The sequence below is a fragment of the Anolis sagrei genome, chromosome 2 (assembly GCF_037176765.1).
Source record: "Anolis sagrei isolate rAnoSag1 chromosome 2, rAnoSag1.mat, whole genome shotgun sequence".
NCBI classification, from domain to species: Eukaryota; Metazoa; Chordata; class Lepidosauria; order Squamata; family Dactyloidae; genus Anolis; species Anolis sagrei.
In genome coordinates, this window is record NC_090022.1 from 255,321,776 (window position 1) to 255,393,864 (window position 72,089).

A 72,089-nucleotide genomic window follows, 5' to 3' on the forward strand; every position below is an offset into this window, starting at 1 on the left:
TTTCACACCCCTAATACATATAACTGCAATACTAGATGCATAATAATGAAACAACAAAAATGCATGGCACCTTAAGGATAGAAAATACATTTCACATAGATTATAGTAGATTATGACATTGAACAGCTCTCTCAGACCAGTTTATATGCAATAGAATAACTACCATCAGACAGGCAATCCCGAGGTGAGGGGGGAAAGAGTGAAATGAACGCATCATTTTCTGAAAAGCACTCTGTGACTTCAAAGTAGCTAAAGTTTTTAAAGAAGAAGAAGAAAAAACTTTGGTGAGAGATTCTAAAATGAAAAAGCAGAACAGGTATTAATCAGAAAATGCAGTACTATATCCTGTGACTTGAATAGATATTGATTTTTTTTTTTATCATACTACACTTTTCAGACAGCTCTTCTATGCAGTAGAATTGGTGCTATCACCCAATTACAGTTAGGATCACTGTTTGAACTTTTGGCATTTCATTTTTTTCTAAGCCCAATGATTTTAATTCTACATATGATTATCTATGAAATAATATATATTATAATCTTCCAGGAGAGGTGATGCTCTGTGCATCTGATGAAATGGTTCATAGTCCACAAAAGTTTATGCCAAATAAAATCTTGTTAGCCAATTTGATGCAACAAGACTTTGCTGATGGGCTAAAATTAGCTTACATACCGCCATGGAAATCATTATTAAATGAATAGCAATACCCCAGCAGTTAGGCCTTAGTATCATGGGTGTGTTCAAAAGTGCAAAAGAAAAAAAGCCCAGGTATGCCATTCAGCCCCCAAAGTGTGTGAAACTGGGACCAAATCCCTCCCATGTAATATCAGGAGACAGAGCTATGGAGATGTAGTTATGGGATACATGTATATTTTCCAATGCAAGATCTCAGCAGAGCAATGCTAAATATGTATGGGATGTGGTGTGAAACTAACTAAGTACCCTTTGCCAAAGCTTGGCAGGGAAATGACTTAATGAATGCCATTCCCTATTAACCTAACAGTTAAATCTGGACAAAATATACATAAAAATGAAATAAAACAATTAGATATCACTTAACATGGTTCATTATTATTAATTCATTTAGTATTCGTTGTAACTATGCTAGTCATAATGAATTCATTTGATATTAATGTGTGGATGTGCTTCAGCAATTTCAGCATAATGCAGTTTTAATTCATGTTTCATTAACATAAAGCAGTAGCAAACTGTATATTCATTATTCTGGGTAAATAATAACTAATTCCCAAACCACAGTATTACATCCTATGTTTTGCTGTGCATTTCAGCTGTGCAGTGATAGATGTGTACACATCTACACGTCCACATGCAAAATATTTTTCACATCACAAGAGATGTTTGCATTTGCAATTACAGAGCAAAGTAAAAAATGTTATGAAGCTATTATGTGCCCTTCTTTTTAAGTGGGATTTCCAAAGGCCACAGATTATATGACAATAAGCTCTCAGCATCCATGGTTTCTGCATTTATGGATCCAGCAACCAATGGCTTGGAAATATTGTTTTAATCCAAAAGAACCTTGATTATGCCATTTTATATAAGAAGCACTCTTTTATTAGACTTACATATATAATGGCACTTGAATATTGACAGATTTCGGTATCTGGGAGGAAGGGGTCTCTTCTCCAAAACAGAATAAATCTGGACAAATGGAAGCAGCAAGCAATGACCCCTTGATATATATGTCCTGTGCATGAACACAACATCACTCCTCAGTAAATCTGTACACATGAATATCCATCCTACTTTCTTAATTAATTTAAGATCCTTTCTAAAGCAAACATGTTGTGATGGAGTCTTCGAGTAGTGATACTACTAGGAGGGGAAGAAAGACTACTCATGATCAAGACTCCGATGAGGAGCAACAGAGAAAGTGGATCCAGGAAATATTTATGGAATCCAGTGATGATGAATCATTTGTGGGCTTTGCAGGGAATAATGGGTCTGAGACTGAGGAGAGTGGTATGGCAAGTTCAGAGGATGAAGAAATGGATTGGACTAAAGTATGGGAAGTTCAGGCCATCTGTGAAGAGCCCACAGGTAGTGATACATTTGTGGGTTTCTCTGGAGGAGAGGATTGGCACACTGGGGATCCGGTTGAATCTTGGGGAGTTATGGGTTTGGATAGAAGATGGAGACACTGGAGAGATCAGCAAGGGGCTTCAGGTGGAAGGAGAAATGGTGGGGCGTTGTCTGATTCCAGTTCGGAGGAGGAATTAGGGCAAGGGGCTTCAGCTGCAAGGGGCATTGGCAGGGCGTTGGCTAGTTCCAGCTCTGAGGAAGATTTGTAAATAAAAGTGGGGTTGGGAAATTGGGACTCCTTGCAGTCAGCAAAGTATTGATGGGTGTCTGTTCCTGGGAGCTGTGTTTAGGATGACGTGTTTGGGAAAACTTCTGTGGATGTAAGTTTAAGATTATCCGCGGCTTTGGTGGGCTGGAACTGTGAGGGTTTTCTCTGGACTGCCTTGTGTTAATCTTTATGCATTAGCTGCTGAGCTGTTGTTCTCCATTTTGGCTTTGTGTAAGACCTGGACTGGATTTTCGTGTATGCTGACTTCTCCCTCTACTACCCGGATTGGATTCACTACGCTTGCTTCTTTGGGACGACGACTTCATTTTGGACTGACTTCACGGTGGATGACCTTGGTGTTTCTGACGACTCTCGTGTGCTGTGATGACCCTTTGTGTGCTGAGATTACCTTCATTTGTTTTGAGTGCTTTTTCTTGCTGTTTGCATAGCTTTAAATTTAAACTGGATTATATTCCAGTTTAATCTGGGTTATTTTCCAGGTCTTGTTTTTTGGCCCAATTGTGGGTAATTTTATGTTTCACACTGAAGAATAAGTGTTTTGAGCCTTTTTGAGTTATTTTTTGTCTCCTTTTTATTGTTAACTAATAAACTGTACTTTAATTAATATTGGTCTGGTGCTTTAACGGGTCTGTCTTACAACAAAACAATAATTGTAAACATTCCTGTTCCCATCAACACTTGTACGCAGATGTTGGCTTCTGTTATAAAGTGAAAATATATTCCTTTCTTTCAAATTAGGATTTTTTTCAAATCTCATATGTGTTTTTGTTAACATTTATACATGTTTGACTACAATATCTATTATGATTATTTTGTCATGAACATGAGGACCTTTTCTTATTGCAGGTATGAGCATACTTACTTTTTGCCTTTATGAAAAACAAATTCTGGTAACAATTGCATCTGTAATATTGGCCTCTATCTGCTACAGAAAGGATCACCTCCAGACAAGGGTCATTACATAATACTGTTATTTCTGCAAAGTGCCTTTGAAGTGGAAACATTTACTGTACACTCTGATAAGAACAGGTAGTACACGAGGAATAAAAAATTACGTTATAGGGTCATAGTGACTGCATTTTTTCCTCCAAAAAGGAGTTCATAGAATACATTTCCTTAACATGGAAGAGAAAAAGAAGGACATATGTACCTCTGCTATCAAATTACACAAAGGCCACCATGTAGTATGCCATAGAGACAGTTGTTGATGTTGAGTTAAATCGTGTTAGGCTGCATTCTAGGTCCCAGTGGATTGCCATAGACCTTGGTGGGATTACATATTTATTGGCTTGAATTAGCAAGTTGTAAGGAGTTGAGAAAAGGGAGGGTAGTTGGCCTTTAACTCTCCCCCCAATGCCTAATTTGAGATTGTTACCTTTATGTTGTTCCCAAGAAGGCCCCTAGTGAATATAAGCTTATTTGCCATTTCTTTTACCCTACAGTAGAATTGGTTTATGACACAATTCTTAGGGAATTTTGCTCAGTATGCTTCACATCCTTTGCAATTTACAAATGAATGAGGTTGAAACAAAAGTTGGCAAAATCTGACATTAACTCTGCATTTCACTTTTTCCTGTTCACTCTGAGGATTTTTAGTTTCTAAATTTTGCTTTCAAAGGCTTATTTTACATAGATTGGTAGCTTCCTGTGATGTGCTCATTATCATGTCCAGCTTTTGAAAAGTTTAGTACTTTCTCAAGTTGAAGTTGGGGCAGAAATGTATGATTTATTATCTCCACAATTTCTTTGTTGACCTCACCTCTGAGGATGATTGCCATAGATGCAGGCGAAACATCAGGAGAAATGCCTCTAGAACATGGCCATATAGCCCGAAAAAACCCACAAGAACTGAATTTCTTTGTTTATTGGTTAAGTGGGACATTTTAATGCATGAATTTTGTTCTTTAACTGAGGAGCTGGAGATGCCATTAGCACATTTTTTTTGTTGAGTTAGGGGCGACTGCAAGTCGCTTCTGGTGTGAGAAACTGCAAGTCGCTTCTGGTGTGAGAGAATTGGCCATCTGCAAGGACGTTGCCCAGGCAACACCCGGATGTTTCAATGCTTTTTATCATCCTTGTGGGAGGCTTCTCTCATGTCCCCACATGAGCAGCTGGAGCTGATAGAAGGAGCTTATCTGCGCTCTCCCCGGATTCGAACCTGCAACCTGTCGATCTTCAGTCCTGCCGGCACAGAGGTTTAACCCACTTTGCCACCGGAGGCTTCGCCATTAGCACATAAGAAAATGGAGAGCCATAGTAATTGCTTTTTTTTCTTGGGGCATTGAGATTAATACCATTGAATAGCATTGCAGGATCCATATGGAAGAAAAAAACTTAGTGATTTAAACAACAAGGTCTTTCTGGGTTACAACAAGGATACTCTTAGGGAGATCTAAGAGCTTACTGGCCATTTAAATTTTGTTTTCAGGATCATAGATCCTGGTAAAGCCTTTTTATCATGTCTCTGTGCAGGCTCGGCGAAAGAAGATAGATGCTTTTCAACTGTAGTGTTGGAGGAAAATTGTGAGAATGTCTTGGACCATGAAAAGATCAAACCAGTCCATACTCCAGGAAATAATGCCTGACTGCTCACTGGAGGGAAGGAGGGAAGGATATTAGAGGCAAAGATTAAGTATTTTGCCCACATACTGAGAAGACAGGAAAGCTTGGAAAAGAAAATGATGATGGGGGGAAAGGAAGGAAAAAGGAAGAGGGGCTGACCAAGGGAAAGATGGATGGATGTTATCCTTGAAATGACTGGCTTGACCTTGAAGGAACTGGGGGGTGATGATGGCCAACAGGGAGTTCTGGCATGGGCTGGTCCATGAGGTCATGAAGAGTTGGAAGAGACTGAACAAATAAACAGCAACAAAGTGATACTATTACTGGTGTGAGTAAACTCAATCATAGAACCAGCCTGACTTGTGGAATTAAAGGGAATTAAGGAGGATATGAATGTATGTCAGGAGTTTTTTGCTTCCTTTAATGCATTGAAGGTGTCGTCAGATGTGACAGGTTCGATAGGGTTTGTGTTTCACTTTCCAGGGCATTGGTGTGCCTTGAAGAGTGGTCTCAGGTAGGTCTATTGGCAAATTTAACATTTTTGAATTGTTTTCCAAATATTGTGGCTATTTGGATTTGGGCATATTGCTCACTCCTATGTCTGTTTCTGATGTGTTAACATGGTAGCAGTTTAGGTTATAAGTTCTATATCTTCTGGGTCAAGCCTTTGGTTGAGGTCTTTGTTTTGCAGTGTAAGACTGATTGATACCACAGTATTTATTCTAAGAAAAGCTAACCATGAATCTAACCCTAGTTGCATCCACACTAACAAAATGTGAATATGACATACCCAAACTATAAAAAGAGTAATAATTTAGTAAAGATAGCAAAGTAATAATTTGCTATCAGTTTTGTTTGTTTTGTATCAGAGGATCAAATGTATCTGAAAATGTGAATCATTCAAGAGTACACAATACTCACATTTTAATACAGTAAAGAAAACTGGAAACAGTGTCAACAGTTTTTCTCGCTAATTATAAGAATCTTATACTCTTGAAGAGATTGTAAGAAGTGGCAATATTTGACCCTGCTAGAGATTCTACTTCCACTTTCTCTTCATCTTGGATTACAAATAAAAACACTAAATCTAAACTCTCAAAGGAAGAAAGGCAACATCAATGACACACAGAAATATTTGCAGCCAATCTGATCCACGAGGAACAGTCGGGAAGATCAATAAAATGAACCCTGAGGATGCAACCTTTCAGGTCTCAAAGCCTGGCAGTTCTTTGTTGGTCCAATAAAAGGTATTGCTTTAATCTCCTGTACTTTGTCCACTAAGGAAAAATTAAAAGTTCAAGGCTCAACTCCAAGCTATGAGCACTACCCTTTTCATATGTTTTGTTTTGTCCCCAATAAAGTCACTATCTCGTATCTTTGCTTGGCAGAGAAAATTTTTGTTGAGGAGCCTGGATGTGTTGTGCTTGAGATAGATTGGCTTTGATACTGTGCACTGAAATATTAACTATTTTTAAAAGAAAAGAAACTTAGTAGATTTATAAAGAGTATAATATTAAAGATCAATACACCAGACATCCAGTTTATTCCTGTTATACACAATTCAGCAAGTGTATAAGTTTGCCTACATGTACAGATTATTTTTAGCTAGATAAAGGCAAGAATGTGTTGTTTACATGGTTGTGTGCTTTCAAATTGTTTTCAACTTATAGCAAACTTATGACAAATCATGAGGTTTTCATGACCCAAGAAATTTGAACAAATGTGGAACAAAATTGGTAAAATTGTATTAGACTGATGAACATAGTTGAAATCCAGTGAAGAAATTCCAAAGATGGAAAAAACCCAGGAACATAAAGGTATTTAATAATCAACCTGGATCTCATCACATTGAGTTCCAAAAAGCAGGCAACACAAGGGGGATTTGCCAGGCAATGGGACCAATCTGGTGGGCAGTATTGCCCGCATCAGTGCTTTCCCTATCCCAATCCCATTCACCACTGGAGAGCCCTGAAGACTGCAGCCAGGCATGCCTATGATGGTGGAAAATGAGACACCTTGGGCCTTTTGACTTGGTTGGCTTGAAGTGTCATATGTTCTGCAGTTGATGGTGATTGGTGATGGAACCCTGGACTGGACCCTTTTGACTACGGAGTTGTTTTTGCTATCAGTTTTTGTTTATTCTGTGGCTGGGTGCTTGGTCTATTAAAACAGCCAGCAAGTAAGTGCTGTTTTAATTAAACTGTTTGATAAAACTGGGAGTTTGGTTAATCTCTACCTAAATAAGGTAGCGCCCTGGCAATGTGACAGAATACTTTTCTCCCCATGGAATCAAACTCACCCAGTTCCGCTTGTGTTTATTTTGGGAGGCTTGCAAGATAAAAATGTTTTGTAAGTGTAATCCAGAAGATGAAACTGCAAAGCGTACTTGAGGCTTTGAACAAAATAGAAGCTAGGCTGGAGAAGCTCCAAGACTTCAACAAGAATCAAGAAGTGGAGAAACCAGCTTCTGTTCTTCCTCTTGTACCAGAGAAAGCTGTTCCTGCTCTGCTTCTTACAGCTGAGGAACCAACTGCTCTTCTGTCTCCTGCACCAGAGAAACCCCATGCGTCTGCAGTCAACTCTGAACCCAAGGGAGAAGCCTCAGTTTTGCCTCCTGAGTCATGTAAGTTTGAGACTCCTCAATCTCAGGAATGTATAAAGACGGTCTTCAGTTTTTTAGTACCGGTGAAGTCTACTGTGTGTTTGCTTGAGCAGCAAAACCCTATTGCTCCTGCTGCTGCACTTTCAGAAAAAAAACATTTGAACAGTCTGTGCCTCGGTCTACCTGGAATCTCATGTGTTCTTCTGGACCCATTGCTATAGTTGGTGAGGCTGAGCCTGAAAAAGCTGCCCTAGAAATCAAGACTGGGATTTCTAGTGATCCTTACTCTGCACCTGGAAGGTCAAGTTCTCCTGTCGATCCTGTTGGCTGGAACTCAGTTTGTACTCCAGCTACCCCTCTGCTGATGGATGAATTCAAGAAATCTGCTGCTGCTGCCAGAAGCACAGACGCAGTGATTCCTGTTGCACCTCTTATAGTGACTGAACCTCAGAAGGCTTGTATTGTAAGGTCTCCAACTCCAGAGTAGTTCCAACATGATCCAATGGAGTTTGGGGAGCCATGGAAAATTCCTGTTTCGCTATGGGAGCCTTTTGTTGCAGCTGGGCTTCAGCAACTCAAACCTTTTACTGCCTTGGGAGTTGTGAATCAGGACATGTTGCTGGTGCAATATCAGCTAGCTTCTTTTGTACCTGTTTATGTTAGGGAAGACATTTCAGAGACTAGTCCCTGTATGAAAACTCATTGCTTTGTCTCTGTTGGTGATGGTAACCTCCCTCATCTTATCTTGTTGCCTGTGTACCAAGAGCAGGCTGTGCTAAGGGTGAAAATGAAATCCTCAGAGCTGTGCAGCAGGCCCATCTCAGGATGGAGGGGGCCTTTGGGGCGGGATAGTGTCATATGTTCTGCAGCTGATGGTGGTTCGTGATGGAAGGGTTAATGTGAGAGGTTTTGGTAATCTGCAAGTGGGAGTTCATGGGTGAAAGCAATTAGGGGTGGAGGTGTGCAGGAGATGGGTTGCAGCTGGGTGTTACTGGATTTAAGGAGCTAACCTTGAGACTGATCTTTGGGAGAAAAGTATCTGTTGCATTTTGGTGGTGGGTGCTGCTGGTTTCCCCCCCCCCAGGTCTGTTGGATTTTTCGGTATCCCGACCTATCTCCTGTATTCTTTGAATCCTGGAACCTTGAAACTTTGGACTGGCTTTTGATTGTGGTATAGACTCTTGATCCCTGGACTTTGTTTATTGAACTATCGGCATTTGACCACTGGATTGGACCCTTTTGACTATGGAGTTGTTCTTGCTATCAGTTTTTGTTTATTCTGTGGCTGGGTGCTTGGTCTATTAAAACAGCCAGCAAGTAAGTGCTATTTTAATTAAACTGTTTGATAAAACTGGGAGTTTGGTTCATCTCTACCTAAATAAGGTAGCACCCTGGCAACGTGACAAGAAACCTCTGGCTGCAGGTAAGGGCCCAACTTGGGTCACATCATTGGCAGGTGACACTTTTTGGGTGTGGTGGTGGAATGGAGGACCTGGTCATAAAGCAGAACCTTAAGCCATGATTCATGGTTTTTGGGGAGTAAAGGAAAAAAAGGTGGGGCAAGATGGATCCATATGGTCTTCCCCAAGGCAAAACAGGCACATGGTATGCCCGTTTGTATCAGGCAGCTTCCCTCAGAGGCCACATACTTCTTAAAGAAGGTGGTTGACATTACTGACCTGAGAAGTAGAGTCCAACAGACAAAAAGAACTGAGGTTGTGGCCCCTCCCATTGGCTATATGCCTCTTTGGGGAGTGTGGGGGGGCTACCACCAAAATGTATCCTAGAGGCTTTCTAGAAGATTCTGAACTGACTGTGGAGGCACAGGAAATAGCATATGTGCGATTTTACAGAGACCAAAAAGAAGAAACATCCTAATTCTAATATGCATGCATAACATATGTGGCAATGGATACTCTTTGTCTAACCCAGGTATGAGAAACACAGTCCAATCTATCAGCAGGGCTAGGTGAAATAGAAGTGCCTAAATTAAAGGCAGAGAAAATTGCCTGAACAATGGTCTTAAAAAAAGAAAGAATTCAAGCTGTTTGAAATATATTGTGAAATAACAGGCTTTTGTCCCTGTTCAAGCTGCAGGAGATGGAGCTGAAGTTTTTTTATGAGTACTTGTTCTCTTCTTTTCTTTTGGAAACTGAATCTCTACCCTGCACAGCATGTATCAACTAAAGTTACATCCCACGTATCTGGTGAACTTCATGTATCTGGAGTTCACAAAAGTGTATGCTAAAACAAGACTTGCTATTGTTTAAGGTGCCATGAGATTCTTTTTTCCCCAAGATAATTACCTGACTTTCCCCTTCAAAGCTTAAGCATGGGTACTCGGATACTATAGTACTTCTGGATGAAAGGTGAAAGTAAAGTTTATCATTGGTGGTTCACAAAGACATCAATTGATGTCTGGCCAGAACACAAACTCCAAAGCGATGTGCCCACACTGCTTCTAAAGAAGCATATTGGCTTCCAGCTATCTGCAACTTTAAACAGTTGTCATGCATGCTTGTATCTGAACTCAGATCTAACCCTATTGTTTATTCAACTCAGAATCATGATGTTTTGTCTCTAATCTACTTGTCATTTTCTAGAACATTTGCTCATCAATGTGTTGACCACTTCTGTCAGTCTGCATTTTCTAGTAATTAGCGCACTGCCTTCTGCTTCTGAAGTCAGTGCTGAAGTGTGAAATCAATTTTGATGGCCTTGCACATATTGCTGATGGTCATTTATTCAGATCATGGAACAGGTAAGATATTCTGCATGATTCACAGTGTTTGTTGAAGAGATATGTGCAGCAGTGATTTCTGACAGGAAAGTGTCATAGCTGAAGGCTAGAAGTCCTGCCAAGAGAAGCCCCACATGGATGAGGAGAAACTGAATTTACCTAACATGAGGAAGAAATGCTAGAAATCCTAAGAGGCAACTTTGTTTACCAAATAAACATATCATTTTATTTCTACTGAGTATGCACACTATAAAAATCAAATCAAACCAAATCAAAAGACGTTAAAGAAGCCAATAACATATTTGAGACTGAGAAGAAGAAACTTCTGTCATACATTTTTGTGGACTCAGTTCACTTTATGATATGCAATATCTGATAAACTGGACTGATAAACATTCTAATTTGAATGTTTCAAAGCTGTTACAGTAGAATTAATACAGTTTGACGTTACTTCACCATGGCTCAGTGCTATAGAATCCAGGTATTTCTAGCTTGGTGAGGCGGTAGCACTCTTTGGCAGGCTAAAAACCTTATAAAACTATAACTTCCATGATTCCATAGCATTGAGCCATGGCAGTTACAGTAGCCAAACTGGATTAATTTTACAAGAAAGATGTACCCTCAAGCTAACACATCTATCTTTTCAAATACATTTTAAAATGTATTTATTTCATTTTTGTGATATATATATATATATATATATATATATATAATTAATAAAAGAACAGGTATCTTAAATGTATTTGTTGTAATGGATCTATATTTAAGTATTATTAAGAATAGTATAGTTGAGTCTGAATCTATCACTGGGTAATGAATTGTATGAATTGTATTTAATGAATTTTATGAATTGTATGATTGTATTTTATATATGCTGTAAACCGACCCGAGTCCCTCGTAGAGGTTGAGAAGGCCGGTATAGAAAACCTTTAAATAAATAATAAATAAATAATGAGAAATGAAATTAAGGGGACCTCACTGATCCACAGCAATATATTAAGTCCATTGATTCCAATAGGTCAATGTTTAACTACAATCAAAGTTGGATCCAATACTGGTTACACACAAAATAATAGCAATATTAAATGTTCCTTCAGTGATACCTTAAAACAGAGGTAGCTCTTCTGATGCTGTTGTAGGTAATATAGCCAATAGTGAGAAATGAGAGCAATGCATTCAAGCAATATTTAAAGAACTGCACAATTCCTAGCCTTTCTTCAAAGGATCCTGAAGGTATATTATTTGCTTTGCTGTTCCCTGCTTCCCTTGTAGCTGCAAAAGGTTTGCAACTCTTTTTGAAAGGGCCTTAGGCTATGGGTCTATTATTCATAATTTTATTCCTGCAGTTTTCGGCTGTTCACCTTCACTTTGGTGAACTAAATGATTTGAAGTTGTTTGATTTTCACTATATGGTGTTGTGATTTGTATATTGGACTTTGACATTTGGAGACCACAGTTCAGAACCCCGTTCACACAGAGAAAACTACTGGGTGGCCTTGAGCAAATCATACTCTTTCTCAGCCTAAGAGGAAGGCAATGGCAAACCCGCTCTTAATAAATCTTGCTCAAGGATAGTGTCACCATAAAACAGTGTACTATGGTTTGCTTATGAGAAAAGGGAAGCATGTCTGCTTAATAAATCATTAAATATATGTGAGGAAACCACAAAAGAAACACACAAAGAACTTCTGGCTTTGCGTCTGGTATCATCATATGAAAATAAATACATTTAAAGTAAAAAAAAAATAACTAGAGGGGGATGTCTTTCCTCATAATGCTTTCACACATTTTCCCCTCTACCAGTCAATACTGCTTTCTCTCAGGCCACCTGTTCAAAAGATATAAAATACAGAACTGCTAATTCAAAGAATACCATTTTCAAGAAAATATTTCTTTTGACGCTGGATAGTTAATGCTGGAAAAATACGACACAGTTCTGCTTCATTTTTCTCTGTGGAGCGCACATTGTAAGTTTGTCAACTGATTTCTGGTGGATATCCTACTGTAATGCTTCCCAGCAGGAGCTATTGTGTGGGTTCCTTTGAAGCAACTTGCACGATAAAGGAAAGATATTGTAAGTAAACGTTGGTGTCAAATATTACAAAACATGATGTTTCTGAAGACTAGATTCTTTTAATCTTTCCTACTAGAAAGATGTTTCACTGAAGAGGGCTTTTAAGTGATACCACACTACTAGAACTCTCTCTGTATGTGTGTGTGCACCCACACTGGTAGAACAATGCTGTGAACAGAATGATCTCCCTCTGGCATCATGCTGTAAATAACCTGCAACCAGTTTTGGATAAATGATTGTTTTTTCAAACATGCCTTAGGAGGTAAGTGAATCCTTCCTGATGGATAGTGCTCCTGCAGCTTAAAGCAGACAATTGCTAGCAGTTGCAAACATAAGCCAGCCTCTGCAACAAGCACAATTTTGGCTTGGCATTTCAAACTGGACCTGACAAGATCAATGACTGACTTTCTTGAATGAGAAGAAAAGCTATCGTGAATTACAGCACCTGTTATATTATTGCTTTCTTTACAGGTATATACACTAGACATTGTGGAAACAAGCCACTTCCTAAATCCACTTATCCCCCACTTGATGCCCCAAGAACAACAGCATGGGTTGTCTACAAAAATTAATGATACCAAAGCAAGCTTTTAAAAAGTTGATCTCTCTTATAAAGGGATGCAGAAGCTGTGGCACTCTCGTTGTTGGTTTTCAACTCGCTTCAGTCCAAGCTTGCATGGGTCCATTATTGAGTCTAACCACAGTAGAGGCCATCTCCCACTGCTGGTATAGTCAGTGACCTTGGCAATTTCAAACAGAATTTTCTCTTAACCTACTACCATATCTATTCTTTTTAAAACTGGAAATGCAAGAATCTGAACTGCAAAACATAAGATCACTCACTGAATTTTGTTCCTTCTTCTCAATACTTGATTTCATCACTGAGCAGACATAACATTCACTGAATAAAAAAAGCCCAGCCTACCTGCATGACCGCATTTCCATCTATGAACCCACGCGTTCTCTTCAGTCATCTGGAGAGGCCCTGCTCGTGATCCCACCGGCGTCGCAAGCGCGCTTGGTGGGGATGCGGGACAGGGCCTTTTCCGTGGTGGCCCCCCGACTCTGGAACACCCTCCCCAAAGACCTTAGACAGGCCCCTACATTGGCTGTCTTCAGAAAGAACTTGAAGACCTGGCTTTTCCGATGCGCCTTCCCAGATTAGGAAATCTCCACTACCAAGTCCCATAAGCACTTTATCAGAACCAATGATTGCTGCACATCGCACTTGCTCTGGAAGCCCTATATACACCTCCTGTCACATCAGCACTTTTAATCTTGTGCCCATTGCTTTGGCCCGGCCCAGTTTTATTGTGTTTAGTGTATTGTGCCTGTTGTTTATTTTGCTTTATTCTGTTTTTAATTGTTTGATTTGCTTAGATTGTATTGTTGTGTTGTGTGTTGAGGCCTCGGCCTGTGTAAGCCGCATCGAATCCTTCGGGAGATGCTAGCGGGGTACAAATAAAGTTTAATAATAATAATAATAATAATAATAATAATAATAAAAGCAAATGGAAGCCATGGAAGGACTCAAAGGGCCCTTTCAGACAGACCATATATCCAAGGATCTGATCCCAGATTTTCTGTTTATTCCAGATTATCTGGCAGTGCGGACTCATATAATCCATTTTAAAGCAGAAATCCTGGGATCAGATCCTGGGATACAGGGCCTGTCTGGAAGGGCGCTAAGCAGCAGAAGGTGGGGATAATGTAGTTGTTAAGTCAACTTTGGTCAATTGTGACCTTATGAATGAAACACATTGTGCTCAACAGCCCTGTTCAAGTCCTGCAAACACAGGCTTCCATTCTCTGTACTGATGATACTTTGAAGTACTCTTCTCTTTATTCCCACAAACCCTGGAAGGATGCTTAGGCTAAAAGGTAGTGATTGCCTCAAAGTCACCTAGGAAATATTTTTTTTGGGGGTGGAGCAAGCCCATTTGAATCTATTTATTCCCAAACTTATTCTACCTCTATAACCACTGCAGAACTCAGCCAAACTAAGTGATTACTATTTTGGAGTGTTGTGTGGTTTCCAGGCTGTATGGCTGTGTTCTAGCAGCCTTTTCTCTTGACATTTTGCCTGAATCTGTAGCTGGCATCTTCAAGATACAGGTGAAATGTCAGGAAAAAGCTGCTAGAACATGGCCATACAGCCCGGAAATAACGCAACACTCCAGTGATTCCGGCTGTGAAAGCCTTCAATAAGTACTAGTTAATAAAATTTAGGTTTTTTAAAATGCAGTAGCATCTCATTATTCATTATATCTGATGATTCAAACATTCATGTGTTCCAAACATTCTTATTTTTTAATCATATACAAAATTCTTTAAAAATAGAGAACATCATACATTGTTGCAGCAAATGCATGTATAGCAAAGAGATAGATATTTCAGATATATATGAAACTTATAATTCAGGTATATATGAAAAAACTGAGAACCTTCTGAAAGTAAGTTAAAATAATGATTTTATCTGAACTAAGAATTATACATGCAACTTTATTTCTAAACAATTATTTTCTGGTTTACACAAATCATAGAATTATTTATGTTATAACAATGGGCAAAACATATTTTACAGCTTCTACAGTAGTGTCAAATGCATACTTTAATGCACATGCCTTGAGAACTCACAGTCAAGAAATCTAAAAGTTAGTGTCTCTTTTACACAGAGATAATCAATGTATTGACAAAATATGGTGTTAACACAACAAAAGACATAATAACCATGAGCAAACATTTAGGTGGAGGGAAGACTCACTACAGAGATAAATGCTAGACAGATAATGAGGCAGATGGACTTAGATTGCCTACATGAGACCAATCCATTTCTGAATTGTACAGTGCTATATTACTTTCCAATCAATCTATTTCCAAAAAGCAGCAAACCTACTGACTTTAAGATAGAAAAAATGTGATCTATAAAATAAGGCTTGGTTCTAAAAGCTCTGATAGCACCATTCAGAAATTTCTGCTGGTGATTTAAGCTAACTTTTAAGAATGGTCAGCAGTTAAAGACAAGAAAGCTTAGCCAACAAGATAGCATCTACTACAAAAAGAATAACTTGCAATCTTCCAATAGATGTTATGAAATAAAGATTCAGACAAGAGTCCTGTATTGGATGCTCTGCTTCAGGTTATGTAGTCATAGCATCAAAATGTGAATTCTATTAACAATGTAAAAATGTAAGTATTGAAGTAGCAGATAGTGTTTTCATTGTTAGGTGGCAAATCTATTCTGAGTTTGAGTGCAAACTTTAAAAGAGCTATTGAAGGCACTGAACTCTACTTCCAAAATACACTTGGCATCTTTAAAGTATGGGCTAAAATTAGAGTTGATCCAATACCTATAATATATATGTCAGCATTGTATATCAAACAAAGCTGGATTTGTTGATGACTGCAATGTTAGAGTATGAAATCCAGACCGGCATCATGTAGGTGAATTATGATGAAATATACTCAACTTATGGCAATTGGCTCATTTTTTCTATACCAGTTGTTTCACAACCAAAATGGCTCCAGATACTCCAACTTTCCTCTGTTGCAGCCTCCTTATGACAGACATTTCCTGACTGTTGGAGATGGAAGCCCCATCTATATTGATTATTTAATGCAATTTCAAATAAGTATTGAAGAAAGTCGTTTCATTGTACAGATGATTACATAGGAAATCCTGGAAGCAGTTTGAGACCTGGATGATGATTACACAATACAAACCACAGAGTATTGATGCACATTAAGGACTTTCTTTAATGCACTTTTGTGGGAGTTTGTTGTCTGGCTCCACAGTTTGAAGCTAGCTTCAAATCGCATTAAATGGCCAATGTAGACGGAGCCTGGGAGAGCTGTAGGTCAGTGTCTAGTTCTCTTCTTAAATACCTGGATGCATAGCAATAACATTATTGCAGGGACATTGAGAGGGCTCCCTGTGTATGCAGCTATAGGAAAAAAGCTGCATGCATCTCTGCTTTCCATTATTCTCCACCAACTAAGAAATAGATTGGTTTGGGGGTTACAATTTGGAAAATGTTGGAGTTTGGGGGGGATAGGAAATTATTACAGCTATGTCTCATAACTAAGCTTCTGTGACTTACATTGCTTTTTACATAATGCTATCAAGAGCTTTGCTGAAGTATGTCTTTAATCTCCACATTCCACAAAGCTGGTATGGTAGAGATTTAAGATCAGCCATATAATTTATGCTCAGTGAACAAATAGCAGCAGCTATACTTTGGATAAACATCACATAATGGAGACCCCTTCCCCAAATCAGATATATGTATTGATTGCTGGGTTATTATAGCTCTAGTCAGGTAGTAGTACTGCATATCTGCTCATCCAGTCACATAAGTGACTTTGTGTCATGTTGTTATACATATTATGTCATGTTATGTGTATGTTTATGTCTTGTAAATCTTACTTTTGCAGATGTTGAAATATATGCATGAATACTGTTTTCTGCGAGGCATATAATGGATTGTGGTAAGAGCTACATAGGATGTCCCTTCCACACTGGAATGTTTATTTGCACAGATATGATAACATCTGAATTCAGTTTTTATCATCCTTTCCAAGGAAAACCATCAGGACTCGGGAGGGGGGGGGGCATTCCGCTTGTTGGATATCACCATTATTGAGTGCTGCTAGGGAACACAGAATATCATCCCCTCTATCCTGAATGCCAAGAAGACTTTATTTATTTATTTATTTATTTATTTATTTATTTATTTATTTATTTATTTTCTATCCCATTTTCCTCCCAATAGAGAACCCAAAGGGTCTGTATGCAAAATAGGCTTTATGTGCACAAGGCTGATAACTGATTTTGGTAAAGCCTACTTTTTAGTGTTGGTCCAAGATTTTGGGAGACCTAGAATCCCCGTTTAGACATGGAAGCCCACTGGGTAATGTTGGTCAAATTACACTCTCTCAGCACCAGAGGAAGACAGTGGCAAATCTTGCCCTTCCCTTCAAAAAACTGTGATAGGTTCATCTTAAGAGTTGCCATAAATCAGAAATGACTTGAATGTACACAACAACTACACAAAGGTAAAATAAAAATGTAGGGCCCCAATCTTCCATCTTCCCATTGTGGAGGGGAGCTCATGAAACATGAGATCAGAACTTGCAATATGTTTTAATTCCTCTTCTACTTTAGGTTGCCAATGCATAGATTGAAAGCCAGAAAGGCATTCTTAATCCGCCTTCTTCAGCTCAACTCACTCTTTTGACTTGTACCTATAATTTAGTTGTTGGAAGCCCAGTAAAATTATTTAGATTTCTATCTGTGTATTTGCCAGCTGATCCACATGAATCAGTGTTCTATAATATTTTATCTTTATTGATACACATTGTGATTACACTTCAGAGAAGGTAATGCTCCAGAAACATTAGGTATGTTCATATGTGATCCATGAGCCATTGCAGATGATAAAAAATGTACTATTTTATGGAATTCAAGCCAGACCATTAACTTTGTATGGCATAAAACCACCAGGTTAGAGGTTTTAATTGAATGGGTTTGTACTTTCTTTCCTTTTTATTTCCACTTGCACTAGATTTTTATCTTATTTCTCAGATACGCATGCGTAATTAAAATGCAGTATTGTCCCTATACCCAAATTAAACATTCAGAAGGACTTTCAAGGAAGATGTTCACTTATGCATAGCACAACACAATGTGCTGAAAGAAATGCAATAGGGCCAAATGATATCAGACAACAATGATCTTTTATTAGACTTGTTGGCACAAATTCAGTTTGTTGTCACAACTAGAGCAAATCTATTAAATCAATGGAAGGTACTGACATCATTCAGTGAATCCGCTCTAGTTGGAACTCATCAGTTGGATTCAGGTCCCTGTTATCTTTCGATGTTGACAAATATTGACCAACATCCTGCATAGCCAATGGTTTTATTGAATGAAGTAGGCGACTTGTCATTGCAGCTAGAGTGTCATCTTGATGATGGTCACTATTTCACTATGCCATGTGCTTGTTACCAGGAAAAATGTGTAAATAGCTCCAAATTCTGCAACATTCCTGACACCGACTATGTCTGTGCTGGTATCAGGAGTGATATTTTCTTCTTGCTCCCATTTGCTATTCCCAAGCTGGCTATTTTCCTTTTATTTTAGCTTTCACAAGTGAACCATGATGTGCATCCATGGGCAGCGCTACCATTAGCACAATTCCGCTTGAATTGGATGAGAATATTCTCCTTCAGAAAAATGCACAGCCACTTTTGAGGAGGTCACCAGCAAAATTCTGGCCCTTCAATTTTGGAGAGAATTCTGAAAGAAGCCAAAAAGTATAGTCTCATTTGAAAGTAGTCTCTCCTGCTTTTTTGAGTCTGAGTATCCATGAAAGGAAAACTAATCCAAGATTTATCCTATTTGTGGTTTGTAGGTTTATAGCTTTCCATTTCCTGTCACTAGGAGGAAATCGCACATGTCAAATTAAACCTGTTTCCCTTGCAAATAACATAGAAGCAAGTTCAAACAATTGAAAATGTGCATATTTGAAAAATGGACTGAAATGTACACAGTAGAAAAATGCATTGTGTGTTCATTTCCCCCCTCCAAATAGTACTGAAAGGAAGAAAAGTTGCTGTGCAATATGATTGCATGGGCATGCTGGTGAGATTCTGAGAAATGTAATAAAAATGAACCTGGAAGATTTTCAAATTCCTAGATTTAAGTAACATATGCTAATTAAGAAAGGAATATCAGTTGTTACATTACCAATAACATTCAAATATTCAGTGAAGTGCCTTAGATGAATTCCTAAGAGCCATTGATGTTGCACTGGAAACAATACTTACTTGTGTTTCCAAATTCACAGAACAAAAATCTATGCTTCTCTCCTTGCTGAGCTACATGAGATGCAGGTGTACTTGAAAGTATCTCCTCGAATGACTTTATCACACAAGGCAGGCAACCCAGCATTGAGGCTGGGTTGTCACTTTTGGTGATGGTTTTTATCTCACAATGTCATGTACATCCTGCTGCTGTGATTAACCCATCCTGCACTACTGACAGAGTTAACCTGGCAAAAGCTCACAATCCCATTTTGTGATGTATATAGAACATTCTGCTTCTGTGTGGTATGCCAGCAATAAAGTGAAATCAGATAATGAAATTCTCTTTCCTCCCACTCTCTATTCCCTGGCTGTATGTTTTGTGTTTATTTAATATTTTGCTATAACATTTGCTTTTTTTTTTGTTATTCATTGCTGAAACTGCAAAAATGTTCTTTTTTAAAATGTGGATCAACAGAAGTACAGGAAGGTGAGGTTATGATAGTATGTGGAAGTATGATCATAGGACCACAGATTTTCAAATTGTCACAATTATGTAAATGAAGTGAGGTACAATAGTGAAGAAGCTCATCCTGAAATGTATCCACTATTTATGAGGATGTAACTGCCATGGACTAGAGGCTTTGTGTGACAAAGTCTAAATGGCATATGCTCCGGGCTTCAGAACATCATCCTATAGTTGCTTAGTTAGTTATTCATTCTTAACAGTAAGTTTGAGCAAGAGGTTGTGTTATATGCAATTTGTGGATTCTTGAAAAAGCATTCAGAATGGCAGTCTGGCATCTCCTTTCTGTATATTTCAATGTGCTGCTATAACTGCTTGTGATCCTGATTAGCATTAACTGTAGACAATACAGAAGAGCAAGAGAGACAGTAGAACATTAAGCAACAGAACATCAATCAGGATTTACATCAGTGTTATTTTGCCATTCAGCAATTGATCCAAAATGGGTTTATTCTAATTGAGACTAGCAATTGGAGTCACTCCATAAACAAGCAGGGGTTCTACAAGATGCCAGGATGGAATTACAGACAGTCCCTAAGTTACAAACAACTCATAGTTACAAACAGGGACGGGACAACAGAAAGTGAGATAAATCAACCTCCCAGAAGGAAAATTCATTCCAGAAAGTGTTATTATCATGGAGAAAGGTCTCTCCACTGAATCTTTCTCACCAGTCCTTGTTTCCATAACAAATATTTTTTTTGAAAATACAATGATCATAGGGACAGAAAGTGAGGATATATATATATATATATATATATATATATATATATATATATAACCAGAATGTCCAAAGATCTCTTCTCTAGGATAAATGTAGAACCAGATGTTAAATAATCGGAGAGAGCAAAGATTTATTCTGTAGTACACTATTATATTTTCAATAGAAACTGCAATCCAATTAAGCTTCAGATTGAAGCTTGCAGAAGTCACTAACTTTTTTTGTGGCATCATTTACTTAAAGGAGTAACAAATATCACAGCCACATGTTTTCAGTATCACTAGGAGTGTACTGTTTATCCTGGCAGCTGACCGAGCTGAAGAGGAGTGGAATAAGATGGAAACTCTACCATTAACCATGCGAATTTCATTCACATCTGTAGCAATTTGCCATTTGCACAAATGCTGCTGAAATAAACTGGATTACTGTCATTATAGAAATGCCGTTTCCATCTTGACAGTTGTATGGTTCTTTTTGTTACAACATCTTTTGCAACTATGAGTTAGACACAGTTGTGATTGCTTCAGATGAAAATTACACACATTTAATTATAAAATATTTGGAAAAAGAGTACTTCTGAAATAAGAGGACATTTTTGAAAGATCTTGCTAGAATCAGCATGCACGGCAGCAAGGATGTCAGTTCAAGGCATAATCCATTGAGTTTCTGTATGGGTAGAGTGATATATAATGCAATGAGACAAAGGGGAAAGACAAAAGGGACAAGCAGTCTCATTCATCTTGTCTTACAGACACCATTCTAAAGTTAGTAGAGAAACTCTAGCAATGTAAATTCAGCCATCACATACCCACACGTTCTACATATGCATGTGTATGCATTGGGTATGCAGTTTTCCCTACAGTCTGTTTTATAGGATATTTCCCTCAAGGGTTCAGGTTATCATGTTCCCAAGTGCTGCTCACAGTTAGAAATTATCATAATGTGTCAGTACCAGAGACCAAGTTCTATTTGGCTTGGAGAAATACAGTGATTAGCATGATCATGGGCCCAGTTGCTTGTATGTACAAATTGCTTTGGAAAATAGGTTTACATTATTGGGAATAGTACAAAGCAAGAGAAAGACGAAGAGAAAAACAACAAATTGTATCTAATTTAGCTTGGACATACAGACAGTTCATACACATATTTCTGGCAGAAATGAAGGAATTGAGTCAGAGCTTTGACCTGCCATTTACCATTTAGGTCACGCCAACTAATATCTGGATTAAAAATTGACCCCAAGAGACATTTGTTTTGATTGAATTCTAAATTCCCAGAAAAAATAAATCATTTGTTTAAAAAACTTCTAGGCTGCCATATAATTTAGATTATCAAAGCAAATAGTCCACATAGTCTGCTTTGAACTGGATTATTTTTAAAAACTTCTAGACTGCCATATAATTCAGATTATCTAAGCAGATAGTCCACATAGTCTGCTTTGAACTGGATTATTTGAGTCTACACTGCCATATAATCCAGTTCAAAACAGATAATCTGGATTTTATATGGCAGTGTAGAAGTGGCCTTGGTATTAACATTGATCACTGTTATTTGGATTTAATTTTGCTTATGTGTAACAGCTCAAACACTTCTAGTAGCCCCTAATAAACCATCTTTAATGAACAAACTGTACAGCGATACGTAGCTTGAAACCACTTATTCTTTTTTTTTTTAGAAAACCAAGTTTCTGATGCTTCTGCATTGCTGTTTCTTAAATGAATTATTCTTTCTAGAACAGGGATTGCCCTTTATATATTGCTATAGCTCAGCAAACATCTGCCTTCTGCATTAACTATGATGCTTAGAGCTGATGGGAATTGCACTCCACTGGAGTGCCACAAATTGTTGACTACTGTTCTGGAGCTTCCTTCTGTGTAGAACTCTATATCCAACAAAATTCTTTCTATGCTAATTTACAAAAGATATATTTAAATTAGGAAGCCTAACTGCAGGTGGGATCAAATGGTCTATGTTTTTTTGGATTGCAACTCCCAGCATTCTTCATTATTACCTATGCTGACTAGGGTTTCTGGAACTTCACCTAAATAAAATCTGAATAACTCTCACTATTTGTCTAGAAAGTAGCTTGGAGTGTATGTACACTGAAAAATTCATGCAGGTTGACACTACTTTAACTGTCATGATTCAATGCTATGCACTTATGGGATTTTTAGTTTTACAAAGACTTAAGTCTTCTCTCCTTCCTTCTCCTCCTTTTTTACATTTTAAAGAGAAGAGTGAGGAAAGGGAAATAAAACATTGCAAAGCCTCATTCACAGTGAGAAACACCACTGTCCCGTTCCTACCATCTTGTAGGTGGAAAATTATTTTTTTGGAATACGCATTGCCCTGATATTTAGTTAGTTTAGTTTGACTTTAAGACCAATTCTAGAACCAAATGTGATTCAAAATGCATATGTCAATATGCTAAATCTAACAGTCCAATTATTTTACCCATCACCACTTATTTTCATGGTGACATCCAAGAATATAATTATCATGATGCATCTACTTTTTGATGTATAACATTTCAGTGTAAAGAAGAACATAAGTTGGAGTTAGAAAAGTTAAAATAGGAGGTGATGATTTATCAGGGAAATTTCGTAAAAAGAACAGACTCTTGTGGGAGGACAAGAAAAGCAAGAGTAGATGGAAAGCAATTTGGTATATTTTATTCATAGAATTGTTTTTATATGCATCTCAAGGTTTAAGAGAGCCTAGGAAGAAAAAGAATAGGAGGGGGGGGGGGGGCTAAACACCCTGGCATTAAGAACATTCAGGGGATAAGTCTCTCACGTTCCAAATGTTTTTAAAACCATGCTGAGCCTTTTGAAACAGTCTAAGCATCCACATCAAATAAACCAAGTTAGCAGCATGGTATGATTGTGACAAATGCTAAAAGGACAGTTACTGCTTTATATGCAATAAGTGGACAAGCACCTACTGCTTTATTTAAAAAAATATATCTCAGAGTACACATACATTTCATATTTTCTAGCAATGAGAGGACAGCACTGTCAATCTGGGATCTTATAGACATATTTTGGTGGGCACTCTCAGACAGTTCACAAGGCCAAAACCAGCAAAGCATGTATTCTAAAAGAGAAGCTATTTTAAACATTTGCACAAATACATGCATATATTTCAAAAAGTAAAGAAATGACTATTGTTGTCCCATTTTATAAAAACTACAGAAACAACACAATCTGGACATGGAAGTGGAACGAGGGCATTGATAGATAAGGATTTTATAGATACCACCATCCCTGCAACATGTTGTATTGGATATATTTCCCCCATTATTTAACTCTCTGGTTAGTTCCCCCACCCTGAGCTTGGGAAATTTACTTTTAACATTACAGCTCTCAAAATTTCCCAGCAATCATGAATATTTGCCAGAATCCCCAAATTTGTCCATGAATTGCTTCCTCTGTTATAAAGCCAATGGCGGCCATGGGGAATTTATGCTTCCAAGAGATGAAGTGACAAGGTGATCCTATTGATGCCCTGGTCAAGCTCTGGCATAAAGAGGCAGCCAGGGCAATCAATAGGATCACTCCAAAGTGTCCCCAGATGCAGAGCTAAATCAGCCCCTTGGTTCTACAAGGAGCTATTAGCAATGAAACAGATGGGAAGAAGGCTAGAGTGCAAGGGGCGGAAGAATCAAAATGAATCCCTCTTACAGAAGGCGAAGCTCCACCAAAAGACATACAGTGAAGCCATAGAGGCAGTGAAAAAATCCATTGCTGCTGCAGCAGCAGCAAAAAAAAAAAAAAAGAACCATCTGAATTATTCAGTCAACTGGTCAATGCCTCATTAATTCAAGACAAGATCCTCACAGCCCTGAAAAAAGCTGTGGTGAGGCCACTTTTTTTTTTTTTTAAAAAAAAAAATCCCTTAATCCCACAAATTTGGACAGCTATAGGCTAGTTTCAAATTTGACTTTTATCAGTAAGATCTTGAACAGGTGGTGGCCAATCAACTCCAAAGATTTTTGGAAGATGTTGAATTTCTAGATCGATTTCAATCTGGCTTCAGGCTGGGGTATGGGATAGAAATGGCTTTGTACACCTTGGTGGATGATCTACAGGGAGAACTAGACAGTGGGAGTGTGACCCTGCTTATTCTCCTAGGCCTCTCAGTGGCATTCAATACCATCAACCATGGTATACTTCTGGAGCGCCTGATGGGGATGAGACTAGGAAGGACTATATTGCAATGGTTCTGGTCCTTCCTCTTGGGCTGTCTCCAGAAGGTGGTGTTGGAGGAGTCCTGCTCAACTCCATGGCTTCAGCTGTGGGTCCTGCAGGGCTCATCATTATCCTTGATGTTGTTTAACATCTACCTGAAATTGCTGAGAGAGATCATCTGGAGTTTTGTACGCAGATGATGCCCATCTGGAAGCAGTTCCACACCTGAACAATTGGATGAGGGCATTAATGGACTGGATGAAGGGCAAACAAATTGAAGCTTAATCATGACAAAATGGAAGTACTGCAGGTCTCACTTAAGAGCAATCTAGATATAGGGTTACAACTTGATCTGATGGGGTTACACTCCCCAAGAAATTTCAGGTTTGCAGTTTGGGGTGGTTCTGGTCTCCACCTTAAATTTGGAACCTCGGGTGGCAGTGGTGACCAGGGCTACCTTTGCACAATGAAAACTTGTGTACCAGCTGCACTTGTTTCTGGAGAAATCTTACTTGGCCACAGTAGTACACACACTGGTTACATCCCTTTTGACTACTGCAATGTGCTCTATGTGGGACTGCCCTTAAAAAGTGTCCGGAAACTGCAAGTGGTTGAGCATACAGCAGCTAGACTGCTCTTTGGAGCTGATTCCAGGGAGTACCCCCCCCCCCCCAGCTCCACTGGCTCCTGATTGCCTTCTGAGCCCAATTTAAGGTGCTCATTTTAACCTATAAAGTCCTACATGGTTTTGGTTTAGGATACTTGAGACATCGTATCCTACCATACACGCCGGTAGATTATTAAGATCGAGTAATGAAACACTCCTCTCCACTCAGCTCAGGGACAGCCATCACTTAAAATTAGCTAGAGATGGCACATTCTCAGGTGCAGCATCAAAACTTTGGAATGCTTCACCATTAAGTGATAAGAGTAGCCCCCACCCTCTTGGCTTTTAGGAAAAACTTGAAAACTTGCCTGTGTTGAATAGCTTCTAACTTATGATGACAGAAGTCTAGGATCTGCACTCTATAGTCACATTTTACCTCCCTGGGTATTTTAGACTGTTTAATTACTTTTGGAGCCCCCGGTGGCGCAGTGGGTTAAAGCACTGACCTGCTGAGCTTGTTGATCAAAAGGTCGCAGGTTCGATTCCGGGGAGCGGTGTGAGGTTCCGCTGTTAGCCCTAGCTTCTGCCAACCTAGCAGTTCGAAAACATGCAAATGTGAGTAGATCAATAGATACCGCTCCAGCAGGAAGGTAACGGCGCTCCATGCAGTCATGCCGGCCACATGACCTTGGAGGTGTCTACGGACAACGCTGGCTCTTCGGCTTAGAAATGGAGATGAGCACCACACCCCAGAGTCAGACATGACTGGTCTTAATGTCAGGGGACTACCTTTACCTTTACCTAATTACTTTTGATAATTTTACATCCAATATGGACTAACTTGGGATTATTTTAATGGGTTATTTTATATTGCTATGTTTTAACTATGGTTGTAAACTGCCTTGAGTCCTTGAAAAAAGGTGATATAGAAATGTCCCAAATAAATAAATAAGATAGAACTGATCTTAGCTACAATATTGCATCTCTATGCAGAGTGCAGTCCACAAGTGTGACAACGCACATTTGTAAGATGCTTGACACAAAGCCCACAATCTAACACAAAATAAATCACATCATCCTATTTATTTTCAGGAGTTTTAAATATGCCAAACACTGTGTAATGATATGATCAAAGGATTTTGTGGTCCATACAGTTCATCAGAGTTTCCCAACTAATAGGTGACTTTGTGACTCAGGTTTGATGATTCATTTACTGGGCAGTGAACTTGCACCATCTAGTCTTGAATTGCTACCTTTGAAACTAAATTGGAGTTTTATTTACATTTGTTCCTTTGGAAGTGGAGGAAGGGGTGTTTCTAGTCAGAAGGCACTTAGCCTGACCAGTCAAAGGGCATTATGCAGTCATTCCATCTTTCCTCCTTAACAGTTCTTATATTATAAGGCAAAGAGTGGGAAAAGTTGTAGAAAACATGGCAGGGTTATAAATTGAAGATGTTGATGTCTAGACTTTCATTAAAAAGGGAGGACAACCCTTGTCTAGAAGTATTATATGAGTTATTCATGGAGTTCTTTTAAAACACTCCATTGTTTTTTTAAAGAATTGCAAGATATTCTTTTAAAATATTTTCTGAAAGAGAAAACACCATATAAGGGTTTTACCAACAGTGCAATTCTGTAGTACCATAGGAAAGCATGGCGCCATAGTGAAGTATCCTTTGAACTGATAAGGGAAGAGATTCAAACCCAAATGGGAAGATTTTTCCTTTGATTTCCCCTCCCTGTCCTGTTGAGGTCTTCTGTAACTGTCACTTCTCCAACTTCTGGAATGCTACATATGGAATGAGGTTGGAGATCTCAGGAACTAAGAATATAAATTACTTTATTCAGGTACAATACAGTGTTAGGCATGGAAAAACCATTCCACTTTTACTGTACCTATAAATTCACACATTTATCACAGACACACTTTTCCTGGTTCTCCACCTGTCTACTTCTGTCACTTTGCCCCATTCTTCAGCCTTGTCTAGATGCTTAGCAAAACAGTGGTGGCATTGTAAATTTCCAGCTGATAATATTGCAATGAGACAATGACATCACTGTCTACTTTCTGGGTCTCAGCATTTGAAATGCTAGCAAGTTTGGCATTTATCATTGTTATTATAAACTATATAACTGTTTAGATATTCTTAGACTGCTGCTCCTATCAACACTATCCAGCATTTATTTATTTATTTATTTATTTATTTATGCGCTTGTATACCGCTAATATCTCAGCCTAAGTCGGCGACTCATTGCGGTTTACAACACTTAAAAAACAGTATTCAGTTTAAAAACATAAAACACATATACAATACAAATTATTGGGCCACCAATAATAATCCCATGCATCTCGTAACTGGAATCGCAATCCAAAATTCGTCGTCCGTGATTACCAATCCTTTAGTCATCAAAATTCGTTGCAACGAATTAACCGAATGCTTGTTTAAACATCCATGTCTTCAGTCTCTTCTGAAACACCGTCAGCGAGGAGGCTGATCGTACCTCTATGGGGAGGGTGTTCCAAAGCCGAGGGGCCACCACAGAAAAGGCCCTGTCTCTCGTTCCCGCCAGCCGCACTTGTGAAGCTGGCGGGATAGAGAGCAGGGTCTCCCCAGAAGATCTTAGGGTCCTGGTGGGCTGATAGGCTGAGATACGTTCGGATAGATAAGTTGGGCCAGAACCGTTTAGGGCTTTAAAGGCCAACGCCAGCACTTTGAATTGAGCCCGGTAGCAGATCGGCAGCCAGTGGAGCTGGTGCAGCAGAGGAGTTGTATGCTCCCTGCGCCCCGCTCCTGTTAGTATCATGGCTGCCGCCCGTTGGACTAATTGGAGCTTCCGGGCTGTCTTCAAAGGCAACCCCACGTAGAGAGCGTTGCAGTAGTCAAGACGGGATGTAACCAGAGCGTGGACTACCGTGGCCAAGTCAGACTTCCCAAGGTACGGTCGCAGTTGGCGCACAAGTTTTAACTGTGCGAATGCTCCCCTGGTTACTGCCGAAACCTGGGGTTCCAGGCTCAGCGATGAGTCCAGGATCACACCCAAACTGCGAACCTGCGTCTTCAGGGGGAGTGCGACCCCGTCTAACACAGGCTGTAACCCTATACCCTGTTCGGCCTTGCGACTAACCAGGAGTACCTCTGTCTTGTCTGGATTCAATTTCAATTTGTTCGCCCCCATCCAGACCGTCACAGCGGCCAAGCACCGGTTCAGGACCTCGACAGCCTCCTTAGTAGCAGGTGGAAAGGAGTGACAGAGTTGAACATCATCTGCGTACAGATGACATCGCACTCCGAAACTCCGGATGATCTCACCCAGCGGCTTCATGTAGATGTTAAACAACATGGGAGACAGTATTGAACCCTGAGGAACCCCACAAGACAAAGGTTGTGGGGTTGAACAGGAGTCTCCCAGTAACACCTTCTGAGACCGACCCTCGAGGAATGAGCGGAGCCACTGCAGAACAGTACCTCCAAGACCCATCCCCGCGAGGCATCCCAGAAGGATACCGTGGTCGACGGTATCGAAGGCCGCTGAGAGGTCGAGCAGCACCAACAGGGACACACTCCCCCTGTCGAGCTCCCGATGCAGATCATCCACTAAGGCGACCAAAGCTGTCTCGGTACCATGCCCCGGCCTAAAGCCAGACTGTACCGGATCCAGATAATCCGTGTCTACCAAGAATGCCTGGAGTTGTGAAGCCACCACACATTCCATGACTTTGCCAAAAAAGGGGAGATTGGAAACAGGCCGATAGTTGACGAATTGAGTGGGGTCCAGTGATGGTTTCTTCAACAGCGGTTTTATCACAGCTTGCTTTAAGCTGGCTGGAATTTTGCCCTCCCGGAGGGAGGCATTAACCACCACCTTCACCCACTCGGCCAATCCCCCTCTGGCCTCCTTCAGAAGCCAGGATGGGCAGGGGTCTAGGATGCATGTGGTAGCTCTCATTCCTCCAAGCACCTTGTCCACATCCTCGGATTGAACCAATTGAAATGAATCCATCAAAACCAGACAAGCAGATGCTCGTGTTACATCCTCAGATACTGCCGTTAATATGGTATCCAGTCCAGAGCGGATCAAAGCGACTTTGTCTGCGAAGAACCGAGCAAAGGCTTCCCAGGGAGCTGCCGAGTCATCAGGGCACCCATCCTGAGTGGCGGGTTTTAATAGGCCTCTGACAACTCGGAACAGTTCGGCCGGACGGTTCTTTGCAGACGCAATAGTGGCCGCAAAGAAAGTCTTCTTTGCGGCTTTTATTGCCGCGGCATATGCCCTTAAAAAGGACACAAACCGTGTTTGATTTGGCTCGCTCGGATCCGAACGCCACACGCTCTCTAGATCCCTCTTCTTTCGCTTCAGCGCTGCCAGCTCCTCGGTGAACCAAGGAGCTGGTTTAGCTCGGCTACTTGAGAGGGGACGTTCTGGAGCGATCGTGTCTATTGCCCTAGTCATCTCCCCATTCCAGAGAGCGACCAGAGCATCAACAGGATCACCAACCGAGGTGGCAGGAAATTCCCCAAGAGCCGTCAGGAATCCTTCCGGATCCATAAGCCTCCTGGGGCGGACCAATTTAATGGGTCCTCCACCTCTGCGGAGGTTGGGGGGTCTAAAGTCTAAAGCTGACCAGGTGGTGGTCGGTCCATGGCAACGGAGAGATGGATAACTCTTCAACACCGCCACCTTCCTCCCATCCCTGGCAGAAAACCAAGTCCAATGTATGTCCTGCACTGTGGGTGGGGCCAGATACCTGTTGGGACAGCCCCATGGTTGCCATGGTAGACATGAAGTCCTGAGCCGCTCCCGATAAGGCGGCCTCGGCATGGACATTGAAGTCCCCCAGCACAAGCAGCCGTTGGGACTCCAACGCCAGGTCCGAGACCACCCCCGCTAGCTCAGTCAGGGGGTCTGTAGTGCAGCGAGGTGGACGGTACACTAACAGAATCCCTAATCTGTCCCGGTCACCCACCCTCAGGTGGACGCATTCAAAATTTGTTGACTGCGGGATGGGGGCCCTGGTCAGAAGAATGGAATCTCTATAGACCACTGCAACTCTGCCTCCCCGAGCCGCTCCCGATAAGGCGGCCTCGGCATGGACATTGAAGTCCCCCAGCACAAGCAGCCGTTGGGACTCCAACGCCAGGTCCGAGACCACCCCCGCTAGCTCAGTCAGGGAGTCTGTAGTGCAGCGAGGTGGACGGTACACTAACAGAATCCCTAATCTGTCCCGGTCACCCACCCTCAGGTGGACGCATTCAAAATTTGTTGACTGCGGGATGGGGGCCCTGGTCAGAAGAATGGAATCTCTATAGACCACTGCAACTCCGCCTCCCCGCCCTCCGGATCTCGGTTGGTGCTGCACAGAGAAACCTGGTGGGCAAAGCTGGGTTAAATTTACACCTCCCGCTTCGTCCAACCAGGTCTCTGTGATGCACGCCAGATCTGCCCGTTCATCCAGGATTAAATCCTGGATGAAAGTTGTTTTACCGTTGACAGATCTGGCATTCAACAGCACCACTGTTTAGCCAAGAACAAAAGATAACTGGCACTGAGATACAGCAACCTCTTGGAGGATCAACCTCTAATCTAAAGTGAATAGAATTGGGTTGTTGTGGGCTTTTCAGGCTATGCGGCCATGTTCTAGAAGTATTTTCTTCTGACGTTTCACCTGCAGGTATCCTCAGAGGTAGTGAGGTCACTCCCTCTGAGGATGCCTCACTACCTCCGAGGATGTCTGCGATAGATGCAGGCAAAATGTCAGGAGAGAATACTTCTAGAACGTGGCCACACAGCCTGAAAAGCCTACAACAACCCAGTGATTCTGGCCATGAAAGACTTCGACAACACAGTGAATAGAATTCATGACGTAATAGCTCCTGCTAAAGTAATGATAGTACCTCTCTGTAAAGATAACCTTTCACTCCCTCTTTGGTGCCACTTATAGTGGACGAAACAGCTGTCAATAATCTGAAATCTATATTATCTCATTTTTTTATATTAGGAGATACATTACTGCACCAAGGAGTCACTACAAGACCATTTAATAAACCTGCTAGGCTCTTTTTGACTTAGAATAAAAGTAGCAAGTGGTACTATAGATTTAATGGATTCACATTAAATCTGAGAATTACACTTTGACTGCGTCTGGATGCTGTATTCCTTATCTGAATATATACATTTAAATATACAACAGCCTTTTGATTTTTAATGGGATTTTCCTCCTGAACAGTTGGAAAAATATATGAATTGCTGGCATCTTTTTAAGCCAACAAAAGATGGTAGTTCTTTGGTTTGTCATGTCTTGTTAAATTAAAAGAAAATGGTTTGAAATTATGACTTCATCTGATATAAAATGTCAGAAATAGTTTGAAGCAGACTGGAAAAGTCTCTTTTAAAGTATGCGAATTTTCTTCTCTATGAGCACATCATGGATATGAATTTTTTTAAGTACAGCAAACCTGAAAAATTCATGTAAGAATGAATAGTAAATCTGCCTTGAAAACAAAGGAACTAGGACTTCATTATGCACAGCTACTACTTATAGGTAAATCTCATGGATTTCAGTGGATATTACTTCCAAGTAAATGTTCTTAGGATCACAGTATAAAGAATATTAAAGAGTTGTTTTTCTTTAACATTATACGTCCTGAAAATTGTCCACAAGTTACAAAATCTGTCCAATTATTAGACGAATAACACTTGAGATAAAATCACCATGGTAATGCAATGCTTTAAAGCCATATTACAATACAATTTTAATATGACACATCTGTTCAGACTAATGTAAATGTCTAGCTGGCAATATAGAGGAAATTTCATATCTTAAAAAATTGCAAAAGAATGGAGCAATCTGGTGACATATTTAACAATAAAAGAAAAGATTTACGATTGGTTCCAAGAAGGTACTGCTGGGAACAAATGGATGCTTTTATTATAAACTAGCAAACTGCCTACCATTATTGGGAGAGAGCTTGTAGATTGCAAGGACACCCAGAGATGTGGGAGCAAATCAACTGAACTTCTCTGCAAGAGCCTTTGTTGGTGAGGGATGGGCCACCTGGTGCTAGGACTAGGAACGAAGAGCATGTTTTTCTGTCATCAAAATAGCACTTCCAAATACAGTGTTATAGTTTTTCATATAAGAGTGAATGACAACTATTCTTTATGAGAGAGATCATTGAAGTAAAGCAAAATCTGCTTCCTGAGTCTAATAAAGCTAGCCACTGAGAATTTTATTTCCATGGCTCCACTCTGTTTTTTTTTTTTTCAGGATCACACTATATATTCCCAACCTTTGGTCCTCCAGGTATTTTGGACTTCAACTCCCAGAAATCACAGTCAACATACCAACTGTTAGGAATTGTAGGAGCTAAAGTCCAAAACACCCGGAGGACTAAAGGTTGGGAACCACCACACCAGACTGTGACAAAATGTTGTTAATTTGTAGATATCATACCTGAACACTATTTTAGATAGATGGTAGATAATTGATAGATAAGAGCTTGGGGGAGAGATTCTCTCCTTTGGTCTATGAATTGCCCATGCTAGCTAAGGTATTAGGTAAATTGTGCCCCTCCTCCCAAAGTAACTTTTCCAAGCTCTTAGACAGATGTGGAGGTTTAGTGTTATTATGTGCCTTCAAGTCAACTCCAACTTCTGGCAACCATATCATAGAGTTTCCTTGGCACTATTGATACTATTGCCTTCCTCTTAAGGCAGAGACTGAATTGCCCAAAATCACCCAAAGGGTTTCCTTGGATGAGTAGGGATCCCAACGCTCGTTTCACAGAATATTAATCTAACACCTAAATCACTTTAGCTAATTGCTAGATATGGGCATATAGAATGATTGTTTACATGACTTCATTCCTTTTGAAGATTTATATTTGTCATATCACATTGGCTCATTCTTTCAAGTGGTGCTCAATAATGTAGCCAAAGCAACCACAATGTGCAAGGAAGTAGCAGTACAATGCAGAATACTTCTGAGTGAGGAAGCCTCCTCCCTAAGTCTGTGATGCTCAGTATTCATGTCATTCTGGCTGACAGAGATCTCCCTAGCAGGTCTTTCATTAATAGAGATGCTGCAAGTTCTTTTTTTTTTTTGTCCTTTTTTTGTTCAGCAAATTCAAGTTGATTTAACACCAGTTAACAACAATTGGAGGGGGGATGTAGTAAACTAGAAAAAGACAGGAGGAAGTGGGTGGGCTGAAATCTTCAACAGCAATGCTCAGTACTGAAAGACTGATTATTTCTCACAGGCATCAGCTCATATTTTTTCAAATGGCAAAACAGCAGAACTAGAACAGGTTGCCTTGACCAAAGTTAGCAGAAAAGTAAATTAATTCACAACATTTAGTTTGTCTTGGAGACACATGAAAGTTTAGGCATTTTAACTAGATATTTCTCATCTTTGATAATCTAGTATACATGCCTCTTTCATGACAGGTAAACAGTTGGCAAGGAACTCCCTCTTGTGGTCAAATGTTTTTAATTAGAAAAAGAATTTTGCACTCAACTGATGGTCTGGATTATTAGAACATGGGTCACTTGAACCTATTAAGATTAACAATACTGATATAAGTGGTTTTACTGAAGCAATTCATTGCAAATTAGGACTGGATTCTGAAACATGTGCTCTTAATTTTTATTAAAGCGCAGGGATTTTCACCAGTACTCAAGATAAATCGAATTTGATGATACATGTCTTCCCCCTCCTTTTTATATTCAAAAAAGCAGTATTTGGTAATGAGATCTTTGCCAATCACAATATTATATAAATATATGTATGATACATGGACTCAAGTGCTTCAATGCAACAAGAACCCAAAGATTTTTATGTCAGCTCAATCAATGCCAAAGCTGTTGAATCGTAAGGGGAGAGATGGACCAAACTGAATTCATAAACCGAAAGAGGAACAAAGGTATCTGTAATAAAGGACAGAAACAACTTCTGAATCATGTTGTTTAATAACTATCATTATTTCAGGGATACACTAAGACTCCTATAACCACAGAACCTATATCCACTGTTTCACTCACACATACACTGAGCAAAAAGGCCTTTCTAGAAATTTGCTAGCTTCTCCAAGTGATTCTATTTCCCACCTCCCCCTGAATTTATCATAGGATCATTCTGAAAGACCTAGCAAATTCCTAGAGAGGATACCTCTGCATGAATCACTAGGTCCTCCAATTCAACTCAATGGTATTCTGGGAAGTCAGTACTTTAATGGTGCTTGGTTGTATCTACAGTTTCAGGTAATTGTGATCCAGTCCAGAAAGTATCCCCAGTAAATATGGGGTCTTACTGTATTTCTTTATGATAATCCAGGATAATGCAAATGTAGTTTTTAAAATAAAAATTAATATTTGAGAAAGGTTCCATCATTGTTCTAATTGTATGAAAAATAATGATTTTGGAGAAAAGTGTGTCCACATGAGCCAAATAGGTTTTCCCAGACTTTCCCACAAATTTTGTCTGATCTGTTGATCATAAAAAAATTATTTTCAAATCTTTTTTATTCTCCTTTGCCTAATTTTTGAGAACAAACTTTTGCTTTTCAAAAATTTAAATGATAAGGTGGGTATAATACACTCCCTTTCACATGTGTTGTTTTGAAACCCTTTCTGAATGCTAGAATGGGGCTTCAATATGGGATCCCCACCTAAACTGGAACTTCCATTATAGAATAATAGTCAAGCTCATAATAAAAGTCACCAAATAACAAATCAACAACCACTCCTTATCTATTCATGGAGACATGAAAGATACTTCTTTCTTATTGCCCACACACAATGCACAGTGTTGTACCCATTGACCATCCCCTCCAACACACCAATTTCACATTTGTAGAGATAACTTTATGTGCATTCAACCAAGCAGGTTATTCAGCTGAGTAGCTAAGCTGAATGCCCATTGGGACATTTTCTCACTCATGGTGAATACATAGCTACTACTGGGATGTGTGGTATGGCTAATGGGTGCATGCCATCTCTCTCCGGGGCAGAGAGTTCCACTGCTGAATGGCTCTCACAGTCAGGAAGTTCTTCCTCATGTTCAGATGGAATCTCCTTTCTTGTAGTTTGAAGCCATTGTCTGCATCCTAGTCTCCAGGGGAGCAGAAAACAAGCTTGCTCCCTCCTCCCTGTGCTTTCCTCTTACATATTTATATATGGCTATCATATCTCCTCTCAGCCTTCTCTTCTTCAGGCTAAACATGGTCAGCTCCTTAAGCTGCTCCTCATAGGGCTTGTTCTCCAGACCCTTGATAATTTTAGTTGCCCTCCTCTGGACACATTCCAGCTTGTCAATATCTCTCTTGAATTGTGGTACCCAGAATTGGACACAATGTTCCAGGTGTGGTCTAACCAAAGTGGAATAGAGGGGCAGCATTGCTTGCCTAGATCTAGACACTATGCTTCTATTGATGCAGGCCAAAATCCCATTGGCTTTTTTTGCTGCTACATCACATTGTTGGCTCATGTTCAACTTGTTGTCGAGAAGGACTCCAAGATCTTTTTCACACGTACTGCTCTTGAGCCAGGCACCCCCCCCCCCATTCTGCATATATTGGAACATTTTCTTCTGCCTTTAGACTTTGGAGGTTCTTGGAATCTCCCACATAGCATGGGCAATGGTTTCACTCCTCTAGGAATTTCAAGAATTACAAAAACAAAAAATCCAAAACAAAAAACAAAAAAAAAATCCAACTTCTTCCAACTTCTTCAAATTAGAAAGTTAAAAGAAGGCAAGTGAACTTGACCAACTTGCATTTCCCTTTGCACTAGCTAGTGCAGCAGGAGTGATACAATTAGTGATACCACCCCTAACCTTCCACAGCTCATTTCTGGTGGTTGTCACTGGATAAGTAACTCTTGGGAGAGGGAGGCATCACCAAATATCTCCTCCTCTCTCATTAGAAATGCTCAATTAGCTTAGAAAGTCCCAAAATTAAAGACAGTTGAATATATCTTAGGTTATGATTTTGACCTATAAAGCTCTATACGGTTCTGGCCCAGCTTACTTGTCTGAACGCATCCACCCCTATGTCCCACCTCGTAATCTAAGATCATCCGGGGAGGCCCTGCTCTCGCTCCCGTCAACAGCACAGATGCGTCTGGCGGGGGTGAGAGACAGGGCCTTCTCGGCTGTGGCTCCCAGCCTATGGAACACAATCCCAAATGAGATAAGATCTGCTCCCTCTCTCCTAGCTTTTAGAAAAAAATTAAAATCATGGTTTTGGGACCAGGCCTTCTGGAAGTAGAAGTAAATGTATGCAGCATTTCAGAAAGACAATGACTGGAACAACGATTTGATGGACAAGACTGTTTTATTGTTTTAATAATTGTTTTATTACTTGTGGATGCACTGTTTTTAACTTGATTTAACTTGATTTATGACTGGAACAATTATTCGATGGACGAGACTGTTTTATTGTTTTAATAATTGTTTTATTACTTGTGGATGCACTGTTTTAACTTTCCTAGGGTTGGTGCAGAATGCAGGACCATACCAGTCCCAGGGGCCATTTTGTCACCTGCCTCCATCTCACTGCAGGGGCTGGATGGAGTATGTAGTGGGACCACACTTACTTTTATAAGGGCACCCATGTGACTTGGAGAGGAAAGTAGGGTTGCCCCCTCCTTTCCCCTCTCTGCTCTCTGAGTGATGCAGGTGCCACACAAATGTCACCAAGGGCACTCAGGGATGGCCAGGAGGTATTTGGAACTCTTTGGCCATTGTGATAATGGCAATAGAATAACCAATGTAATGTCATTCTCCTTTCCTGGGGCAGGGAACCAGGAAACATGTAATGGGCATGAGAAAAGCAGGGCTGTTATGATTCAGAACTGGTTCAACTGTTTGCATGACCCTGAAGTGTAGGGCTAGCCAGAGCTTCAGGGAAGCTCTGGAGCATTTCTTGACTTCAGGTAATGTGGGGCAAAACACATTAAGTATCCTTCTTCTATATTGGGCATGCATCATGTGGATGCCATGAGGCCAGTTCTCACCCACCCTACTTTATAATGACCATGTAGATAAACACTATGACAAAATTAGGATCCTTCATATTGAGAGAAAACTCCCACAGATGCCCATGTCATCCTGAAGGACTTCATATTAGAACAATATTTTCTTCAACTAAGGAAGGAGCAGTAACCTTGTATCAACAATTCTAATATTTACCATAATTTCCTTTTGGTGCCTCCTTCTGACATATTTAAAAGTTTTGATAAAAACATTTTTTTTAAAGTCACAACAACTATCTCATTGAATGCACCTCATATTAACCAATACAACTTCAATTTAGGGATCTCTTACCAGCCCTGCACAGAGCGATTTACTTACTAGAAGTATCAGTCAGTCCTCCTCTTTGTAGATTCAATACATTATTGGAACTCTGGCTGGCTGCTGCTACAGAAGGAAAATAACTCTCCCTTATCTTGATTGGGGCTTTCTGATGCTGAGCAGAATTCAGGGAAATATTCTTTTGAATTTTCTGACATAGAACTCTTCACCTTTCCAAACTACATTTCCCAGAATTCTGTGCCTTCTCAGTCTCTTTCCCAGTGAACTCTGCTTTCTCCCTGCTGCTTATCTCTCCTAATAGCAAGAGACCATTAATTTAAAAAGGAAAGTCAGACTTTTTGGCTTTGCTTTGCTTTCCTTGTGCTGAAAATGAAACTGACTTTCAAGATTTTCAAAATTCAAATGAAAAAGTATTGGGTAAGTTTTGATTATTAAGTTTTCGGTGTGGGCCATGCCTGTGCATTGGATATCGCATAATAAGAATGACTTTAATGAATTTGATATGACTTACGACGACAAATTAAACAATTGCACACCCTTAGTAATTAAACTGGTTTGATTTTGAATGAACACAATTGGCTATCAGGGATCTCACTGGATACCTGGAATCCTATTAGTGTCTTACATTTGTGTAAGATCACATATGGAACAGTTATAGATTTTTATCTCCATATTCAGTTCAGAAGCATGGAAATAGAGCTGCACATGTGGTGCTATTATGAATGTAGTGCATTTGGAGACACTCATTCAGTTGTGTATTCAGTTGTGTATCCAGGTGCACAATCAGTTGAATATGTAGTCATGCATTCATTTGTGCATTTGGTGATGGAATAGTGTCATTTAAAACAAGCGGCATATAGCAAAATCAACATATAATGCTGCAAGTAAACCTGATTTATGCTGTACTACTGTAAAGTAGAATCTTGGCCGAAGTGTCAAGTAGCCCTTGATTTAACTGGTTAGAAATTGTTACAGATATGTAACAAGTCTCATTTTATGATGTCTTTTCCTCTCATTGATTTTATGGCCTGCTATATGAATTTACAGAACTCTATGTGATTTTACCATCAACCCACAGGCAAAGAAGAAGACTATGTTCAGTCACCAGCTTTTGATTTATTGATTACATTTTAATGTCATCTTTTCACATAAGAAAAGGAACTCAAGGCAGCTAGGAAAAATCACTAAAGGGAAACAACAAAACCATTAATATCATCTCAATAATCAATAAACAGCATGCATGCATGCACAAACTGCGTTGATTAAATTGTGTGTGGGGGGGGGGGCATGTTCACATAGCAGTGATAATGAATGGAGGTTCTTTATTCCAGCTTTAGATTGCATATTTGCTCATGTGGATCACAAGAAAGTTAATACTGCTGCAAATTGCACCTCTACCAATTCTGAAATAATTTTCAAAATTGCACGATCAGAAGATAAGCAGACTAGAACACAGGATACAGCCAGAAAAATAATGGCATAGAATCCATTCTTGTTGTGTGCCTTAAACTTGTTAATGACTTATGGTGACCCCAAAAAGAAGATATCACAGTGTTTTATTGGCAAGATTTGTTCAGCAGGGGGGGGGGGGGGTATCATGGCCTTTCTCTGAGATTGGCAGAGTGTGACTTGTCCAAGATCTCTCGGTTTCATAGTTGAGCAGGAATTTGAATTCTGGTCTCCAGGGTCACAGAGTGCATCTACATTGTATCATTAATGCAGTTTGAAACCACTTTAGCTGTCATGGATCAATGCTATGGAATCCTGGGATTTGTAGTTTGCAAAATACTCCACTTACACAGAAAAAAATGAAATGCGAAGATACAGATAATGGGGGATGCCTGGCTCTGTATCTGTACATGTGAAAAAGATCTTGGAAATCTCATGGAAACAAGTTAAACATGAGCCAACAATGTCATGTGGCAGCTTAAAAAGCCAATGGGATTTTGACCTGTATAAATAAGAGTACAGCATCTAGATACAGGGAAGTCATGCTACCCCTCTACTCTGCCTTGGTCAGACCACACCTGGAATACTGTGTCTAATTGTGGGCAAGACAATTTAAGGGAGATGTTGAGAAGCTGGAAGTGTCCAGAGAACGGTGGCTCAAATGATTAAGGGTCTAGAGAACAAGCCCTATGAGGAGCAGTTTAAAGAGCTGGGCATGTTTAGCCTGCAGAAGATAAGGCTGAGTGGAGACATGATAGACATGTAACAATATGTGAGGGGAAGTCATAGGGAGGAGGGAACAGGCTTGTTTTCTGCTGCCCTGGAGACTAGGATGTAGAGCAATGGTTTCAAACTACAGGAAAGGAGAATCTACCTGAACATTAGGAAGAACTTCCTAACTGTGAGAGCTGTTCAGCTGTGGAGCTCTCTGCCCCGGAGTGTGGTGGAGGCTCCTTCTTTAGAGGTTTTTAAACAGAGGTTGGATGGCCATCTGTAGGGGGTGCTTTGAATGCAATTTTCCTGTTTCTTCACAGGGGGGTGGACTGGATCAATGAGTGCTGGTGCCTCACCAAACTACAAATCTTAGCATTCCATAGCATTGAACCATGGCAGATAAAGTGGTGTCAAACTGCATTAATTATACAGTGTCAAGTCTGCAAGCTACTGCACTTTAATTACTTATACCATCGTGTACGCTGACACAATCTTATCTGCACTTTAAGAGCCTTAGCGAAACTCCTTTGACAGTGTTTAACAGCTACCACTCATGTCACTACCCATTCCCTGGCAATTGTTAATCTTGCTGCTAATTGTTTATAGTAGAGAGAGGGAACGGAGTAGTTTAGAAAGACCCGAATATAACATAATAGGAGTGGGAAATGAATGGAAGACAAGACTATGGCAATTTAAAGCTGTAACATACCAAACAGTCAACAATGAACTATGGGTTGATACTATGGCTGCTGAATGCGTCATGGAGGAGGGAGAGGCTTCCGTTAACCGGGGAGCCCCCATAGAAGTCGTGGTGGGGAGGGGGAGATACGGGAAAAGGAGACCTTTAATTCGGCCTAGGGAACGTGGAACAACATTAGTAATTCCAAGTCGGTCTCATGATATGGTAAGTTGGAGTAACCAGGATGGCGGTCCCTCCGAATTGAAAGTGGTGCTGTTGAACGCCAGATCTGTCAATGGCAAAACAACCTTCATCCAGGATTTAATCCTGGAGGAACGGGCAGATCTGGCGTGCATCACGGAGACCTGGTTGGACGAAGCGGGAGGTGTAAATTTGACCCAGCTTTGCCCACCAGGTTTCTCTGTGCAGCACCAACCGAGATCCGGAGGGCGGGGAGGCGGAGTTGCAGTGGTCTATAGAGATTCCATTCTTCTGACCAGGGCCCCCATCCCGCAGTCAACAAATTTTGAATGCGTCCACCTGAGGGTGGGTGACCGGGACAGATTAGGGATTCTGTTAGTGTACCATCCACCTCGCTGCACTACAGTCTCCCTGCCTGAGCTAGCGGGGGTGGTCTCGGACCTGGCATTGGAGTCCCAACGGCTGCTTGTGCTGGGGGACTTCAATGTCCATGCCGAGACTACCTTATTGGGAGCGGCTCAGGACTTCATGTCTACCATGGCAACCATGGGGCTGTCCCAACAGGTATCTTGCCCCACCCACATACATTGGACATACATTGGACTTGGTTTTCTGCCAGGGATGGGGGGAAGGTGGCGGTGTTGAGGAGTTATCCATCTCTCCGTTGCCATGGACCGACCACCACCTGGTCAGCTTTAGACTCACTGCACCTCCTAACCTCCACAGAGGTGAAGGACCCATTAAGCTGGTCCGCCCCAGGACGCTTATGGATCCGGAAGGATTCCTGACGGCTCTTGGGGAATTTCCCGCCACCTCGGTTGGTGATCCTGTTGATGCCCTGGTCGCTCTCTGGAATGGGGAGATGACTAGGGCAATAGACACGATCGCTCCAGAACGTCCCCTCTCAAGTAGCCGAGCTAAACCAGCCCCTTGGTTTACCGAGGAACTGGCAGCGTTGAAGCGAAAGAAGAGGGAACTAGAGAGCGTGTGGCGTTCGGATCCGAGCGAGCCAAATCGAACACAGTTTGTGTCCTTTTTAAGGGCATATGCCGTGGCAATAAAAGCCACAAAGAAGACTTTCTTTGCGGCCACTATTGCGTCTGCAAAGAACCGTCCGGCTGAACTGTTTCGAGTTGTCAGAGGCTTGTTAAATCAAACCACTCAGGATGGGTGCCCTGATGACTCGGCAGCTCGCTGTGAAGCTTTTGCTCAGTTCTTTGCAGACAAAGTCGCTTTGATCCGCTCTGGACTGGATACCATATTAACGGCAGTCTCTGAGGATGTAACACGAGTATCTGCTTGTCCAATTTTGATGGATTCATTTCAATTGGTTCAATCCGAGGATGTGGACAAGGTGCTTGGAGGAATGAGAGCTACCACATGCATCCTAGACCCCTGCCCATCCTGGCTTCTGAAGGAGGCCAGAGGGGGATTGGCTGAGTGGGTGAAGGTGGTGGTTAATGCCTCCCTTCGGGAGGGCAAAATTCCAGCCAGCTTAAAACAAGTTGTGATAAAACCGCTGTTGAAGAAACCATCACTGGACCCCACTCAATTCGTCAACTATCGGCCTGTCTCCAATCTCCCCTTTTTGGGCAAAGGCATGGAATGTGTGGTGGCCTCACAACTCCAGGCATTCTTGGTAGACACGGATTATCTGGATCCGGCACAGTCTGGCTTTAGGCCGGGGCATGGTACCGAGACAGCCTTGGTCGCCTTAGTGGATGATCTGCCTCGGGAGCTCGACAGGGGGAGTGTGTCCCTGTTGGTGCTGCTCGACCTCTCAGCGGCCTTCGATACCGTCGACCACGGTATCCTTCTGGGACGCCTCGCGGGGATGGGTCTTGGAGGTACTGTTTTGCAGTGGCTCCGCTCATTCCTCGAGGGTCGGTCTCAGGTGTTAATGGGAGACTCCTGTTCCACCCCACAGCCTTTGTCTTGTGGGGTTCCTCAGGGTTCAATACTGTCTCCCTTGTTGTTTAACATCTACATGAAGCCGCTGGGCGAGATCATCCGGAGTTTCGGAATGCGATGTCATCTGTACGCAGATGATGTCCAACTCTGTCACTCCTTTCCACCTGCTACTAAGGAGGCTGTCGAGGTCCTGAACCGGTGCTTGGCCGCTGTGACGGTCTGGATGGGGGCGAACAAATTGAAATTGAATCCAGACAAGACAGAGGTACTCCTGGTTAGTCGTAAGGCCGAACAGGGTATAGGGTTACAGCCTGTGTTAGACGGGGTCGCACTCCCCCTGAAGACGCAGGTTCGCAGTTTGGGTGTGATCCTGGACTCATCGCTGAGCCTAGAGCCCCAGGTTTCGGCGGTGACCAGGGGAACCTTTGCACAGTTAAAACTTGTGCGCCAACTGCGACCGTACCTTGGGAAGTCTGACTTGGCCACGGTAGTCCACGCTCTGGTTACATCCCGTCTTGACTACTGCAATGCTCTCTACGTGGGGTTGCCTTTGAAGACGGCTCGGAAGCTCCAATTAGTCCAACGGGCGGCAGCCATGTTACTAACAGGAGCGGGGCGCAGGGAGCATACAACTCCTCTGCTGTACCAGCTCCATTGGCTGCCGATTTGCTACCGGGCCCAATTCAAAGTGCTGGCCTTGGCTTTAAAGCCCTAAATGGTTCTGGCCCAACTTACCTATCCGAACGTATCTCGGCCTATCAGCCCACCAGGACCCTAAGATCTTCTGGGGAGGCCCTGCTCTCTATCCCGCCTGCTTCACAGGTGCGGCTGGCGGGGACGAGAGACAGGGCCTTTTCTGTGGTGGCCCCTCGGCTTTGGAACGCCCTCCCCATAGAGGTAAGATCAGCCCCCTCGCTGATGGTGTTTCGAAAAAGACTGAAGACATGGATGTTCGAACAAGCATTCGGTTAATCCGGTGAAATGAACCTGATGATCAAGGACTGGTAATCACAGACGATGAAATTGGACTGCGTTTTTAGTTATGAGATGCATTGGTTGTTATTGGTGGCCCAATATTGTGTATTATGTATGTGTTTTATGCTTTTTAAATTGTATATTGTTGATTATTGTAGTGTTGTAAACCGCGTTGTCGCCAATGTAGGTTGAGAAACAGCGGTATACAAGCGCAGTAATAAATAAATAAATAAATAAATAAATAAATAAATAGATGTTCCCAGAAACCAATAATCAAACAATTGCTCCTTATTAGTAGTTCCATCCAACTACTATACTGTGTTGACTCTCAAGGAATCTGCAAATCCCTAGCTGTAAGCATTGAGGAATGCAGAACTTATGTGGATCAAACTTTTATATCTCTACCACTTTTATTCATTTTATCATTAAGAACATTCCTGCTTTACAATTATAATTAATTAACAGTATTATGGTTTTGGCCTGAGAGAAAAGAGTTCTCTTGGGCCAGGCTTTGACATCAGAGCAGTACATGCAACTCCTACGTGGCACCCGAGTGCAGAGATCTGACTTGTACTTTGGGGAATGATGGCTGATTTCATCCTCTCTTTGTGAATAAATGAGGACGAATAAGACTTAGTGAGGCTAATACATTAGGAAGATTAGTGATTACAACACATCTCTGAGAACGCGGAATCAATTAAAATATTAGTGGAGCTGGGACAATGTTTTTTACGGGAGTTCTATAACAATGTCTGTCAAAGGCAAATTATGCAAGATCTACTTACAATATAACATACATTATTTTCATGCAACACCTATCCTCACTGGGATGAATTACAAAGGTCATCCCCTCTGATCCTCTGTACTAATTTTTAACTAACTTTTATGGGCTATTGGATACTTAAGGTTATTCTAAATTCTGATGCTAGAGGTTTGTTACAATGACAGCTCATGCCATATTGCTGCTCTTTCTCATGCAAACAGATAAGGAAACATCAATTGCCTTGTGTGGGTGAGTGGAGAGAGACAAAAAGCAATTGATAGCACTGGTCAACACACATCTTGATGCCTCAAATGTTAGCCCTGTTTCTGAGTATATTTGAACTGCTGATTCCAAAAATGGCACCAGTTTCACCTCATTGGCTCTAGTTTTTGAGATAAAGAACAAATGCCATCTAACAAGCTCCATGAGGAGTGGCTTAAAGAGCTGGACATATTTAGCTTTCAGAAGAAAAGGCTGAGAGGAGACATGATGACCATGTATAAATATGTGAGGGGAAGACATAGGGAGGAGGGAGCAAGCTTGTTTTATTCTGCTCTGGAGACTAGGACGCGGAACAATGGCTTCAAACTACAGGAAAGGAGATTCCACCTAAACATTAGGAAGAACTTCCTGACTGTGAGAGCTGTTCAGCAGTGGAACTCTCTGCCCAGAGTGTGGTGGAGGCTCCTTCTCTGGAGGCTTTTAAACCAAGGCTGGATGGCCATCTGTCAGGACTGCTTTGAATGCAATTTTCCTGTTTCTTGGCAGGGGGTTGGACTACATAGCCCACGAAGTCTCTTCCAACTCCATGATTATATGATTCTACCAGTTGCCATCTGCTTGCCCAGAGAAAACCATGATACTCTAAGAAACTAGAGCTGATGCTATCTACCCTATGCTATTTTCTGAATCGGTGCCTCAAATAACCCCAGGAACAGACCCTAAAAACCAAGATGCCAAGAATTGGTTTTGGGTTTTTTTTGGCTGCCCTTTGAAGATGTCAGAAAACCAGGTACATTCATTATGGCAGCTACAATCCCTATTTCACATTTTAATTTTTGTATTCTTTTCAATTTTAAAGTATATATATATATATATATATATATATATATATATATATATATTAATGTTGTAAGCCACTCCAAATTTCAAAGTAGTAAATGGTGTGATAACAGCAATCACAGTCATGAGGTTTGTTTATGGGTTGGAAACACAATGTCTCCTAAATGAATACAAGGCAAATTCACAAAAGGAAATAGTTCCTTATTGGAGAAAGAAGTGAGATTTTTTTTCTTTTAACTAATCTTCCTCCCACCCTATGTCTCTGTACTTTCCCCATTAGGAGCATCCCAGAAGCAGATCTCCCATTTATCTTGCAGATCCAAACCTATATATTTCACTATTGCACCAGTGTATTACCTTGTGACTATAGAATGACCTCAGACACATAATGTAAGACTTCCATGATTAGGGAGAGATTCTAAATCTCCAAATTCACTGCATGCTCCTTATGTAAACATACCTCCCATTTATCCATACTTCTAATTATCTGAATTTTATGGTGGTCCCACAGGCTATTTAGTTATTCTGCTTTTTTAATTTGCAATTGACAGCCACGTTATTAAACCATTTGACAAATCTTCTCAATTGTATCTCTCTCCCTTAAGTTCTCCTTCATTCATTTTGTGTCAATTACCTTGATTCATTTCCTAGTGAAGTGTAACATGACATCATATGAAATCCCCACCTGATTATATTAGATAGTCAGAATTTGTATGCTTCATCGGGTCTTTTAGATGTTTCATTGGATTTTTCAGCCATTTCCTTTGGTTCATTTGGCCATTTCATTTGGTAAAATGCCCAGGAGAACTTCTCTTGTGAAGCTTCAATAATCAGAGATGACTTTGTACCCTGATCTCATCTATCCTAAATGGCCACATTTTGTTGGACAGGAAGGCTTTCTGCAAATATTTGGTTCACCCTAATCCTACCTTTAGAAGCAGCCCACAGAAGAGTTTTATATATATCCATTGCAAATATTTGGAACTGAACATTTTCAGAATGAAAAATGATCCCCAAATTCTCCAAAGCTTATCTCTTCTTAACACAAGTTTCCTGCCATTTATAACCTTGGTTAACTGCAACTTCTCCTGTATTCATTTGATTGAAAAGTGGATTTCTTCTCCACAATAGACCAAAGTGTAAGATATAATAACATGATTTTTTAAATGTTAGTACAGGCAGTCCCCATGTTATGTTTTTCTCACTTCCTGTTGTCTCACCCCTGTTCTTAACCATGAGTCGTTGTAAGTCAGAGGTTTGTAACCCGAGGCTGCCTGTAGTTTGAACTGAATTTGCAAATAATTAGAATTTGGGCCCAAAATAATACCAGCAGATTTAAAATAAACAAACAAATCCAATAACTGTTAGTATAGCTTAATTGGATTTATCTATTCCACAAGCAGTAGTCTATACATGTGATTTCTTATACTAGACAAAAGTTCACCAGAGTTTGCTCTTACATCAATTCTGTGGTCTGAATCCTATTGATACTGCTATCTACAGTAGACCAGTTGAATCAATGGGATCTGCTGATTTGTTTTTCATCAATGTAACAATTGATTCACTGGATCAGCTCTAGTTGGGACCAATAAATAGGATTCAGGACACTAATGCATACCCACTTCTGCAGTTTAACTTGAGCTAACAGGATGACACTGTCGGATAGAGGCCTAGAATTGCATAAAGGACATTGTGGAGTACTGATGTTGTTACATGAATGGCTAGAAAGGGTGCATGCTGTCTCAATGTCTGTCAGTGAGACTTATTTCCTCTGGATGAAAAAAAGGACAGAAAACAAAATCCATTTTCCCATTGGCCACATGTTGTCACCCTCTGCACTATTTTTGCAATGGAGTGCTTTTCTTGTCCCTGCTGAACCTGTTTCATCACCAGAACTAAAGAAATGTTACTTCTGTAAATTTCAACTTTGAAGTAAGATACACAGATTGTGTGTTTTTTAAAAAAGAAAATACATTTCTAGTATCCATGCAAAAGTGCAAATCGGTTTTAAAATGCAGTTGATGCTTCCCATGCATCTTGATTTAAAGCAAAAATACCCTAGTCAGTGGATTATTTTCTGCTGTCATTTTCCCACATCTCTATCCAGGGCAAAAATGGACCCCACATATACAGATACGAGAGCTGTGCAAAAATTCAAATACGGGTTGAAAGTCGTGTTTTAGTAAATCCATACTTATGACCTGATTTACAAATCCAAAGGCACACCCCGCTCAATGCAAATCAATCAAACCACCCATTTACAAAGTTTTTGTAAGAAGTTCCTTAATTTTCACAAGTCTCCATGAGTCAGCTTGTTTTACAGCACAAGCAAACTCTCCTGGGAGGTGCAACAAAAATTGCTATGTCACATGTTCTTCTCAGCCTATCAGAGTTGAGGGAGAAGGGACGGGAGGAACTGCTGCTGTCATTTTTGTTAAATGCAAGAGCCATGCTGTCTCTGTCGCCATTGTGGGAACTGGGAGGGAGATTGAGAGTAGCGCAGGAGCTCAGATTATCTGTTCTTGAATGCTTTTGCATGCAGGGTTTACAGTAGTAAATGTGTCTTATAAGTGTAGCATATTTTGTCCTGATAGCCATAAAAATGACAGCAAAACAAATCCTGGAAGTGTTCCCATTGGCCAAATGGGTGGAATAACAAAACAAAATAACAAAAATTCTGAATTTCGAATTCAAATGTGTCCCTCAAGATACTTGAGAAACACTTACAAAACAAAACAGGGGCATACTAAATTCATATTTCTTAACTTGTTCTGAACTTGAATTAGTATGTAAGTTGGAACAGGTACATTTTAAAAGTGTAGCTTCATCTAAATGCATTTTTAAAGCTTTGGATAGCATACGGAAGGGTTCACATACCCCTGTGGTGTTTGTTTTTCTGTCTGTGCCCCTGTTCAGAAGATTTCACCTCATTTTCTGTCCCTGTGAGTATTGTAAGTCAGATGTTTGTAACTTGGGGACTGCTTGTATACAGTTAAGCATTTTTCTACAAAAGGGATACAAAAGGACAGCTTTTTTCTCCTTGCCATAGCTGCTGACTTTGATTGTAGAGACATGCTTCAGGATTTTTTAACCCAACAGCCTCTTCACATTTCTCATAAAATCCATAGGCTTTTTGTGTTTGTTATTCGAGTAGTGAACTGGGCAAAATACCTCTGCAGCTGCAAACAATCAAAACATTCCATAGCTCACTTGTACACCAATATTCTCGAGTGCAATCCACAGGCTCTCTGTTATAGGAGAAAACCAAGCTTTTTGAAACATATGGCTCCATATGTCAACCTTCTGTTTGAGAATTTTAAGACTCTGTAACTTCCATGTTACAGACATATACTGTCTACCATTATTACACACTGGAGAAAGTAGAATCATTTGAATCAAGGAATTATAGTAATATTTGGAATTTCTATTAAACAGATTGCAGCAAGTTGTGCAATAGAAATTCTGGGAGAAACAGGAGTAATTGCATTAGATGCTCTTGTAAGATAAACAAGCAAAACCAGGGTTTATTTCTTTAGGAAATCTATCCTGAATTTGGAAAGAAGATAGACAAAAGAAGTTTAGTAAGGTAAAGGTAGTCCCCTGACATTAAGTCCAGTCATGTCTGACTCTGGGGTGTGGTGCTCATCTCCATTTCTAAGCCGAAGAGCCAGCGTTGTCCGTAGACACCTCCAAGGTCATGTGGCCGGCATGACTGCATGGAGCGCCGTTACCTTCCCGCCGGAGCGGTACCTATTGATCTACTCACATTTGCATGTTTTCGAACTGCTAGGTTGGCAGAAGCTAGGGCTGACAGCGGAAGCTCACGCCGCTCCCCGGAATTGAACCTGCGACCTTTCGATCAACAAGCTCAGCAGCTCAGTGCTTTAACCCACTGCACCACCGGGGAAGTTTACATGTACTTAATTATGACAGCTCCCAAAAGTTAGCTCTCACATACAGGTTAAAGGCTGGAGCCCAGGGATGCTCCTGTTCAGAAAAAAAGAGGCAAAGGCTATTATCTCACAAGGGTTTTAAAATGGTTTCTAGCATTGGAAACCCATCTTGTTAGAGTAGAGCATGCCTGGATAGCCACTATTCTTATCAAACCATTTTACAAGCACTTTTATAAAGCTGAAAGTGCTGTTATCTTACCACCGCTGCTGGGATGTAACTCCTCCCAACTTGTGCAATGCCCCTCCTTGTCCTTGCCCTCCTTTAAAATAACAATTCCCAGAAGAACTGCACACATGCAAGAGTTCAGAATCCTATAAAACTGGGGCTTCATAGTTAACTGTTTCTGTGTTTTCCAAGTTCACAAGCACTGTCCCTACAAACACTTAAAATTAGAAAATGCATTTTGGAATTAAAAGATTTTTTCCTATTTTTTGTATTCTGCAAGTGGGAAGTGTACTTTTGATTATCAAACATGGTTTAGTGATGCACTAGAATGCACTACTGGAAATTATGCAAATGAGAAAGGAAATGCTTAATTAAGAAAGGAAATCTCTATCAGTGCCTGAAATTGCCTATGAAGCAGAATTTTATTAAAAAATTTAAAGGAGGGAATTGGCAAAGGTAGGAAGTTGTGGCGTTGCAACCAGGAACAGGGAAACCAAAACTATCTCCAAGTGTTTCTTGCTTAATCTCTGGCTGCACAATCAATTTAGTGAATCTTAGTTGGCCCCTAAAAATTAATTGTGGATGTTTAATATTCAGATTTTATTTCATTACATAATTTTTGTTTGATTATGATTTATTTGATGTATTGATGTTAGATCTAATGGTTGTACTCATATGTGGGCTTATGTGGGGTTATTATGTTAGTATTTATTTGTTTTATGGAAGCATTGAATGTTTGCCTTTTTGTATGTTGGATTCTGCCCTGAGTCCCCCTGGGGAGATATAAATAAAGTTTTATTTTTGTTGTTGTTTATTTATTCAGTCGCTTCCGACTCTTCATGACCTCATGGACCAGCCCATGTCAGAGCTCCCTGTTGGCTGTCACCACCCCTAGCTCCTTCAAGGTCAAGCCAGTTACTTTAAAGATACCATCCATCCATTTTGCCCTTGGTCAGCCCCTCTTCCTTTTTCCTTCCATTATCCCCAGCATCATTATATTCTCCAAACTTTCCTGTCTTCTCCTTATGTGGCCAAAGTTCTTAATCTTTGTCTCTAATATCCTTCCCTTCAGTCAGGCATTATTTCCTTGAGTATGGACTGGTTTGCAGTCCAAGGCATTCTTAGAATTTTCCTCCAACATCACAGTTCAAAAGTGTCTATCTTCGTTCACTCAGCCTTCCTTACGGCCCAGCTCTCGCATCCATGTTACTATGCGGATCTTTGTTGCCAGTGGAATGTCTCTGCTCTTCAATGTTTTATCAAGATTGGTCATTGCTGTCCTCCCAAGAAGTAAAATCTTCTGATTTCCTGGCTGCAAACTGCATCTGCAGTAATCTTTGTGCTTAGAAGTACAAAGTCTGTAACTGCCTCCATGTTTTCTCCCTCTATTTGCCAGTTATCTTGTTGCCATAATCTTGGGGTTTTTTTTAACATTTCACTGCAACATAGCTTTTGCACTTTCTTCTTTCACCTTGTTTAGAAGGCTCCTCAGCTCCTCCTCACTTTCAGCCATCATAGTGGTATCATCTGCATATCTAAGGCTGTTAATGTTTCTTCCAGCAATTTTAACTCCAACCTTGGAGTAATCAAGCCCCGCATGCCGCATGATGTATTCTGCATACAAGTTGAATAGATAGGTTGAGTATACAGCCCTGCCATACTCCTTTCCCAATCTTGAAGTAGTGTGTTGTTCCGTGGTTTGTTCTTAATGTTGCTACTTGCTTCTTCTTGTTGTTGTTGTTATTATTGTTGCTGTTGTTGTTATTATTATTATTATTATTATTATTATTATTATTATTATTATTTTAACATGATAATGAGATAGGGACAGAGACTGGCTATTAAACAATATGAAAAGGTATGATATAAACCAGCACAAACCACCAGTCTGGAAGGATCTTAGCCTCGTGCTCTTTCTCTTAAAACTTCTCCTCTTCCAAAGAGACCTCACTAATAAAAGATTAATAAGAGTCAGAGGTTCTGATAGTGATGCTATCAAGGAGGTCTATAATCTTACTCTTCCAAAGAAAGCTGAATACCTTCAAGACAACTCTAGACTATTAAAGTTGTATGATACTGTAGAAGAAAAATATCTGCTGATTTTAAAAAAGAGTTTTGGATGTTCTACTATCATAAAGCAATACTTTAAAGACTTCTCCTTGAAATGTAATAGACCTAAGGGAAGAAATCGGATCTCAAACTGAGTGGAACTTGGGCAAAACCTTTCAAAAACCACAACAATCTGACAATTAAAGGGAAATGTCAAAATTTTCAGTTCTCTGAAAATCCTGCTATATCCTGCTACAACTGAGTATGCTTTCTGTCCTGAGACCTGGATATTAGATTTGTGCAATTCGACCAAAAGGCATGCCATTTCGGGGCCCATTCTATTTACCATGAAGTTATTCAAATTGAGAGGAATGTTGCCATTTTCATTCGGCCAAGATTCAGCCCATTGGCTACAACTGGAAACTTTAAAAGCTTAATCCTCGGTCATTTTAAGGGTTTATGGATTGTGTGCTTTATTAGACCATTTCCAACAGGATCCCACAGTAGCTATTCCAGGGTGTTTATGCCTTTGGTAGGCATTCTATGTGATCCCGTTGGGAATGCCTTTTGTATGTGTAAACCACCCAGAGTCTCTTCAGGGAGAGAGGGCGAGTTAGAAGTAAAATTCTATTATTATTATTATTATTATTATTATTATTATTATTATTATTATGTGTTTGCTGGCCATCCTGAAGAAAACTGGGCAGCAATCATCTTCAGCATTCTGGAGCTCAAGTAAATAATCCACATTTGTTGTGGGGTGGATTCTGTCTTGTTTTTCCACCTCAATTTCATCTCTTTCCCCAAAGACGTGTGTGGGCCAAGAGTGGATTCAACTTCCAGATGAGTCTTTCACATCCTTTATTTTCATCCTTGTGTGACTCCTGGTAAAAAATAAATTAAAATAAAGAGGCCCAGCAGAAACAGATGAAGTAGCCATTAAATATGTGATACTGGTAAACACATGGTCTTTATTTACAGATAGTAAAGAATGGAATGTGTGTGAAGGCCAGAGTAGTCATAATATCTGATGAATGAATGGATTTAGAACACTGAACATGACAGGATGACTACTCTGGCACCTTCAGTGAGAGAGACATATGCAGTTATAAGTTGGGCTTACAACTGTATATCACTAGCATAATGCAAGTCAATTTTACACACACATACAGATACTTACCAATTATTTTATTTTGCATAATTTCAAACCCAGAAATGTTTCATTTAGCTGTTCTTAAAAAACATCCAAGAGCCACAAAATGCAAGTAACACAAACACAATCTATTAAGAGGTGATTAGCTGTAGATATCTCCAGCAAAGGATCGCCGCCTTGTCGTGGCACAGGAGCTTGAGCACCTCAATGATGTCATGAGGTCCCCAAAAGGGCGACCCAAAAGGGCGACCCAAAACCGTGAAGGGCGACCCAAGATGGGACGGTCGTGGTAGAGAGGTCAGACCAAGCGCGATCCCTGGGGAAGGCAATGGCAAACCACCCCAATATTCTTGCCAAGAAAACTAAATGGACCAGTACAACCAGATATATGTCGGTATGCCATTGGAAGATGGGACTCCCAGGTAGGAAGATGGCCAAAATGCTACTGGGGAGGAGCAGAGAATAAGTTCAACTAGTCCCAGATGTGATGGCGCAGCTACCTCAAAGCTGAAAGGAAGGCTAGTGGCCGACGGTGCTGGACGTGAATGATGAATCCAAAGCTCTAAAGATCAACACACCATAGGAACCTGGAATGTAAGATCTATGAGCCAGGGCAAACTGGATGTTGTCATTGGTGAGATGTCAAGACTAAAGATAGACATTCTGGGGGTCAGCAAACTGAAATGGACCAGAATGGGCGACTTCACATCAGGTGACCACCAGATCTACTACTGCGGACAAGAGGAACATCGAAGAAATAGAGTAGCCTTCATAATTAATAACAAAATCGCTAAAGCAGTGCTTGGATACAACCCAAAAAATGACAGAATGATCTCAATTTGAGTGCAAGGACAGCCTTTCAACATTACAGTGATCCAAATATACGCCCCAACCACAGCTGCTGAAGAAGCAGAAGTAGATCAGTTCTATAAGGATCTGCAGCACCTACTGGATAATACACCAAAAAGAGACATTATTTTCATTACAGGAGACTGGAATGCCAAGGTGGGCAGTCAAATGACAACTGGGGTCACAGGCAAGCATGGTCTGGGACAGCAAAATGAAGCGGGACACAGGCTGATAGAATTTTGCCAGGAAAACTCACTGTGTATAACAAACACTCTCTTCCAACAACGTAAAAGATGGCTTTATACATGGACTTCACCAGATGGTCAATACCGAAATCAGATTGACTACATCCTTTGGAGTCAAAGGTGGCGGACATCTATCCAGTCGGTGAAAACAAGACCTGGGGCTGACTGTAGTTCAGATCACGAACTTCTCATTGTTCAATTTAGAATAAAACTAAAGAGATCAGGGAAAACACACAAATCGATTAAATATGATCTCACTGACATTCCTAGCGAATATGCAGTGGAAGTGAAGAACAGATTTAAGGGACTAGATTTAGTAAATAGAGTCCCAGAAGTCCGTGACATTGTTCAGGAGGCAGCAACAAAGTACGTCCCAAAGAAAAAGAAAACCAAGAAGGCAAAATGGTTGTCTGCTGAGACACTGGAAGTAGCCCAAGAAAGGAGGAAAGCAAAAGTAAATAGTGATAGGAGGAGATATGCCCAATTAAATACACAATTCCAGAGGTTAGCCAGAAGAGATAAGGAACTATTTTAAACAAGCAATGCATGGAAGTGGAAGAAGACAACAGAATAGGAAAGACCAGAGACCTCTTCCAGAAAATTAGAAACATTGGAGGTAAATTTCATGCAAAAATTGGCATGATAAGAAACAAAGATGGCAGGGACCTAACAGAAGCTGAAGAGATCAAGATAAGGTGGAAAGACTATATGGAAGATCTGTATAGGAAGGATAATAATGTCGAGAATAGTTTTGATGGTGTGGTGAATGAATTAGAACCAGACAGCCTGAGGAGTGAGGTTGAATGGAAGCATTGCTAACAACAAGGCAGCAGGAGACGATGGGATTCCAGCTGAACTGTTTAAAATCTTGGAAGATGATGCTATTAAGGTGATGCATGCCATATGCCAGAAAATATGGAAAACTCAAGAATTGCCATCAGACTGGAAAAAATCAACTTATATCCCCATACCAAAAAAGGGAAATGCTAAAGACTGCTCAAACTTCTGTACAGTGGCCCTTATTTCTCATGCCAGTAAGGTAATGCTCAAGATCCTGCAAGGAAGACTCCAGCAATACATGGAGCGAGAGTTGCCAGATGTACAAGCTGGGTTTAGAAAAGGCAGGGGGACGAGAGACCAAATTGCCAATATCTGCTGGATAATGGAGAAAGGCAGGGAGTTTCAGAAAAACATCTACTTCTGTTTTATTGACTATTCTAAAGCCTTTGACTGTGTAGATCAAAATAAAGTGTGACAAGTTCTTGGTGGCATACCAAATCACCTTGTCTCTCTCCTGAGGAATCTGTATAAGGACCAAGTAGCAACAGTAAGAACTGACCATGGAACAACAGACTGGTTCAAGATTGGGAAAGGCGTGTGGCAGGGTTGTATACTCTCACCCAACCTATTCAACTTGTATGCAGAACACATCATGCGATGTGCAGGGCTTGATGAATGCAAGGCTGGGGTGAAAATTGCTGGAAGAAACATTAACAACCTTAGATATGCAGATGATACCACTTTGATGGCCAAAAGTGAGGAGGAGCTGAGGAGCTTTCTAATCAAGGTGAAAGAAGAAAGCACAAATGCTGGGTTGCAGTGAAACATTAAAAAAACCCCAAGATTATGGCAACAAGATAACTGGCAAATAGAGGGAGAAAACGTGGAGGCAGTGACAGACTTTGTATTTCTAGGTGCAAAGATTACTGCAGACACAGACTGCAGCCAGGAAATCAGAAAACGCTTACTTCTTGGGAGGAGAGCAATGTCCAATCTCGATAAAATAGTGAAGAGTAGAGACATCACACTGGCAACGAAGATCTGCATAGTTAAAGCAATGGTATTCCCCATAGTCACCTATGGATGTGAGAGCTAGACCATAGGGAAGGCTGAGCAAAGGAAGATAGATGCTTTTGAACTGTGGTGCTGAAGGAAAGTTCTGAGAGTGCCTTGGACTGCAAAAAGATCCAACTAGTCCATACTTCAGGAAATAAAGCCTGACAGCTCATTGGAGGGAAGGATATTAGAGATAAAGTTGAAGTACTTTGGCCACATCATGAAGAGACAGGAAAGCTTAGAGAAGACAATTATGCTGGGGAAAGTGGAAGGCAAAAGGAAGAGAGGCCGACCAAGGGCAAGATGGATGGATGGCATCCTTGAAGTGACTGGACTGACCTTGAGGGAGCTGGGGGTGGTAACGGCCGACAGGGAGCTCTGGCGTGGGCTGGTCCATGAGGTCACGAAGAGTCGGAAATGACTGAACGAATGAACAACAAGCTGTAGATATTCTTTTCCCATCGTCCACAGAAGAAAAATATTTGAAAAAAGTTATTTATAGTCAAGAAGTCCTATCTGTGTTACCCAAGGAAGCTTAAATACTCATTACACACTCAGATTATTCCAGCAAATTCAACAGAAAAATCCTGGTATTAAAGAATTCCCATGCATTAAGTAAGAACTCAGAAACATGCATGATAAGCTGGAGCATGCAGCATTTTTATAGCACAAAAATGACAGACTATTAATTCCAGCAGGGCTAGATGGTATGTTTTATTAATTAGTGTTCTGTTTTCCTGCAAGTTGTTTGCCATAAGTAGTACTCATTACTCTGAATGAGTTATGCTTAAGATCTCTGTTGAAGGAACTAGAAAGACATAGGCTGATTTCCCAAGGAAAAAGAATAATCTAAAGAAAAGGTGATGACTTTATGTTCAGAATATGTATATCATTGCAGAAATTAATTTTGTGTTGTTTTGAAATCAGGTGTAACAAATCATTTCTGTAACAGAGGAAGAACAATGATAACATACAGTAATTAATCTAGTGGATTCGCATGAATACGTGAAATGGGGATAAAATTGTAAATGAAAATTCAGTGTTTTGCATATAACTAAAATTAAATTTTTAGACTTAAAAATTTCCATATACTTTTAGTGCAGAGGTATATTAGATTAGCATCTGACGTCTTACATAATCCCTTGCTTCCTAAATTTATTTGTAATTAATAATATCTTTACTGATTGTTCTTCATCTTTTCATGGCATACGCAAAGTATTATGTGTCAGGAAAAGGAAGGAAAGAGAAGGAAATTTTCATGAAAAGAAAGGAAGGCAAAAAAGAAAAGAGAACAGTACTAACAAAATACATAGGTAATAATTTAAGAGATAACCTGTTCTTTATAGACTAAGTAATACATTCTCTTCTTTAATGTGAGTTAGGTCTATTACAGGTACAAATCTACATTCTTAACAGTCTGTGCTAATCTATTCCATTCTTTTATCTTTCTTTATCAGCAGTACATTTTATTAGGCCAACATCTAATGTTTAATAAAAGAATCTCTTCTCTACAATATCCCTATGCAATATGTCCTTTAAAATTATAATCTTGTTAAATGTCCAGAAATGATGGCTAGGTTTATTTTATTTTTGTACTTATAAAATACTGCTTGATTGCATGCTTTTGCGCATAGGGTTTATTACTTTAAAAAAAAATCTGTTTAGCCCTGGCAATTCTACCACTTATCTTTCTCTGTCTTTGCAACTTCTCTGGTTTTGCTTATCTTTTCATGATTACTGCTATTTAACATTTATATCACCTTTAAACAACTAAGCTGCTGGGTTATGACCCCTTGTTTGTGGGCTGTATGGCAATGTGGAGAGTCTTCTATAGACCGGCCTACTCCAGTATTATTTTTAGCCCTAGATGGTATGTTTTATTAATTAAGCCCATGAAAACTGGTACATGATCTCTATCCAGTTGTCTTTACTATGTGACAAAACTAAAATAATCTTAACTAGAAAATGCCATAAATGCTTAAATATGAAGTTTCATCTGCAAGGCCATAGATTCATCTCTGTAAGGCATGGTGGAGAGGCAGAAACATCATATCAGCTCTGTAGTCATTAACATTTGCAAATGTTTTGCAAATTCTTCTCTTTTTTGATGAAGCATTGCTTCTTTTTGGTGCTATGTAACTGGCTAATCAATATTCCTTGGAGCCAAAAATGAATAGACATGGACCAGAGTTTAAGGCAGAGCAAAGAACAATGCACTAAAACAGTTGGGTACCCTCAATAGAACCAATATTGCATGGAGTGACATGATGACATATTCTTCCCTACCTGGGTTACAGTAAGCAACCCAAATATAATTAAGGATTGCCTATTTACTAAATCTGTAAATATAGTAAATACATAACTTCATGTAGATTAGGAATTGCTAACCGCCGGGGGGGGGGGGGTATCCAATATTCACCCTATGCCTGTGGCAGCTTGGATTTTGGCACACTTTAGCCTCTGGAACAGGTTTTGAGGTTTCATAGTGGGGCTGCAGAATGGACTGGACTTCACTAACCATTTCACTATTGGAAGCAGTTCTGAAAGGTTTGAAATGAATATGGAATTGCCAACTCTAGAGCTCAGTCTTTCTCATCCATTGTTTTAAATGAACCCCTTTCTCAGTGGTGTTTTCCTTTAATATGTCCACTTGATTAGGACATGCAGTTGCTATTCTGGTAAAGGTTGAAGTATTAAGTACTTACTTCAGGAAGGAAGGAAGATCAGGTTTAAAATTCTTGTTAATCAGCTCTTTTTGGTTCTACTTTTTTTTTCAACAACAGCTGATTAAATATCCATGTTTGCCTTGATATGAACAGGAAAAAATAATTAAGCCCATGAAAACAATTTTGACATGAGTCATCATATTTAAATATGATCTCATGGAATCTTATTTTGATCAAATTGGATGTTCCATTGAGAGTTCTGTGCTTTATGAGGGTTTTTGTAATGATATTGGTAGCTTCTAATATATAATTATTTGAATCAAACTTCTGAAACAAGCATCTTTCAAACATGTTTTAAATATTTCTATTTTATCTTAAGTACCAGATGTTGAGGTTTTGAAAGCATGCATATTTTGGTCTTCTGGTCCTTCAGATTTTTTTTTACTCACCACCACTCATCTCTTGTGTATTTAGCCCATCTGAGTGAACACTCTTAAAGAAATGGCATCTCTGTTGTGCTAAAATGAAAGCTTAAACCACCTGCACTTTCATGAAGAGCCTCATGAATGCCCTTCAAAACCAGAGTAAAATGTAAGAATTTAGCAGACATCACACCAAGTCTAATATAATATACTCAAGAGCAATCTGTTATCCTATAATTAAAACATATGCTTTGATTTAGAAATGTATAGCTCTCTTTTCATGATGGGAAGAATAAAATTTTACACATCTTAAAACCAAACTAAGCAATAATGGTAACAGGCAATAACTAAGAAATTACCAGAGGTCAAATTGTATAGACCCAAATAATCCCACCATGTGTAAAGATTTTAAAAATACCTGCCTGAGAAGGAAACTTTAAACCAATGTCCCTTTCACTTTGTCTCATGAATGGTGGTGACAAGAAAGGAAGACAACTGAATCTCCCATTTTTTTTCCTTCACTGAGTGAAGGAACTAATGTAAACACTGGGCATTGTTTATAGTATATTATACTATTTTTTTTTCTTAATCTTCAGTTGCTTTTCACCCTCTTTGTTAACGTTCATCAATAGTTGTTTCATGTTTTGCTATTTCCTGCATATCTTAAATTGTTGATGTTCCATTCTTCACACTTCACATCTCTAGGTCTAATCCTTTTTATGTGTTCTCATATAAATTAAACAGAGAAGATGTTAAAGTGCCAGTGTCTTTCTGATAGTGGTATTAGGATTACATGATCCGGGACATCAAGGGGCTATGTTGACAGTGGTGACTCTGAAGTCAGTTGGTTTTCTTGAGGAGTTAGAAACACCTCTTTGGGAAGTAATGAGCACAGAAAAGACCGAATAGTTTTCATGATATACTACTGGGCAGCTCAGTAGTAGGGATGACTCTAATGCAGGATCTCCCAGAGATAGCATCCATGCCACTTTATCTAACTCTTTTTAGTACATCACAGAGGAAGGCAATGGAGCATCATTTCCGAATATCTGTTATCCCTTGAAAATGCCAGGATTTGTAAATTACCTGGCATTTCTTAAGTGCTAAAAGGGTTAATATCTCTGGCCTAACTACATGTGAACATGCTGAGTCACCGTGATCAGGGTGTGAAGACTGATGTAATGGGAGAGGTATAAAAGTTGTGTTCTCCCTGATGAAGGTTGATGATGGTGGTTGTTGGAGATACCTGAGTAGAGAGAAAAACTGTAAAGTTTGTATATATTGTATACACTGTATATATTGCTGCAACAAAGAAGAGAAAAGCCTTCCTGCATATTTTTGTCTGTGTGTTCTTGTTCCTGCAGAAGCTTACTACACCTATCTGTGCGTATCTGGTTCTGTAACTGGAATCATTAGTGTAGCTTCCTCACAGTTTTATTATTACATATTATTTTCTGACAGAAAATACTATGGTGAAACTCTCCAGAATAACTACAGTAGCCTAAATTTTAGGAAGCTTTGGTATATACAGGATTAGCATATTGGAATCAATAGAAATCAGAATAATTTCTAAATTCCACATTGGTTTTATTAGGCTGATGTGAAGTATAAGCTCTGCATTGGCTGCAGCAGAGCATTAGCAACATTTCAGTTTACAGGTTCCATAACCTCTAAGCCAGAATGACAGTTAGCTGTGCTCCAGTTCAATATTTTGTTGCCCAAACGCTATGATTTAGGCCAGGGTTTTTGAAACAAGATAAATAAAATGAAAGTGTTCTGCTTTGCAAATCATTAAGACATTTTCATAAGTCTTCAGAATAATTTTGATAAGACTGTTTAACAGAAGGAAGTCTGTAGTATACACTTCCTGTATGATGTAGCTTACTCCTTATTCCTCTATGAGCTTATCTCTGAAGTGGGGTCTTTTAATATAGTCCCAATTTAATGTTACCCATTCATTAGGGGCTGATCTTAGCACAGCAGACCAAACCGCTGTGCTGCAGAAAAATCTTGCAGATCAGAAGGTCAGCAGTTCAAGCCTGGGTTGGGATGAGCACCCCCCAGTTCACCTGTCCACCTATCTGGTTGAAAGCAGAAATGCAGGTAGATAAAATGCAGGTAGATAAAATGCAGGTAGATACCACTTTCAGCATGGAGGTAATAAAAGGCACCCTTAAGGACACTGATCAGAGGAAAGCTCCTTGGCATGGGAGAAGGAGTGACAGAACCCCCCCCCCCCCAATGGCCGGAGTCGAGCACAGCCTCTAAGATGCCGGAAATAAGATGAAAAAAACCGCCTTTACATCTGTTTATATTGTCTGTCCTTTTTTTTAAAAAAAGGATTTTTGTTTATTTTCTTGATTATAATATCTTAAAATAAAAGGATAAGAGAAGAAATTGGAGATAGTGTGGGAGTCTGACGCAAAAGGATCAAAACAATTATAAAAGAATACCCCAAATCCACCCGAATTGCTAGGGATCTGGGGGAGGGATTTAGAAAGTGAGAGAAAGAATAGGTGAAAAGTCAAAAAAGAGAAAACTTCTGCATTGTGGTTTGTATTTTCTTTTTTCTTCTTAATTGTTGCCGTTCACCTTCTTTTCTTTTCCGAGGATAAATTATCTTATTTTCTTCAATTTAATTCTATTATTTATTTTCTTTTCTTTTATCATATAGTCTCTTGTTAAAGTCCAGTCTGTTGTTGTTTTTATATGCTTCTGTATGTTTACTCAAGTTATTGGGTTAATTTGTCCATAGACAATATATCCATTATTTTAGACATTGTTCTTTTGAAGGGATTTCTTTTGTGCTGTCCTTGTTAACTGTACAATTGGCATTGAATGTTTGCTGTATGTATCTTCTGTGAAGCTACTCTGAATCCCCTTCAGGGTGAGAAGAGTGAAGTAAAAATACTGTAAATAAATAAGTAAATTCACAAGGAGGATCTCATGTGATGATGGGAATCATGTAGCCCTCTAGACACCAAGCTCCAACCCCTAGTATTTCTCACTATCGACCATGATGGTTATAGGTGCTGGAATTTGCTGTCCACTGGTTAGCAACAGAAGCTGCATTGATGCTCTAACACCACTGCTCCTCCTTATTCACCATGAAATTGTGGCATCAAGTGACTACCTTAAGCATGAATGTTAGGCTACTGTTGCTGTCTCCATTTTGGTTGCTATTTGAGGTGGCAGTCATGTTCCTGCAATACAAATGCACAGATTCCCATAAGGCAAACCATTTTTAGAAGCCTAAACATTTATTAGTTTTCTATTCTTGGTTAAAAAACCAAGAACACACAGCTGTGAAATCCTACTCTGAAATATGTAATGTCTCAACTTTCATAAATATTTCAGATATTATACAAACACAGCAGCAAATAGCGATAGAGACACTTCCCTGGGTGGCATATGTACTCTGGCTGAAAAAGGAGGAGGTTTGGAGAAATGTGCACAAGATGGGACGACTCGCATTCTGAGAAACAAACACTTCCAGCCATACAGCCAAACAGTTCTAATTCTATCTGATTCTTAATACACTGTCAAGGGGATCCTGCCGGGTGATTCACTGTAATGAACTCCACTGGGTAGTATCTAAATCTAAAATGGAAGACTGATTTGAAACTGTTACTTTGTGTTTTGCCATAGCTCTGGCTGAGTGAGATCTAATTTGATCATGAAGTTACCACTACACCAAGGAAGAATGAGAATAAGTCTCAGACTGCCAATTCAGCACACGGCCATTATAGGCTGACTGCTACATCAACAAATTTACTAAGGACTTGTGTCTCATCCTTTCTTGAAACAAGAAATGTTTCTTTCTGCATCCAAGTCAAATGATTAAATAAAAAAACACCTCCCACATAATCTTGAACTAGAATTTGGAAAAAAGGCTAAATTGACTGAACTGCTAAAGCTGAGATTCCATGTTCTACCTAGCAAGCTAAGTTGAGAGCAAACTTGTCGGTGAGCCTGTTTCTTAGAATGGTTTTCAGTCCCTGAAATAATCTTCTTGATAGATCTCAACTTTAATATATACAGAGTACTTAACTACCAGATACATATGAGCTACACTATGAGTCAAAGGATGTCTCATCAGTTTAGTCAGGACCAAATTAATAGTTAATGGTTCTACATGTGAATTTATTAGCTTCAGATGTACTGTCCTCTTAATAATCTCACTAACATCAAGCTGGCCTGCCAAAACACTGCTGCATAGATGTATTTCAAAAGCTGCAAATAAATGATGTCTGAAGATGTGCTGAATTAACTATTAAAACGCTAATGTATCTGTAACAAGTGGTGAGTAGTCTGTTATTCTGATTCTATTACTTTCCTCATGTGAGAAGTCTAATTTCCTATCTACTTTGTATGTTAGACTAGATATTTGCACATATATTTAACAAAGTGGAAACGTATATAAAAATAAGTTATTGCAGAAGAGGAGATGATACCTAGCTTTTGCACCTACGAAATTCAATGGGATTTTGTGTTCATGTAAGAATAAAAATGCTTATGTCTGATGCTAATAGATAATGAAAGAAAGTGCCTTGATATTTATTACAGGTATTTGTGAAATTAAATATCAAGATTTTAAATGCTAGTGTATATTAATTTATGATTTCCTTTGAGTGGTTATACTTTTCAATAGTAAAGCAGTAGGTACTAGCACTTTCATAAGGGATATTTACCAACAGGAATATGTCTTCCCATAAATCATATATCACTTGATGATGCATCTATAACCATTTAGTTAACATGACACTACAGGGTACTTATTTCATGATTTATAATGAATGGAAAAGGATAATCCCTGAAGGGGAATATTTACTGAGAAGGCAAAATGGAAGGTTGGGAGGCAGACATCTGACATTTACTGATACAAAGATTGCTGGGCACTGTAAAGTGTGGATGAGAAGAATGGGGTACAAATTTTAATGTAGGTAACATGAAAAACAACCATTAAACTATAATGTGTAAGACATTTCACACTGTATCTAATAATTCACTGCTGCAAAATTGGAAGATAACCAAAATACACACAGCACACAATAGAAACTTCTTAAAATGACATTAAACTGGATAAATTATTCAACGAGGCTATGCAATTATGTATAGGGCATGTAAATATTTAAATAAAACTGGCTTGTTAATTTTTGAAACTAAATATGGTCCTTCGGAATGGTGTCAACGTGAAATATTATAAACTGAAATCATTTAACACAACAACAAGAGCAACAACAACAAGATTAAAATGGAAAAAGAAGGCACTTGAGCTTCCTGATGGAAATAGACAAGTTGTCTCTTGATAATGAAAATAAAGCAAGAAAGGAGCAAGTCTAGCCTCCAGAGTGTAGAAGCAGTCATGGAGAAAGTGCTCTCCACATTCCCACCCAATGTGCCTGTAAATGTTGTGGGGTTAAGATAGAGTCCCCGCACCCAATAGAATCTGGGCATGTTTATATAGGAGGATATAGTGAAATAGATAGCCTATAGTGCAGTCATGGTGAACATTTAAGTGATGGAGTGGCCAAACTGGGAGGAGGCAGGGTTGGACATTTGCCAGGGGAGGGGAATGGGGGGTGGTGTTGGTGTGGTTTTTGAATTGTGCTCAGAAAACTATTGTGAAGCTGTTGTAACAAGGGAGTTAAGAGCTTCCTGTAGGCAATCGTAGGTAACATTTTGGCTGAAGCTGTTTGGACCAGCTAAAGCTTCCAAATACTCCTCAAAAACAAACCCATAGAGAGTGTAACAGTAAACCAAATCAGATGTAGTAAAGATAAAGGTTGTTCCCTGACATTAAGTCCAGTCGTGTCTGGCTTTAGGGGCTGGTGCTCATCTCAATTTCTATGCTGAAGAGCCATCATTGTCTGTAGACACCTCCAAGGTCATACGGCCAGTATGACTGCATGGAGTGCGGTTCAGATGTAACTATAAGTAACGAATGTGTCACTATGGCCAAATCAGACATCCCAAGGAATGTACACAGTTGCTGCATTCTTTTTTTTTAAAAAAAAATGAATTATTATAAACTACAGCGAAAGTGGGAGAATAATTTGAAGAGGATAGGATAGGAGAGTAGGAAAATTATAGACAATCACACATCTAAAACCAAAACCTGCGATATATATATATATATATATATATATAAAACATCCAAAGCCAAAAACTGTGAAAAAGAGTATTCAAAAACATAAGGTGAAAAGAGAAATATATATATATATATAAAAAACAGTTGCTGCATTGATTTTAATGATGGGAGATGTAAAATGCATATATCCCCCTTTCATACTATAGAGGAGTGCCTTTAAGTGCTTTCTGCCCAGAGTTACATTACATTTTCTACACAGCATTGTCAATAATAACAATCCCATACACTCCTAGAGAAGGAGTTCAGGGTTTCTATGATGCTAAAGAAATCTATGATGCCCAGTTATTGAAAATAAACCTGTTGGCATATGCATTGTCTTACTTACTTGGCTACAGAACACTGAATCATACTTTGGGAGTGGGGGATAACATCCCATAGTACTTTTTGTTTGCATCTCCAGCACCTCATAATAGGAAGTATCATTTGGCTACACAGAGAATGTGACAGACCATTATGAAGGAGTATATGAAGAGTCTTTAAATAAATCAGATTACCAATAAGCACTCAATGCATGACTGTCTAAAAACTCTGGGGTGTGTTCTCTCTTTTATACCCATCTGAAGAGTCTATATAACAATTTTATTATCCATAATGATCTACTGTTCTTATTTTTATAATGAAAATGAGGTTATACAGGCTTTATATGGCTGTTATGGAAGGGACAGAGAACAATAGAGGATCATTGTCCACACAGTATCATAATGGTTTGAGTGACATAACAGAATTCTGAGAGATTAGGATTCAACTATTGAAACCTATTGGCTGAAACTGGACAACTCATACTCTCTTTTCTGGACCTCATTACATTGAGATTCTGAAGCCAGTGACAGTGGGATAATTAGCCCAATAGTGGGGAAAATCCATGGGGCAGCAGGACAAACTGGCATTGAGCGCTCTGCAATCCCTACATCACCCCCTTCCCCATCACACAGTGGGAACCATCACTGTCTGCCTTTCTCCTGTATTGTCCCCGGCTTAGCTAATGAGATCACAGGTAGCCACCCATATTCTCAGATCTCCATCCACCAGGATGGAGTCCTGCCAGAAGTGATGGGCTCCGGTGGGCTCCGTCCTGGCAGTGTCATAGTATGGAGTCCAAACCCCATGTGATGCTGTCCTTAGTGGAAGGCAATGACAAATGTTCTCTGATAAGGGCTTGTCAATAAAACTCTGTGATAGAGTTGATTTGAAGGCACATAACAGCAATGGTCTGACAGCCTCTGATGCCAGCATACTCTGGGACTTTGCAAGTATCTTCCAGAAGCCAGAAGGAATATTTTGCGTGCAAGACAATGGTCCACCATTCACCCCACCCTACTCTCAGTCACTGCATGTGATTCCAGGGGACAGTACTCCCACTGGCATATTGATACAGCATAGGTAAAGTGGGTTTACAAAAATGTTTTTATGGTTATATCTAAGCATAGGAATATTTTTATTGAAAAATTCTGATGAAATACCACACACATTCAAATTATAGTCATTCTGGTGTCACCCTCTCTAATGTCAGTATGGTTGGTGCACACACTCTCACATCCCTAGTGACACCATTTAATGATTCCTTTTACACCTGTACTTTCTTACATACTCTAAAAATTTGCCACAAAGGTTAGGGAAATGCTGTAGACAGCTGTAGAGCAATACAGGATGCCTTCAAATAAAGCTTAACCTGAAGGCCCTTTTCCGTGTTTGAAGTGTCCTCTGCTCACACAGCAATATCTTTACTTAGGAGCAAGCCTTCTTGGTTGGCTCAAATAAGTTTGTTAAATGCCATTGGCAAATAATAATACTGATAATGCCACTTTCATAAAGATGACCACAGTGACATATTTGCAAAACAGCAGGCATGCACTCATAAAGTCTTAAGAGCTTCTTTAAATGATCCTAAAAGAGAGTTTCATATAGCGATGCAATGAGAGTCTTCCGTTCATGTCTAGTAATTCACCACTACCTGTTTATGCCCTCTCTCCTAAAAATGCCCCATGAAGTTGTGGTATATGATCATTATCTATAGAAGTGTGGTTTGGCATGCTACAGATGGGATGAATTCTACCTGCATAACCTGGTGAGTACCTGAAAATTCATTAATTCTGGATCATAAAATACTGTAGACACCACCGTCATTGTGATTCTGCAATCCAAGCTCAGCATGTTCAGTAACCTTTGCAGTCATTATTTGGATACTCAGAAGATTCTGATTAAACACAAAGAGGCTATTAACCAACACTGAAACACAATCTTTCTGTAGGTCTTAGGGATATGTTTATTTCTCATTTAATTAAATGGCAGGGTACCTATGGACTTCATGGAGAGGTACATCATGCCCCAGAAGAGCAGTTTTATGTCTCTGTCTCTTGCTCCCAAAACTAACAAAATTGTTCTTCTGAAAAGTTTGCAAAAAGGGATGTGAAAAACCTAGCTTTTTATTTTCCAAAGGTGTTTCCAAGATAAGCTTATATCTGCCCATAATACCTGATCTGTATTCTTCACAGTGTACATCTGAAATACATCCTTAGATGACACACTTATTATTTTCCACAAATAGAAATTTTGCTCCAAAGTACCCCAAAGTCTAATGATGAGGTATATGCTCAATAGAATTTCCATCATCAATGCATGTAATTGAATTTGTAAATGGATGTATTTGGTTGTCCTTTCCCTGAATGGTTATTCTCAAAATGACACATTTCCCACTTTGTCCAATTATTGCACATACATTTCTAATTTGGGAATGACATTACTGTGTGTACTATCAATGCACATCCTCAAGCATCTTGGGCTCTGCTGGGAGAATAGGGCAGTGGAGGATAAATCCTGTATATACTCGAGTATAAACTGACCAGAATATAAGCCAAGGCACCTAATTTTACCACAAAAACTGAGAACACATATTGATTCAAGTATAAGTCAAGGGTGGGGAATGCAGCAGCTGATAAATTTCAAAATAAAATTAGATACCAATAAAATGACATTAATTGAGGCAGCAATAGATTAAATGTTTATGAATATTTACATAAAACTGTCCAACACTGATAAAATCATTATTCCAACATTCTTCAATGTAAATATACTTATGTATCCTTCCAATAATCACCATAGTTTATTTTAACTATACATTTTGGGGGAAATGTTGTGTGTATATGAATAAGGAGAAGTGGGAAAGACTGGCACTGAGAGAGGAGGAGAGGAAGGAGAGCTGGGTTTCTTTGGGAAGAGGATTGAAAAACTAGGCTTATACTCGGGTATATACAGTAAGGAAGGGAAGACTGTAAAACGCAAACACAAAAAAGAAAAAAGTACTTTTACTCACAGGACTATTTATTTATTTATTTATTTTCGACATTTATATGTTGCCCTTCTCACTCCGAAGGGGTCTCAGAGCAGCTTACAAGTTATATGTAAATACAATATATTATATTATTAGCATAGCACAATATAAGTACCATACATTCCCATATGGCACTATACCACTATACTGTAATATTATTAGTAATATTACATGTAATATAAAATATATAATTATTATATTGTATTATTATTATTAGTATTATATCGTATTACATTATAATATCATTATCAATATTATTATCAATATTATATATATTATATTATTAGCACAGCACAATATTAGTATTATATATTACTATATTGTACTATACCACTATACTGTAATATTATTAGTAATATTACTATATATATATATATATATATATACACACACACTGTATTATTATTATTAGTATTATATTGTATTACATTATAATATTATTATCAATATTATATGTGTATACAATATATTATATTATTATGTATGGAAGAATGAAGAATGCTTACGTAAGGCAATACATTTTTAGAACCAGTTATAATTTCAGAATAGGGTGGAAGGATTCAAGTTTCCTAGAACTCTTTGGAATTTATCTCATAGGGCTGCTAAAGCGCAATTATGACAGGATGAAAGCACCTATAGGCTTACTACATAATGTCATGGCTGTCTCATAAAAAATGTCAGAATTGCATAATTGTGCAGTCCTAGCAAAATAGAAAAAAATTAGAAAAGAGGAATGTACTAGGTAGGACAAACACAGCTAGGAAGCTGACCAAGAGAATTTGCCTCAAGAAAATACCAGCATTGTGCAGTTACCATGTGTGAAGGAATTTTTCTAATAACAGGATCCTAGAATTATACAGTTGGAAGAGACCACATGGACCATCTAATCAACTCCCTGCCATGAAGGAAAAACACAATCAAAACACCCACGACAGATGGCCATCCAGCCTGTTTAAAAGCCTCCAAAGAGGGAGCCTCCACTACGCTCTGAGGCAGAGACTTCCACTGTTGAACAGCGCTTAGTGAGGATGTTATTCCTATTGTTCAGATGGAATTTCCTTTCCTGTAATTTGAACCCACCTGAGTCCTAGTCTCCAGGGCAGCAGAAAACAAGTCTTCTCCATCTTTTTATGATATCCTTTCAAATATTTAAACATGGCTATCATGCCTACTCTCAACCTTTTCTTCTGCAGGCTAAACATATCCAGTTCTTTAAGCCACTTCTCATAGGGCACGATTACGAGACCTTTGATCATTTTAGTTACCCTCCTCTGTACACATTTCAGCTTGTCATTATTCTTCTTGGATTGTGGTGCCCAGGGTGTTACCATTTGCTTAAACAATGTGATTGTGGCAGACCATTTATATGGTGTTTTAAAGTGCTTGATCAAGGTAAGGGATATGGCAGGAGGAGTCCAAAAACTCTGCAGTCCAAAAACTAAATGGTGTACTATGAAGTTTGTAGAGGAGTTGGAAGATGATACAAAGTTTTGCTATTCTACAAATAAGAAAATACTCTATAAGCTGAAATGGCTCACTTCCCATTTCCTGGCATCAAACCACACTTTTCAAAAGCTTACTCACTATGCCTCACACCTTGCTGCACATTAGCTACACTTAGGAACACAGAAACATAGCAGTCTTTTCTCCAAAGTGGAATCAGAAAGACTGCAGCTTTTTTCAAAACTACAAAAAAGAAGGCAGTATGTTTTCATTAACACACTGCTGAGCATCCTAGTGGGGGGAAAATTTGTTCTTGGCAATGGCAACAAGACGCCTCTGAAAGTCAATATTACCATCAGCTACATGGGGACACTCCACAGTTTATCATGACAAGACCACTTTGCAGTTTACAATACACAAGGCTAAAGCGGCAATAAAAATCCTACCGCGATGTACCCACGTTAGAACAAAAGAAAAATGGCATTAAAGATAGTGATATAGCAAATATATATTACTTTATTAAGAGCTCACATCAGTAGTTCCTATCAGACATCCATCTGGAACACATTGTGCTTCTTTCTCATAGTCATTCACTATAACACTCTTTCCAACATCTTTCTGATACACAACTAGGAGGGAATCTGAACTAAGATTGAACTGAAACAGTTCTCTAGGGACCAATAACCAGTTGAAGGTCTGTGAATCCAATGTCCTTGACTTACAGTGATCACTTAAAGCAGGGTGAAGCTGGCAGAAGAGGAAGTGAGTTCAATGTCAGGGTGATTTCACGTTAAACTCTGGAACAAGGGTGAGGCTCGGGTAGTGCGGGATCTGTGTCAGGATTCAGGGTTTTTCCTCCCTGCCCCAATTACTGGAGTGCCTGTCCCATGATCAGTTTAACCATGCAATGTGATATACACCTAAGGGTGGTGATGAATGTTACGGAATCTATTTTGGACTATCCCCTGATTTTGCTTCTCCTGGTATAAAGATTTTAATTAATATTGCTGCACACAGTTACATCATGTGTCATTAAAACATTGTATTTTGAGCTGCCTTCCATCTACAATAAGTGCACAGTATAGCTGTGCCTCCAACTCATATTTTTGAAACTACAAAGCATTGTAGTGTTGGAAGCTTAATCAATGGGCACAACAGTATACTTCTCTTTCTTATTTACTTAATGACAAAGTTAGAGGATTTCCATTCCTGAAACATTGTTCATTTCATGAGGTCTAGATTAGGGACATCTCAGGGCTTTTTTGTGTTCATATTTTGAAAGAAGTCAGCATAACCCTTACTTCCTTGATTAATGTGCAACTCGAAATCCAGGTATTTGTCTGATTTCACGCTTTTTATAATTCTGTGATGCAGTTATCAGTTCAAATAATATATTAAAACGCAAATATGCAATGCATAAATTTAAACAATTGCACAAGTAAATACTTCTACAAAGAATATTAAACAGAAATATAGGTAACTCATTGAATAAAACATATTTGTCTGAAAACAATTTTTGAAATAAAATGTTAAAGAATATATTGTTTGATTCAATACATAAGGTTGCACAGTAAAGCATAGCAGGATGGCATATGACAGTGAGTGCATCTCCACTTTAGAATTAATGAAGTTTTACACTATTTTAACTGCCATGGCTCAATATCGTGGAATCATGGGAGTTGTATTCTTTCAAGGTTCAACCTTCTCTGTCAAAGTGTGCTGATGTCTCTTCAAATTACTAATCCTAGTATTCTATCGTATTGAACCATGGCAGTGATGTCAAACTGAATTCATTCTACAATGTAGATGCAACCATAAAGTATTTTGATTTATTGATGGAAAGAGAGCAATGATGGGATAGCCTATTCTTCCTGGAGGGAACATATGGGAACAGTCAATAAAAAGGCTCTCTTACTTGTTCCCACCAAACAAGTCTGGAAGGGTTGTGAGGGATGGACCTTTGCCGATGATTGTAGAGCTCTAAGAGACTGATAAAGCTTTGTTTCTTGTCCTAAAATCAAGGTTTATTTTATTCATGTGTAATATTGTGGGTCCTAAACTGCAAAATTGAATGCATAGAGCAATCTATCCTAAAGTCACTCCACTGGCTGTCAATTAGTTTCTGAGCAAAGTACTAAGTGTTAGTTTGGCCTTTAAAGTCCTATATAGTTTAGTTCCAGGATACCTAAAGGATTGCCTTCTCCCATACAATCCACCCTGAACACTTAAGTCATCTGGTGGGCATCTGCTCCAGTCTGCCAGAACCTGACTGCCAACTGTCATCCAAAGGACCTTTTATTGGCCACCCCAAGACTATGGAATGACCTGCCAGAGAAGCTTTGGCAGCTAGTTCAGCTGTCGCAGTTTAAGGCACAAGTGAAGACCTATCTCTTTCAGCAGGCCTACCCAGTTTTTCACTTGACAAATTTTAAACTTGTAACTCATGTTTAATCTTTGTTTTGGGTATTTTAATATGAAATATATTTTAAATATGTGTATTTTAAAGAATGTTTTTAGATGAATGCATGCTTTAGCAATGTTGTAATCCGCCTTGAGCTGTGAGGAGAGGTGGACAAGAAATAAAAATTATATTATTATTATTATT